This window comes from Capricornis sumatraensis, chromosome 8, assembly GCF_032405125.1.
Source record: "Capricornis sumatraensis isolate serow.1 chromosome 8, serow.2, whole genome shotgun sequence".
Classification (NCBI taxonomy): Eukaryota; Metazoa; Chordata; class Mammalia; order Artiodactyla; family Bovidae; genus Capricornis; species Capricornis sumatraensis.
This window is the reverse complement of record NC_091076.1, coordinates 12,722,609-12,794,697: the sequence shown is the minus strand read 5'-3', so window position 1 is coordinate 12,794,697 and position 72,089 is coordinate 12,722,609. Positions and strand designations below refer to the sequence as shown.

The window sequence follows — 72,089 nt, the reverse complement described above, 5'->3', positions numbered from 1 at the left end:
GAAGGATGAGAGGGTGGTGCTAGTGGGAGAGTAAAATCCCAGCTCACTAGGATTGGGGCACATTTGAGGCACAACTTACATCCCAAGTTCCCTGTGAAAACAGGCTCTTGCTTCCCTCTCCATGACTTTCATGATATCAGACCCAAACTGGTTTCATCCTCTTTCATGCCCTGCTTCCCCTGAGACCTCACTGGTTTCTCTGCCAGATTTTTTTTTTTTTTTAAGTTTTGGCTGCACTATGTCTTCTTTGCTGCTCAGGTCTTCCCTATTTGCAGCGAGCAGGGGCTACTCTGTAATTGCAGTGCACTGGCTTTTCAATCCTGTGCTTCTCCTGATGTAGATCAGTCTCTAGGGCACTCAGGGCTCAATAGTTTTGGCCTACCGGGTTAGTCATCCTGGGGCATTTGCCATCTTCCCAAACAAGGACTCAAACGCATATCTTAAGCACTGGCTCAGAAGGGAAAACCCTCTGGAAGGAATTTGAAATAAATCACTTTTACATGAAACTTGGCTCCATGGCCTATTTATGAGGAGACTGAGAGAGGACTGTCCCTGCTTCAAGCAACATCTTGAGTTCAGGACTGATTGAAGTTCCCCTCCCAATGGATCCTAAAGGATCTTGAAGCTGTCCTGCCATATGGTTTGTTCTTTCTTCAGTTTCTGAATCCCACACTAGAGCACAGTTTCCAGAGGGCAGGGCTGTCACTTGACTCACTTCTAAGTATACATCAGTAGGTACTGTCTCATTCAGACCCTAATGTTAAGACAAGGCTAACACAAAGTTCAGTTATTCTATTATGAGTGTTAGGTGACAGGTTCAATGACTGTAATCAAATCCTAAATAACATTATCTTAAATACAATACCATTTAAACTCTCTTTCATATAATGTTAGTGCAGGTCTCTCCACAGAGATGAGGGTACTTCTTTCTTGTCATATCTTCCACCTGTGCTACTTACTTCTGGTTTAACGTGGCTGCTCCAGGTGCTGTCATTACATCTGCATTCCAGCTAGTGGTACAGAAAATAACACTTCAGTATGGAAGTGACATATCAACTCTACTCAAATTCCACTGGCCAAAGTATCTTCCATGTTCATGGAAAAAATGGGGGTTGTGGGCATACAGAAGGGCAGGGGAATGTGATCCTACTTCAGAACAGTCATGAGGAGTAACCAGGGCCACCATCCTTCATTCATATCCCTGTATTAATTCTTGTTTGGTTCTCCCCACAGAGCTCTTGGTCTGTTTTGGCCTGCAGATATGGATATGGATGAGCTTATAAGAGAAGACATGATCCAGGCTGTACCAATATGGAGAAAAGCAGAAAGGAAAGAAGATAAGAAAGTATAAAAATTCAAAATCTAAAAGAAAGCATGCTTATAATCATAATTTTGCATTTATACAATTTAGGTATAATGGTTGATGAATCGATTTATAAAATAAAAAAAATAGAGAAATGTAAAACATTAATTTATTCACTAAACCCAACAAAATAATAAGGCTATATTATATTAAACACATTGCAGTATCAGGATTATGTTTGGATGCACATTGCAAAAAACTAAAAGAACTATAACTTTAGCAAGATAAACCTGATATTTCTCTCCCACTGAAACAAAGCTGGAGGTGAGCCAGCCAGAGCTTGGGTGGTATCCATCTCCTAGGTTACATGATTGTCCAATACAAATGCAGGAGATCCAGCCATCACAACTAAAATCCAAACAACAGTTAGGAAACAAGTAGGGAAAGGAAGAGTCCCATCTCTCAGCTAAATCAGCTCTTTGAAAGAAGTCTTTAAAGAAATCCCTCTTAAAGATCTGCTTGTATCTCATTCAGCAGTCATGACTAAGAGCCTGGCTGGGTAGGAAATGCAGTCCTGTAGTTACTGGGCTCATGGCTATATAACAAACTATTTTCAGTTTTGAAAGAGAAGCAGAGAATAGATCATTTTGTAGATAGCCTGCAATGCCTGCCTAAAAGAACAAACTTTTTCTGAATGGATAAGGCTGAATGGCTGGGCACAGTGTGGAAGCCAGGAGAAAGGAACAGCAATGAGAAACAGCTGGATGGACCTGAACTGTGCTCCAGAAAAAAAGAGGCAGACTGGTCAGTAGAGATCTTCTAAGGACTGAAGTGAGGATTATACACACCACATGACCCAATTTGGTTTGTAAACTGCCTTTCCAACTCAGGTCCAAAATCTCTCTCAATTTCAGCTTCTAAATATCCTTGTCTTTGTTACCTCACATTCTGACCTACCTGTCTCACCTTCCTTATTTCTGTTCACATCACTTCTCCATCTATTCCACCAGCATGGCAACCTCCAGAACTGAGGAGTTAGCAATACTTTCTTGCAGTGAGTAGAAAAACAATGACTATTTCTACTTTAATATTTTCCCTTATCAAGGTCTTTTGAAGAACTGAGATGGCTAGAATTATGGAGATCTCACGTTTGAGGCCAGGTAAAATCATTTATTGTTACATTGGTTGTTGGTTGTGATGCAGTATCACATTTGCTGAACGTCTGAGAAAGTATTTTATCTTGTTTTTGATATGTATTTTCTTGGGTGTAGAATTCTGAGTCAATTATATTTCTCTCAGCATTTTAAGATGTGGTGCCAGTGTCCTCTGGCTAATATTGTTTCACATGCCTAATCAGCTGTCTTTCCAATTTTTGTTCTATTGTGTCTGATTTTCCTTCAGGTTACATTTCTTTTGTTAATTGTTTTAAACAATGAATTATCATGCACCTTTGAATAGTCGTCCTGTTTCTTGTCCTTGAATTAATTGAACTTCTATGTTAATGGCTTTAAAGCTTTCATCATATCTGGAAAATTTTCAGCCAGGAATTATGAAGTTCTTTTCTCTATTCTCCTTCTTTCACTTCCTGTGGGATTCCATTTACATATATTTCAGTATTCTTAAAATTGTTTCAAATCTTTGTGATGCACAACTAATTGTCTCCCACAGGCTTTTCATTCCTAATTTCCATGTCTCTATTTAACATACTCAATATTCTTCAGCTTTATGACTTTAGATTATTATTCTAGGAAGCATTCTAATGTTCTTCCCTCCTAATGATGTAATGTATATTTTAACAGTGTTTTTACTAATTGATTTTCCCCTCATTTTGGATATTTTCTTGCTTCTTCACACATTGGAATTTTTTTTTCTCTTTAAATTTATTTATTTATCTTAATTAGAGGATAATTAATTTACAATATGTTGATTGATAGGACAAATATTTTCACAATTGATATGGAAATTTTAAGTTATATATTGGATATGGCAATTTTTACCCTTTGGATGCTGGATATGCTTAATTTTAAAAAAAAAATATTCATGGCACTGTTTGCAGACACTGTTAATTTCTTGGAAACAACTTTATTTATTGAGGGCTGGCTATTCAGGTTTTTTAGCTGATATAAGACCAGCCTTTAGATCAGGTTTACCACTCCCCAATAGTAAGGCAATATTGTCTTCAGGGCTATACTGATGTCATGGGAATTATGAGTAATTTCCATGCCGGTGGGTGAGGACACCATTAGACTTGGTGCAATTTGAGACTCAAGGATTGTTTTCTTTAATCCTGACCAGTACTATTAACTCTCTGCTGTAAACTGGAAGGGTATCACATGTAGACTTGCACAGTTATCTGTGTGTAGCTCTCTCTGGTGAACTCTAACTATCTAGAGTCTCAAAACTTTCCTCTTGGGAGACCGTTTGTCTCTGCTTAGATAGCCCTTCCATTTTTGTGTTGGAAACTATTTCCAGAGTTGGGGCAATTATAGAACTCACCTTACTTGCTCCCTGCCTCAGGAATCCATTCTCTGCTGCCTGACATTGGATGTAAAAAACTGCTCTTTCATTTATCTCTTCTATTTTCAAGTTGTTTGAGACAGGAGAATAAATATGTCCTTTGCTCCTCTACGTCTAGCAAAATGGAGGTGCCCGTGCAATTAGAACTCACTGAATGCCTTGTGAATGCTAGGCAGTGACTTCTGTGCATGGGTGCAGACTAACTATGGATATGGGGCTTTGGGGAGCCCCATCTTGCTGGAGAAACGTGACAGTTACAAATAGCATTTGCTAAGGGGTATGTTCAGTTCAGTTCAGTCACTCACTCACGTTTGACTCTTTGCAACGCTATGGGCTGCAGCACGCCAGGCTTCTCTGCCCATCACCAACTCCTGGATCTTGCTCAAACTCATGTCATCGAGGTGGTGATGCCATCCAACCATCTCATCCTCTGTCATCCTCTTCTCCTTCTGCCATCAATCTTTCCCAGCAATAGGGTCTTTTCTAATGAGTACGTTCTTCACATCAGTTGGCCAAAGTATTGGAGTTTCAGCTTCAGCATCTGTCCTTCCAATGAATATTCAGGATTGATTTCCTTTAGTATGGACTTGTTGGATCTCCTGGTAGACCAAGGGACTCTGAAGAGTCTTGTCCAAACCGCAGTTCAAAACCTTCAATTCTTCATTACCATTCTTTATGCTCCAACTGTCACATCCATACATGACAACTGGAAAAATAGCTTTGATTATACTGAACTTTTTCAGCAAAGTAATGTCTTTGCTTTTAAAAACGTGCTAGGCTTGTCATAACTTTTCTTCAAACAAGCAAGCATCTTAATTTCATGGCTGCAATCATCATCTGCAGTGATTTTGGAACCCCTAAAAATAGTCTCTTACTGTTTCCATTGTTTTCCCATCTATTTGCCATGAAGTGATGAGATGAAATGCAATGATCTTCAGTTTTTGAATGTGGAATTTAAGCCAGATGTTTCACTCTCCCCTTTCAATTTCATCAAGAGGCTCATTCGTTTCTCTTCACGTTCTGCCATGAGAGTAGTCTCTTCTGCATATCTGAGGTTATTGATATTTCTCCCAGCAACCATGATTCCAGCTTGTGCTTCATCCAGTTGGGCATTTTGCATGATGTACTCAGCATATAATTTAAATAAGCAGGGTGACAATATACAGCTTTAATAACTCCTTTCTTGATTTGGAACCAGTCTGCTGTTCCATGTTCAGTTCTAACCGTTGCTTCTTGACCTGCATACAGATATCTCAGAAGGCAGGCAAGATGGTCTGGTATGCCAATCTCAGTAAGTTTTCCGCCGTTTGTTGTGATCCACACTGTCAAAGGCTTTTACGTGGTCCACAAAGCAGAAGTAGGTATACTTCTGGAATTCTCTTGATTTTTCTATGATCCAATGGATGATGGCAATTTGATCTCTGGTTCTTCTGCCTTTTCTAAATCCAGCTTCAACATATGGGATTTCACAGTTCATGTACTGTTGAAGACTTCCTTGGAGAAATTACTTTGGTAGCATGTGAGACGAGTGCAAGTGTGTGGTAGTTGACATTCTCTGAAATTGCTTTTCTTTGGGATTGCAATGAAAACAACATTTCCAACCCTGTGGCCACTGATGAGGTTTCCAAATCTTCTAGCATATTAAGTAAGCACTTTAACAGCATCAACTTTTACGATTTGAAATAGCTCAACTGCAATTCCATCACAACCGCTAGCTTTACTCGTAATGATACTTTTTAAGGCCCTCTTGACTTCAAATTTCAGGATGTCTAGCTATAGGTGAGTGATCACACCATCGTGGTTATCTGGGTCATTAATATCCTTTTTGTATAGTTCTTCTATATATTCTTTCAACCTCTTCTTAATATATTCTGCTTCTCTTAGGTCCATGATATTTCTGTCTTTTATTTGGCCCATCTTTGCATGAAGCGATCCTTCTCTACCTCTAATTTTCATGAGCAGATCTCTGGTCTTTCCCATTCTATTGTATTCCTCTATATCTATGCACTGATCACTTAGGAAGGCTTTTTTAAAATCTCTTCTTGCTCTCTTTGGAACTCGGCATTCAGATTTGTATGTGCTTCTTTTATGGATTTCCCAGAGGATCAGATCCCACTTCTATTAAACTTTATCAATGTTCAATATTGTTAGGTGATTGGAAACATGAGTTTTGTTTTGGAAGTGGTAGAGCAATATTCAATGGAAGGGCTGATGATGAAGATGAAGCTCCAACACATAGGCCAATGATGTCAAGACCCAGCTCTTTGGAAGAGACCCTGATGCTGGGAAAGATTGTGGGCAAAAGCAGAGAGATGAGAGTATGAGATGGCATCACCTACTCAAAGGACTTGAATTTGAGGAAACTACATGAAATAGTGAAAGACAGGGAGGCCTGTTTTGTTGCTGAACATGTAATCACAAAGAGTCAGACATGGCTTAGCAACTGAATGATACCAATGAGGACACAGGGTCCAGGGAAGGCTCTGGTCCTGGTTGGAGTGGAGAAAGATTTAGTTGGTAGGGGAGGCTTCCCATCCTCTGGTGCAGGTCCTTGAATCCAAGGCAAGGAGCACAAGATTTTGAATGTGTTACCAAAAAGTGTTCTCTAAAAAAAACAAACAAACTGTTTTCTGCAGGAGAGAGAGCTTTAACTGAGTTTGTTCTCTAGATTTTACTGAGGGATGTTGAAGGGATCTGGAGTGGGCTGAGTCTGCATAAACCAGGTGACCAGCTGCTGGAGGGTGAGGCTTGTAGTAGACATCTGGCACTAGGTGTAAAACGAATCCAGAAAAAGTGTCCCTTCTGGAGTGTACATGTCAATGTATCACATTGTTTCAGCAGATCACTTCAAATTTGTTTTGGGGCAAGCAAGAAATGGATGTGTGGTTTGCTTTTGTCAATTGCTGTGGGTAGTTAGATGACTAAATGTCTGGTTACTTCATTGCATGGTTGGAATCATACTTGGGAAAGAAAACTAGATCAAGTCCACACATATTTGGTCGTTAAACAACAAGCATAGGAAGGTTTCTAAGGCAACTGTAGGTAATTTAAACATGAGGGGCCAAATGGGGACAGTTACATTTAACACACTGAGAGTGGACGGTGCAGGTTGCCATAGCTGTTGCTATGATGAGTAGCCATAACAGCAACTTCTTGCTACGCTGGATATGTGGGAAATCGAAAGGAGACCAACAGCCTTACAACTCTCCTTGCAGTGTGATTTCAAGCTAGAAGTGGTTGACAAGGAAAGGCAGACTGGTAAGCCTGGGAAGGAAGCAATCTGAGCCAGTAATGATTAGCTCTTGTTGCGGCCCAGAAAACAGAAGCATCGGCTCAGTCAGAGTTCTGGGTCAGGTTCAGAGATAGATGTCATTTGGCTTGAATCAATATTTAGCCTTGGGGATGGCAGCCATAACCTCTTAACAGAATATTTCCATTTCCCCAGGTGGCAAAACAATTCATACTTTTTCCAGACTCAGGAACCCAGGAAGCCCTCTCAGGGCCACCTCTTCTTAGCAGGCACACATGCATCTGGAGGTGGAATTCTCATCATCGTGCCCATTGACCAGGTGAGAAAACTGAAGTTAAGGGACTTGGTAAAGGTCATACAGCTAAGCACATGAAAGCCAAGCACAAACCCAGGGTAACAGTCCTCAAATTGTGTGGTTTTGCTCCACAGCAACTGGGAGTGGTGGGTGGTGATCTAGCAACAATGTTTAGGCAGAAGCAAGCAGTATTCAGGCTTTAATTGAAGTAAGTAAGGAAAACCAGTAGAACATTCACCTATGACCTAAATCAAATACCTTATGATTTTATAGTGGAGATGAAAAATAGATTCAAGGGATTAGGTCTGGAAGCCTGAAGATCTATGGATGTAGGTTTGTAACATTTTACAGGAGGTGGTCACCAAAACCATCCCCAAGAAAAACAAATGTGAGAAGGTAAAGGGATTGCCTGAGGAGGCCTTAAAACCAGCAGAGAAATAAGAAAAGTGAAAGGCAAGGAGAAAGGGAAAGATATACTAAACGGAATGCAGATTTCCAGAGAATAGCAAGGGGATATAAGAAAGTTTTCATAAGTGAACACTGCAAGAATTAGAGGAAAATAACAGAACTGTAAAGAGTATAGATTGCTTCAGGAAAATTGGAGCCACCAGAGGAACACTTCATGCAAGGATGGGCACAATAAAGGGCAGAAAAGTCAAAGACCTAACAGAAGCAGATGAGATTAAGAAGAGGTGGCAAAAATGCACAGAAGAACTGTACAAAAATTGTCATAAAGACCGGGATAGGGACGATGCTTGTGTCACTCAAGTAAAGCCAGATATGCTGGAGTATGAAGTCAAGTGGGCCTTAGTAAGCATCACTACAAGCAATGAAAGGAGAGGTGATGGAATTTCAGCTGAGCTATTTAAAAATCCTAAAGAATGAGGCTGCAAAAGTGCTGCATTCAATATGTCAGCAAATTTGGAAAACTCAGTAACGGACACAGTGCTGGGAAAGGTCAATTTTCATTCCAATCCAAAAGAAAGGCAATTCCAAAGAATGTTCAACCTATCACGCAATTGTGCTCATCTCACTTACTAGCAAGGTAATGCTCAAAATCCTTCAAGGTAAGCTTCAACAGTACGTGAACTGAGAACTTCCAGATGTACAAACTGGTTTGAGGAACCAGAGGTCAAACTGCCAACATCCATTGGATCATAGAGAAAGCAAGGGAATCCCAGAAAATATTTCCATCTGTTTCACTGGTTATGCTAAAGCCTTTCATATAAAGGACCACAACAAACTGTGGAAAATACTTAAGGAAATGGGAGTAACAGGTCAGCTTACCTGTCTCCTGGAAATTCTGTACATATGTCAAAAAGCTGCAGTTAGAATCAGACACTGAACAACTAAAAGATTTAAAACTCGGAAAGAAGCGTGACAAGGTGTACATTCTCACTCTTGTTATTTAACATTTATATAGGATACATCATTCGATATGATGGACTGCATAAATCCCAAGCTGGAATAAAGATTGTTGGGAGAAATATCAATATCCACAGATATGAAGATGACACTGCCCTAATGGCAGAAAGCAAAGAAGAACTAAAGAACCTCTTGATGAGGAGAGGAGACGCAAAAACTGGCTTAAAACTCGACATTCAAAAAACTATTCACAAAAATATGCTCAACATTCATGGCATCCAGTCCCATCACATTATGGCATATAGATGAGGGAACCATAGAGACAGTGGCAGATTTTATTTTCTTGAGCTCCAAAACGACAATGGACCTTGACTGCAGCTTCAAATTAAAAGACACTTGCTTCTTGGAAGGAAGAAAGGCTTTGAAAAACCTGCACAGTGTGTTAAGAAGCCGAGACTCACTTTGCTACAGAGGTCTGTATTGTCAAAGCTATGATATTTCCAGTAATCATATACAGAGGAATGATCTGGGCCATACGAAAGGGTGAATGCCAAAGAATTGAACTCTTGAACTGTGGTGCTTGAGAAGATTCTTGAGAGTCTCTTATAAAGCAAGGAGATCAAACCAGTCAATCTGAAAGGAAACAAACCTCTGATCCCTGCTGTCTTAGCTGAGGAATGTACAGAGGGGTACAGGCGGAAAGAACGGATGCTTCCACTGCAAAGGTGCCTAACCATGGCAGCTCCAAGCAAATAGTTTGTAGCTCTATCCCTGGAGGAAGCTCAGAAAGACTGAAGGCTCTGTGTACCCTGGGTCCCCCGACACATGAATTGCATTCTCCCCAGCAGCATTAGAGGCCAAGGAAGGGGCATTCCGGGCCCTGGAGGAGGGAGATGGCTCAGGGATCCACTGGGGCCACCACTTACCAAGTAAACTGAAAAGGACAGGGCAGGCATATGTGGCAGACAGCTGATGACTGGGGTGTGAGAACAAGAGGGAACCATCTCTGCATGAAGCACCTCACCCAAAAATCCCCTAGAAGACAAGCCCAGTGATAAGTTTGTCTGAGATGGGATGAAGAGAGTCTACTTTATTACCCCTTATAATTCCTCTGAATGAGGAGGTGGTGGAGTTTTTGGGTCATCACAATCTCTTTCATGGCATAGACCATCTGCCAGTAACTATCCTTGGGGCTGCCTCTCCCCAGCTTCAGTCATGTAGTTCTGGAGGAAATTAACAATCATGTGTGCTGCTGAGTCAGGGCCAAAGATCATGTAAAGCCAGTCATAAGACCCCATGTCCCTGCCAGGATGGCTGATATAGGGCTATACATGTGAACTGAAGTGGGTCATTCAGAGAACACCCTTGAATTCTGATGCCTGAAAACTTTTTTTCCTTGCTAGGTAAGCCTTTGAGATTTAAAACTCTAGGGAGGTAGCTTGAACTCCCTCACTAGGTGTAGAAGCCTTAAGGAAAAATGTTGCCAGGCTAAGACCATCAAAGCAGACCGAAGGTAAATAGCGAGGGTGAAAGAGAATTGATGACTTCTGATTTCTTGGGTCCAGTCACTGAGATCTTTGTATTTGCTCTGATTCTTGTATCCTGGATTCCCAGAATCATTTCAATGAGTCTCCCCTTTCCTTGAAGCCAGTTGGAGTAGGGCTCCTCTCAATTTTGATTCAGATTTGGCTCTAGATCCTTCACATCCAGACACAAACAGAGTCAACATTTGTTTCAGCACCATTAAGAGTGAAACTTTATTCTTTACTGAGCATAGGGTATACAGACCACCAAATACAGTTCACCAGCATCCTGGGCAGGACTGCCCTAGTGTGAGTGAGTGTTAGGAGAGGCCTTACTGATTCCTGAAGCACTCCAAGCAATTACACTGCCGGTGCCAGGCCAATCCTGTCATTTCCTCGATCAAAGACCGAGAAATACACCCTCAGAAAGACGTCACCGAGTAACCAGCTCTCTGTAGATCCCCTTTTCTCTTTAAAGGCAGTAAAGCAGTAGCCTCTAGAATCCTGGGGAAGTCAGAGACACACACCAGTCAGCATGAGTCCTTACCGGTGACTCCCCCCAATATCCATACCTAGCAAAATTATTTGTTTTATTTCCCTCTTTTAGTAAGTATCAAGGGGTTTTCTCAGCAGCAGGGTATATGAGAGTCCATCCAAAACCAAAAAGGGCCAAGACGTGAGGTTGCCGTGAGGAAGGGTGTGGTGAGTGAAGGACTGGGAGTGGGGAAACAGAGGAACGAAAAACAACAAAGTCCTATTGTAGAATGTCAGGTATATATTCAATATTCAGAGATAAACCACATGAAAAAGAATAAGAAAAAATATATATTTTATGTGTATACTGAGTCACATTGTTGTTCAGTAGAACTTAATGCAACACTGAAGATTATCCACACTTCAAAATAATTATTTAGAAAAGAACAAATGTGTCCATAGTTCCCCTCATTCCCTGTTTCTTCCTTCTGACTCCTGCTCCTTGTTTACTCTGCAGAGAATGCTGATTCTCCTCCTCAATCCCCACAATCCATACTTTATTAAAAAACTTTGTTTTGTATTGGAGTATAGCTGATTAACAATATTCTGAGTTTCAGGTGGACAGTAGAGGGACTCAACCATGTGTATCCGGGTATCCTGGTCCGAAAGACACCCCTCCCATCCAGGGTGTCATATAACTGAGTGGAGTTCCTTCTGCTACAAAGTACCTCGATGTTGGTTATCCATTTTAAATAGAGCAGTGCCCACAACATGTTCTTGAACACTTAACTCAGAAACTCTGAGAAGCCTCCTTTGGCCCACATTCACCCTCTTTGGCCACTCCAGGCTTGTGTGGGTAACGTACTCTGGTTCCCCATCCCCACTGGTCAGTCCGTAGCCCTCATCAGCCCTAGTAAGTCCCCAGTGCCTTAGTGCAGACCATCTTGAGATGACATTTGCATAGAATCCAGTGCACTTTTGCCTAGAACCAAGCAACCCTCAAAATGGCTCAATGAGTTTGTCATTTTAGAATTCCTGAAATTCCCTCTCTTCCTCAAAGCCTTCTTTGAGTCCATCAGCCTGCTATGAACTCTCGCAGGGAGCTGACAGGAAGCCTCCACCCTGTGCTGGGGCTGAGCAGTCACTGTGCACCCTTTATACACATTATTATCCAACCTCCCGACAGAGAGTTTGGCTATCCCAACTGACAAAGGAGGCACCTGTCCAGAGCAAGGGGAAGATGCAGGCGAGGACTAGGCTGACCATGTAATTTATCATCCAGACCAGAAAAATCTTGAGAAGGGAAGGCAGACTGTTAACTTACGCTGGGACATCACACTGGGACTGTCCTCTGCCATTCTCTTTGTAACATGGCCTATTTCAGGGACTGCTAGAGCTGAATTTCATATTCATGCACCTGAGGGTTCAGATTGAATTGAAGCTCTCTGGGGGCTGAGGACGTTAGTATTCCCCTCTCCCTGACTCCCACTATTCCATATGGTGTGGCCTCTCCACACTTTTTCAGGAAGATCGCTGTCCCACACAGCCTTTTTCTCTCAAGTGATTGGATTTGTGGGAGGCACAGGCCCAGCCAAAGGGCTCAGCAGCATCTGCAATGGTGTGACATGGCCTCCAGAGGGCGCCCTCCTCCCAGGAACAGCCCGAGGGTTCCTGTCAACTCCAGTTTGAGAACCAACCGTCAGTATTTCCCCCTCACCTTGAGGATGTAAGCTTGAGCTGGCACTGGGTAGTTGATGCCATTGATGGTGAAGATAATAGAGGGCAGGGTATTGACCACAGAACATGAAACGTAATGCTGTTAGAGAGAGTGAGAGGTTGAGTATGGTGATCCTTGTGTGTGGAGACTGGGAGTGACCCTGGGGCAAAACCCTTCACCTTGGAACCCCGAAGCTTGGCGCCAATCAGCTTCTGTATTTTATTGACTAGTCTTCCTGGGCCTTGGATAAGTGTTGTCCCAGTGTCCACAAGGGCCGAGCAGCCATCAGAACAAGCAATAACCTCTCTTTTCATGATGATGCTGAGAGACAATGGAAGAAAGAGAGCATCAAGGTCACTCTGAGTTTCCCCAGAGTTGCCCCCTTCCCGACTGCCTCCTAACCAGCCCCTCGTATCTTTCCCTCTTTTCCTCTGCTCTCGACATAATACTTCCCTGACATCCTCAAATGCAGGACTTGAATACACCAGGATCTTTTGTACCTTGACACAAGCTGATCTTCCTTCCTAGAAGACTCCACTCCCCTTTGACTAGCATATTTCTTCTCATCTCCCAGATTCCAGCTTAATTGTATAGTTTTTGGAAAGTCTTTCCCCTGATGGTTATCAGTCTCCTGTCTTGGTCACTCTCTGCAGACCCTTCCTCATGTCTGCTGCTGCTGCTGCTGCTAACTCACTTCAGTCGTGTCCGACTCTGTGTGACCTCACAGAGAGCAGCCCACCAGGCTCTGCCATCCCTGGGATTTTCCAGGCAAAGTACTTTAGTGGGTTGCCATTGCCTTCTCCTTCTCATGTCTAGCATGTACCAAAGTCTCAATTCGCTATGTGGGCGAGTCACTTCATGTACATCTGCTTTCTTAGAGTGAGGGCAAGTTTTATTCTCCTTGCCTCCCTAAAGGGTCTGGCACACAGTGGATGTCCAATGCTTCTCTGTTCAATGAGTGAGTGAATGAAGACTGAGTAAACAATAGGAAACCTCCAGAGAGCTAAATCTGGTGGAGAACAAATAACGGGTTGCACACAGAGTGAAGATGGAGATTCACAGGGGCAGCAATTCTCATAGTAGGGGGATAGAGGGGCTCCCAGAGGGTGTCTCCCAGCACTAGTCCTACAACCAGTTCAGACCCTGAGACCCTGGCCAGGAAATACATGACTAGCGCACACAAACTCCAAAGGATAAGTCAGCTTTTGTCTGACCGTATCACACAGAACCATATCAATTATGCCTCTTGTCCTCAGGTCACTCCTGGATCCCACCTTCCTGATTCTCTGTAATAGCCCCTGTTCCACTGTGTGCCCAAAACTTGGGGTGTCTTTTTTTCAGTTGCTTTCACGTCTTAAGACTGCAGGCAACCTCTCTCCACTGCTGGCTAGCTGCTCCCTAAGAAGACCAGTTTTCCCAATTTTCTCAGGACTGTCCTTGTTTTTAAAATGACATTTATCTGTACTGAGAACTTCCAACATTGGTAGCCCTGGACAGTTGGTCATCTTATCGTAACTCTGTTCAGGCTGGTAAAATTCTCCCTGATCCTCTGTTCACCACACTGTAGAGTCCTCTAACCATGCTCCCCACCTCAAAGGGCAGTGGGTGCAGCCCTCTCCCAGCTGCGCAGACCTCTCTGGACCCTTTTGGGACCCTGGTCAGAGCCTTCCTCAGAAGGCCTGGGCATTATGAACCCATAGGTTGTTTGTGTATCCATGTGCTTGTGTCTTTGTTTGTATGTGTGTTTGTATGTGTCTCTGTGAGTGCTTGTGTGTCTCTGAGTAGCTATGCATACTTTCATATGTATCTGTGTAGGTTTATATGTGTCTCCTTGTATGTTTCCAAGTGTCTGTGTCGTTGTGGGTGGAGTATATGTCTGTGTGACTGTGTGTCTGAGAATGCATTTGTGTATGTCTGCCTGTGTCCATGTACATTAGCGGGAGCATCACTTGGACTGACCCTCAGAGGGAGAGGCTTACCGGTCCATGTGTACACTCCAGTCGCCTGCTCGAATCAATGGTACCCAGTTGAGCTCTCCCTTGTAGTAGCTGTGGTCCACCCCACCAAACATCACCACACTGCCCTCCTGCTTGTCTCTGTAGAGAGAAGTGAGGGTGGGATCCTTAGAGGACAGCAACAACAGCACTGTCTGAGAGTTGTGCTTGTCCACCCATCAAGGCCCTAATAATGTCCCCATGTACATATGCAGAAATAGTGTCTAGGAGAGATAGAGATCCAGACTGAGGTCTGTTACTGTCTCATGAGCCGCACAGAGGAGGTTAGAAGCCGAATCACTTGTCTGAGCTCCACCCACTATGTCTTCTGAAGAAGCCCTGGACCTCCAGCGACCTAAGTGCTCAGACACACTCAGAGGGCATGGTGCTGAAGTATTTGGCTTTCCCCGTGTCCGCCTTGTCATTTTTCAAGAAAATGAAGGCCTGGGAGTTCTAAGGGTATGGGTTCAGGTCACCCAGAGTTGGCTATACTGGCCTGTGACCTCCAATGTCCAAAGGGCCCCACACTCAGAAGGGACCCCACCTCTGCTCTCCCTGTCTTGTAATGCCTAATATTTCTTGAACAAGGCGTCCCACACTTTTGTGTCACACACTTTCATTTCTCACTGGCTCCACAAATTGGGGAGCTGATCCAGGGCTCCCAGTGAAGTGCCAATGAGGAAGGAAAGATATCCACCATCCTTCTCCTTCCTTACTTATGAAATTCATAAGCAAATCGTATTGCTTTTTCCTCCAGCTTGTTTCCTGTTGCCTTCCATTAGCCTCCCTCATAAGTCACCCAGCTACACCAAGTTACTGGTCTTGAGCCCAGGAGTAGGGTTGTGTTCCAAAATTATTTTATATATAAAAGCCAGTGCTAAAGCCAGGTAGGGCTCTGGGGCCATAGTTATCCTTGGTTATATTACTCTCAGGATACTTCTTTTTAAAGTATTCCATAATTCTTGTGCAACTGAAAGCATCTTACAGCTAACTTGGAAAAAGCAATTGTCGATCTCAGACTTACTTGCTCAAGTAGAAGGCAAAAACAGGCTCAGAAATGGCACCTTCATTCTTCAGCTTGTCAAAGATGGGGATGGCCCCTGAGCGGGATAGGTTGGGGTAGTTCAAGCCCAAGACACCATCAAATCTCCAGCGTCCCAACCCGTATTCTGCCACGCTTAGACCGAACGGCTGGTCAGTACTTACAAGGTCCCCAATCTGTAGGAGAGAAGAGTGTCCCCACTTACAGATACGTGAAGTGGGGCTAGGACTGGGCTGGGGTGCATTGCCATTAGATCCTTAGAGAAGAACTGAGGCTGGGCTCTGTCTTTGGTTGCCCACAGATGGTTAGAGCAAGGTGGAAGGGAAACTTGGGTTCCATTTGAGAGAGGCTGTGAATTTTAAAACATCTGCCCCTCTGAAAAACACCACTTGAGTGAGTCAAATTTGCCTTGTGGTTTCTGTACAGGTGGGGTAACCAAGAGTAAGGCCAGGTCCCATTGGTGCCACCTTATGGACAACACAATCGAGAGCAAGATAGCCTTCTCTTTGGCATCATTGGACCTAATTACAGGAACGGACTGAATTCTCTTTAACCACTGTGGATTCTACATCTGTCCAGGAAGACAGAAGCCGAAAACACAGTCTTGCTTGCAGGGTTCTATGAAATTACTGCCTGGGGAATTCATTTTGGGGGATGTACATATATTTCTGTGAGTGTGTATGAGAGAGAAAGAGAGAGAGGGGAACTACTCAAGTATTTTGGGGGAGACACGCCATAGGTTTATTAGACTCTCAAGGGTCCTCTTGAGTGAGAACTCATTTATCATGCTCCTTGAATTCTCAGGCCTCCAGTTTCTGGACACCTGAAGCCCTTGACTGGCCCCAGGGTCCCCAGATCAGTTTTATCCTGTCCCCAAACACCCCACAGCAACTTCAGTCCTGAAAAGTCAGCCTAACTCCACCATTTACCGCATGTGTGCTCCCTTGCTGTCTGGACCTCAGTTTCCTCATATGTCTCATGAGCTAATCAGACTCACTGCTCTGCGGGGTTGTTGCAGAATTAAACCTGTTGTCAGCGGAAATGGCGGGAACAGTCTGTTAATATAAAAGTGGGTGCTTTTTATCCCTTTTCGCTCCCAGCTAAATGAACCTTGAACTGCTCATGGGCATAAAAGCTACAAATCCACACAGCAAGCCACTCTCTGGGTTAGCTGATTTGTTTGCTCATGTGTCACCATGGGCACTGCCACCCCAGAGACATGATCCTGGGAATAAGATGGCCAATATCTATTGGATTTAGGCTAGGAAGTGTCCTGCCTGATGGTCCTGCATCTGTTTCGCAAGCAGTGGTCACCTCATATCCAGTCCTGACTCAGCATTTTTTACACTGTTACCCGAACTGTGTCATGAGCAACAACTCCTTTCATTCTCCCAGATTCATAGGCGATCCTGAAGGTCTTATTGGTAGGCCGGAAGGTAGAAGACTGAAGATGTTTGAACATAATCTTTGTAGCTGCAGATACAAGAGATGAGTGTCATCAGGTGCCAAGGGTGGAAAACAGGTGGCAGGGCAAGTGAAGGATGGTCCAGGTATGGGGTTTCTCTACTCACAACAGGCTGGACTGGTGCAAAAGTCAGAGGGCACCCACAAATCAGATGAGCCTGTGTCAAAGACAACCTGGAATTCCTGAGGGGGTGTTCCAATGGTGATGTTACCCATGTAGACCAACTACAGGGAGAAGGAGGGAGGGGGTTAGTGCAGAACTGGCTACCCTCTATTCCCACACTGATGCCTCCCTCTGGGTGTCACATATCTCTTGAGACCACTTTCTAACCACCGTGCAGCTCACAGACTTTGGTCACAGAGGTCTCTGAATTTGATATATTACTTTCCTGTGCTACATTTTATGCAGGATATTGACTCTATGACCAAGCATTGAAGTGGTATCTCCTGCATGGGAAGCCCAAAGGCATAACCAGTGGGTCTCCAGGACCGCTGGACACTCAGGGAAGTCCTGGTTCCTTCATCTGAGATGCTCTGTAGTCTCTCTTCAAACCAATGCTTAGCACCCCCTTTTCCAGGAGATCCTTCTTGATCAACCCCTGCCACTCTCTATACTCAGACCACATCCAATCAACACCACACAGGTGAGCCTTTCATTTAACATGTATTTACTCTTTGCCTATCTCCCAGTCTGGCATGGGCATTTTTGAAGACAAAATAGCCTTTTTCTAATCTAAAAACAGTAAGCACTGTGTTAGATTCTTATGGCCATACACATAATACAGGTTCAGTAACTCTTTCCTGCTGTCATTCTTGCATCTGTGGAAACTGAATTCCTCTACCTGGGGATTCACAATTGCTTTGCAGTTGGTTTTGCAATTTGATCAGTGATGGTTCACTCTTCAACTGTAACTGAGGTGCTCACTTGGTTCAGAAGGAACAATCACTCTCAAACTAATGACACATGTTTGACACAGAAATGGATATTTACCTGCCACCTGGTATTTGCCAGGTCCAGTCACAAAGACCAACAGTTGAGGATGAGAGTGCCTCTACTCTGGTTGGGGTCCCTGTTTTCCAGTGTCTTGGCCTCCTGCAGGAACCCCACCCCAACATCCCACTTGGCACCTCCAGATGAGCCCCATGCTAAGCTAGAGTACCAGGGGGCGCTGTGGAGCACCATCCTTCCAAAATACTCACATTTCTGATGTTTCTCAGTGGGTGAATAGTTAGATTTGAGCCACGAAAAGAAATCTGGGACAGTCTGTAAGCATGCTTCTTCAGGAAATTGTTCAGCATGTTTTTTCCACTGAGGGTTTTTCTCATGGTTTTCACTCTCCTTAGAGGTATTCTTTCACCGAGCATTTGACAAGAAAACAAACAAGATGCCACAATTAGCTCTCAGTGTTAAGGTATAACTGTCATTGTAATGGCCCTGTGTGTTTTCTAATCATTTTTATGAGCAACATTATTATCAGAATTTTATGCATATACTATGGCAAAGACATATATTTGTATACAGGTTATTTTCTGCAATATTGGGTAAGCCATATGACCATGTGGTGTCTCAGTGTCCCCTTCAGTAAATTGGTGGAATGTAACAATACAAACCCTTCAAATAGAATATCTTGGGGATAAGTGAAGTGATGGATATAAGGAACCTGATAAATAGGAAGTGTCAACAGTAACAGACATTAGCATTGCTGTTGCCATCCCACTCATTCCTTCTCAAAGGACTTCAAGGAAGGAAGACTCTTATTCTCTTTTACAAGGGAGCAATTTGAAATGCAAGAGGTTTCTGAGTTGGCTGTGGTAATACTGCTTGTTAGACATAAGACAGTGTATCTTTCTCCAAATTGAAAGAGAAGAGAGAGTTGAGAGAAGAGTCCAAGATATAGGGAACAAGTAAGGGAAATTCAGAGGCTTGAGAAGGAAGGAAGAGTCAAATGAAAAATTAAAAGCAAACAACACAAAGAGAAATACATTCTCAGTGACTTCCAAAGAGATGGAGAGATAAATGACAGTGATACAGAGATGCAGACATGGGCATATACACACTGAAATAGACAGGGTAAAAAGAGGACATGTTGAAAAAAATGTAGAAAAGTGCTATTCCACAGGGCCACATCAACATCTGCATAGACCGTGCACTGAACAGTAGCAAGGAGTTGTATTTTCAACAGGTCATGACATGACTGGACCCCAAGATCTGTGCAACCCAAATCTATACCAAGATCTTGGAATCCACAGTTCCGATAGCAAGTTACTTAACAATAAGTCAGAGTTGAACTTTAAGACTCTTACCATAATATTCCTTTCCCTTCTAAACCTGATGGTTGGAAGAACAATCAGATGAAAAGAAAAATCCGAGAAAGGAATATAATGTAACATACAGTCTCCATACTTACTTGACTATGCACTCTGAGAAGGCCACCAGCCCGAGGAGCACAAGCCACTTCATGATTCTTTCCCAGCTCCAAGTACTCAGGGAAGTTTGGGTTCTAGCATGTAGTGGTGACCAGGAGCCCCTAGTTATATATGCTCTGACCTACTCTAGTTTTCCCCTTCAGGCCACTAAAAGATCTGAAAAAAATACAAAGGTCTCAATAAAAACTTTACCTTCATCAGTGTCCTTGATGAATGGACTTTGAAGCTTTTCAGAATACAGATAATTGAACTGTAATCTCTTCCTTGAATCTTGGCTGGAAAATCAAACTGATCTACATGGACATCTAAGAAGACAGAAAACCTTGCCTTCTTGGAGAAAAAAACTGCTAACAACATCATGAAAATGGATATTTGGGGCCATGCTTAACAGGTGTGGTTTCATGTCATCTCCCTAGCCACTTCGTGAGATATGCATTGCTGTCTTCTTTGGAGAGGAGATTGCTAGGATATGAGATGTCAAATAGCAAAGTGAAGACGTCAGGGACAGCCCAGGGATATACAACTGGCTTTAGGTAGTGGGTCTAATGGCAAACATCAGGGGCACCTATGATGCCAGGCTACATCAAAGATTTAGGGCAGAGCAGTACTTCAATTGCATGGTTTCTGTATTGGAAGAAATGTCATATGCATCCACAAGATATTTTCTATCATCCAACAACTGTACAAGGAAGAACTGTGTGTTCGGTTCTGGGTTAAAGGCTTCAAAGTCAAAGTTGATCAAGACAAAAGTAGTCTTTATCTTAAGAGAGCTAGAAGTCTAGTTCTCATAAAGTCATGGCCCCAGGAGGCAGGAGATATGATACTAGGACTAGGTGGCATTGTTGGAATCTGGGCAGTACAGGCCTTACCTCTAGGAGCAGCCTTTCCTCCATTTCACCCATTCTGGATGCAGGCCAGTTGGGCATGTTTTGAAGAGAATCGGAATTTTGGATATTTATGTATAATATACTTATTTTAATGTTAGCAACTAATTTTATTTTCCCGAAAAAAAAAAGTGGGAACATAACCTCCACAGCGATGTGCTGGAATCAGCCTTCAGTCTCTGCAGTTTTTTGTTTCTGGCCTAGAATTGGGAGTGCACTGCGGACAGAGAAGAATTGAATTCATGTTGGTTGATTTTTAAAGAGACTCAATGAATAATAAACATGCTGACTCAATGGAAAAGACCCTGATATTAGGAAAGATTGAAGGCAAGAGGAGAAGCAGAAGACAGATGATGAGATGTTTGGATAGCATCACCAAGTCGATGGACATGAGCTTATTGTTCCTCGTATTGTTTCTGTTATTGTGACAGAATCGCATGTATGTTAACAGGTAAAAGCAAGACAATAATTAAAACTAATTTTTTGATGTAAGCCTTTCAGTGGCTAGAAAAAGAGGTTCATACATAACATAAAGAAGTTTAATTCAAACCCTGCCGTCTTAAATCTTGAACTGAAAGCATAAGTTTGTACCAACTAACTGTATACCTTTTTATTTTAATTTTAAGGAAAATGTGTACTTCCACCTCCGACCACTGTAAAGCCTAGAAGCAGTGACAACTTGATGACAGTGACTATTCTGAGGTCTAACGTGTAGCTTCTAAATACATTTCCCATCAGACGATCTTAAAGAGATGGCTGATTTCAGGACTGGGTAAAGAAATGCACAAAATAATCTTTGGAATCGTGAAGGACCAGAAAAGTGGGGGACTTCAAAGACCAGTGGGGACTGGGTAGAATGTTTAGGAATCCAAATGAATAGGCCAAACATCTACCAGTTTGTTCCGCAGGATGATGTTTCTGCTTCTCAACACACTGCATATGTTTCTCATAATTTTCCTGCCAAGAAGTTAATGTCTTCTGATTTCGAGGCTGCAGGCACCATCCACAGTGGTTTTAGAGGCTAAAATAAAGAAATCTGTCAGTGCTTCCACTTCTTCTCCTTCTATTTACCATGAAGGATGGTGCTGGATCCCATGATCTTAGTTTTTTCATACTGAATTTTAAGCTGGGTGAATGTGTCCAAAAGTTAATAGAAAACATCCAATTTGTCAGTGTGATAGACTGCTAGGACACCAACTCACCATTCTGAGCACTGAGAAAGGAAAATAATCATTAATATTTAAGCTACTTTTTTTTTCTATTAAACATAGGTTATGTAACTACAAACAGTTCCAGGAAAACAAGCTAGACTCCCCCTTCTGGGGGTGATGAGAGAGTGATGGGGAGAGGCTATAACACAGATGAAGCCTCACTCACTGGCCTGCAGCTCATCCCCTTCTGTGGAGGTCTGGTTCCTAATAGACCAAGGACTGGTACTGGTCCTGTCCCACTGTGCTGGTACTGTGGACTCATGCTCTAAAACCAATAGTGCAGCATTCTGTAAGACAAACCAACCTGCTTCCTCCTGTTTCTGAACAAACAAATGGCATTAAAATTGGGAGAGGAACATTTATTTAGTCCTAAATGAGAACAACCAAGTACAACATGTGACTACATTCTTTAAATAAACTGTGAAAGGACATCTGCTTTTTGAGCATCAGGGAAATTTACACATGGACTGGATATAAAATGTTCATTTTGGGGGGAACAAAAGAGCATTTTTTTCATATCCTATCATTCTACCACAAATACTCATTATGCACATTTGGTGAAATGTTCATCTTGTCCCTAAAATACTTCAGGGAAAATGAATAAGCATTAAAACAGAGAGAATAAAATGATGGTCTGTCTTGATTTAAAAATAGAAAGCTGCTATGCTATGCTATGGATTGAATTATGTCCACTCTTGACTGCCAGTGTGATGGTATTAGGAAGTAGGGACTTTGGCAGGCACCCTGTTGACATCGGATTTTGATGGTGGTCCCTCATGATGGGATTAGCCTCTCCTTTTTCTCTCTTATTCTCCCTCTTCTTCCTTCCCTTCTACCACCACATGTGAGAGCATAGCAAGAAGAGAAAGACTGATGCAAGTCAAGAATGTCTTCACTGGGAACTCAATTGGCCACCAACTTGATGTTGCATAGTCTCCGGTCTATGAAAACCAGTGGGACTAAGAGGTTAGTTTTGTAGTTATTGATGCCTATTGATGAAATATAGGGTTCATGACACTCTTCTTTCTTATATTTGTTTTGTTTGAAATTGTTTTGCAGTAAGAGGATTATGGAAAGTCCATTTTGAAGGTTCTGTCTTAATGATACCCTGAGGAGCCCAAGAATACAGATTTAGGCAGGTCCCAAATGAATGAGTGGTTGGAGGACCACATGCTCCTTACCCCAACTCATCCCTTATCATCTGAAAACTGTCCCCCACAGCTGTCAACCTTACCACCCCCACCCCCAATCTGCATCTCCATTCCTCTCCTAAACTCAGTCATCTAGGTGGAGATGTTGATAACTCAGGACAGGGTCTGGAAGCAGAAGGAATGTGGACATTTTTAGGAAGAATGAAATGGAAAGACCCGTCTTGATTTTCCCTCCTTTAGTGTGATCTGCAGGTGAGGGACTGGGCCTGTGTAGGGAGGGAGCCACAAGTGAGACTGCCTAGATATCTACAAGTGAAGGGAGGAGGAATTCAGAACCCAGTAACCAGGAGGTGGGCAGCTTGCACAGGACCCAGGAGGGAAGGAAGAAGCACTGGGAAAATAATAGTGTCTCCCAGAGGGCCAGACCTTCTTGAATCTTCCGGTTAAACTTGGAGGTCACGTCCTTCCAGTTTGAATTCCTGCTCCAGATGTGGAAGGGAGAGAGCTGTACTCACTCCTAATGTGTCACAGGGAGAGGGCCAGCATCCCCCAGAGGCCCTTTGATTCCACTCTGACTGTGCGTATCATCCCAAGCCAGAGAGCAAATGGCAGGTCATCCAAAAGATGACCAACTTTAAATTGTATTTAAAATACTACAAAATTTGTCTAAGATTCCTGGCATATCTAGTTCCCAGAGTTTTCTTGGAGAGATGATTCATCACCCTAATTTGGGTTTCTGCTGAGGAATATACAAGCTTCCCCACTGGTAACTTCTGACTTACAACTACCTTATCTCATCCCACAGAACCCAGATGATAGTAAGTTCCAGTGGAAAGGCCTCTAAAGTCCCCAGTGGCACAGCAGCTGTGTGCCAAGCGGTTTACAACTATCAGTCCTGAGACCAGGACCCATGAACATCACCAGGCAGTTACATCCCCCTACCCACCAGAGGCAACCTCATCATCCTCAGCAACAGCCACCACTCAGCCACTTGTCCACTGATTGGCATTGAGTCTTATTCTGGAACAAGTGTTCTGGAGCATGTGCAGTCTCCCTTATCCAAAAAATGGGAAACTGAACCTTGGGGTGTATGACTCACCTTAGCTGCGGGTAAGTTAGTGAAGACTTGGGATCCAGGAATTCCGGTTCCCAGGCTAGGAGACTTCCAAAAAGGGAAAGATGAGAGAAAACTCCATTGCATTCACTTGTGGGTAGCTCTCAGATGTCTGCAAGCACCAGAGTGGAAGTTTCTTTCCAGTTGCCCCTCAAGACTGGTTCCAATTTTATCAGCAGACCTGCCTCCATGGAGCAGCAGAAAAGCAATGCTCAGGGCTGTTTCTTCTGGGTTCCAGGCACAGTGGGAGAGCTCCAGCTGTAGTGACCCTAGGAGGGCGTCATGCATGTGGTGACTGACTCACTCCCAACTCAGATCCTCAGAGTTCCCACTCCTCATTCACACAGGACAGATCCTTGGCTGACTGGGTAACATGAACCTGCATTTAGAGCGAGAAGCATTCTCTTCTCAGCCTTCTGGATATCTGCCTTATGTTTCCTCAGGGAACCACTGGCTGAGCGAAGTCGGGTTCTGAGACTAGCCTGGATGCAGGGGATGTGTTCCCACTTTGATGCTCCAAATAGACCTTGGAGCTTCTAAGGCCTTGAGAGAATTACAATCACCCTTATATTTTGTAGGGACTTTGTTTTATGAATCTGGTTGGAGAAAAAGGACAGACACACAGGACAAGGCTGGACATCTCTGGGTCCCAGCTGACTGTGATTAGAGTTCCAGCCACCAGGCTTCATAGTCAGGTGCTGATGTTATTCACAAGCCACCTTTGAAGAAGAAATAGAGGAAAGAGTTTTTGGTGTGGTCAATGGGCCGTGGGAATCACATGGGGCAAGATGAAACAAGAGTCATTACTTGTTTCTTTGCTCTATCAGTTCCTTGGCTTTTCTCCTCCTGAGAACAAGGACATGGAGATAGTCAGAGGCATTGGTGGTGCCCCTGGCACCTGATGCTTCTGGTGATAACCAGTTTGTGAACAAGTCCCTGAGTCCAGAGCATATTTAGCCTCGTGATAAAGCCTGGTTCTCCCTTCTTGGGAAGGCTGACATGGCTCATTGTTGCTAACTCACAACTGAAGCATGGGATGAGGTCATGGTTGACCAGTATACCAAGTTCCAAACATGGAAGGAAGAATGGCAGCGAAAGAGTAGCCAGCTATTAAACATGGTTACATTGGTCCTTATCAGGGGCTACTTCCCACATGTAGAATGTTTTTCTCCCAGATTTTTGCATGGCAACATCCTTCTGCACATTCAGCATCATCTCAAATTAATCTCTCTCAGGCTTGCTTTCCCTGGCCACTCCACTCTCACAAGCACAGACCCAGATCCAAATGTGCCTAGAAACTTCCCTCCATCAAAACAATAATTATAGTTACAAATGTGGAAAGGTGGGAGAGGGATAAATGGAAAGTTTGAGATTAATATATGTATACTATTTTATTTAATAGATAATCAACAGTACAGCACAGGAATTCCACTTAATAGTCTGTAATATCCTGTATGGGAAAAGAATCTAAGAAACAATGGGTACATGTGTCTGTATAAGGAAATTAATTTCCCATATAACTAATATTAATACAACGCTGTAAATCAACTACACTCCTATATAAATTGAAACCTGAATGAAAAAAAAAAAAGCTCACATGTAGAGACCCATCGAGTTCTTTAGACTCGCAGGATTTCAGATATGATGCTGGAGATGGCAGACTGGGTGCAGAAATTGAGACATTATCTGAGGTTACATTTTCCTGAGCTTTGGTGTCTTTTGCTTCTAGTGTCACCTATGATTTGTCTTTGGAGGATCTAATACAAGGGCTTGGAGACATCAGTTGGATGTTAGTTGAAGGATGAGAGGGAGGCGCTAGTGGGAGAGTGAAATCCCAGCTCCGTAGCCTTGGGTTGGGGCATGTTTGAGGCACAACTTATATCCCATGTTCCCTGTGAAAACAGGCTGTAGCTTCCCTCTCCATGACTTGCATGATATCAGACCCAGACTGGTTTCATCCTTTCTCATGTCCTGCTTCCCGTGAGACCTCACTGGTTTCTCTGGGAGAATCTTTATTTTTATTTTTATTTTTATTTTTTTGCCTGCACTAGGTCTTCTTGGAAAGGACTCTGATGCTAGGAGGGACTGGGGGCAGGACGAGAAGGGAACGACAGAGGATGAGATGGCTGGATGGCATCACTGACTTGATGGACGTGAGTCTGACTGAACTCCGGGAGTTGGTGATGGACAGGGAGGCCTGGCGTACTGCGATTCATGAGTCTCAAAGAGTTGGACACGACTGAGAAACTAAACTGAACTGAACTGTGGTCTTCTTTGCGGAGAAGGGAGTGGTACCCCACTCCAGTACTCTTGCCTGGAAAATCCCATGAACGGAGGCACCTGGAAGGCTGCAGTGCATGCGGTGGCTGAGGATCAGACACGAATGAGCAACTTCACTTTCATGCATTGGAGAAGGAAATGGCAACCCACTCCACTGTTCTTGCCTGGGGAAACCCAGGGACGAGGGAGCCTGGTAGGCTGCTGTCTATGGGGACTCGCAGAGTAAGACAAGACTGAAGTGACTTAGCAGCAGCAGCAGGTCTTCACTGCTGCTCAGGACTTCTGTATTGTCAGCGAGCAGGGGCTACTCTAATTCCAGTGCACTGGCTTTTCAATCCTGTGCTTCTCTTGATATAGATCACAGGCTCTAGGTCACTCAGGCTCAGAAGTTTTGGGTCACCGGATTAGTTGCCCTGGAGCATTTCCAATCTTGCCAAACCAGGTCTCAAATGCATATCTTAAGCACTGGATCAAAAGGGAAAACACTCCGGAAGGAATTTGAAATAACTCACTTTTACATGAAACTAGGCACCATGACCTATTTATAAGGAGACAGAGAGGATTGTCCCTGCTTCAAGCAACCTCCTGAGATCAGGACTGACTGAGGTTCCCCTCCCAAGGGTTCCTACAGGATCTTGAAGCTGTCCTGCCATGTGGCTTTGTTCTTGCTTCAGTTTCTGAATCCTACACTAGAGCATAGCTTCCAGAGGGCAGGGCTGTCACTTTACTCTCTTCTAAGTATACACGTATAGATATTGTCTCATTCAGACCCTAATGTCAAGACAAGGCTAACACAAAGATCACTTATTCTGAGTGTTAGGCTACAGGTTCAACGACTGTAATCAAAACCTAAATAACATTTTCTTAAATACAATACAATTTCAATTCTCTGTCATAAAATGTTAGTGTAGGTCTCTCCACAGAGATGAGGGACCACATTTTTCTTGTCACATCCTATACCTGTGCTGCTTACCTTTGATCTAACATGGCTACTCCAGCTCCTGTCATTATATCTGCATTCCAGCTAGTGGGACAGAAAATAATACTTCCATTTGGAAGTGACATATCACACCTACTCAAATTCCTCTGTCTGAAGTATCTTCCACGATCATGGCAAACCTGTGGATGGTGGGCACACAGGAGGGATGGGGAATGTTGTCCTATTGAAGAACATTCATATGAGTAACAAGGGGCAGCATCCGACATTCATGTCTCTGTAATTCATTCTTCTTTGGTTCTCCCCACCTAGCTCTCAGTCTGTTTTAGCCTGCAGATATGGATATGGATGAGTTTATAAGAGAGAACATGGCCCAGGCTGTACAAATACAGACAAAACAAGAATCAAAAGAAGATAAGAAAGTATAAAAATTCAAAATCTAAAGGAAAGGGTGCTTATAATAATAATTTTATATTTATACAATTTAGGTATAATGGTTGATGAAACAATTATTAAAATAAAAATTAGAGAAATGTAAAATATAAATATATTCACTAAACCCAACAAACTAATAAGACTGTATCATATTAAACACATAGTAGCATCAGGATTAAGTTTGGATACACATTGCAAAACACTAAAAAATTATAACTTTAGCAAGATAAACTTGATTTTTCTCTCTCTCTGAAACAAACCTGGGGGTGGGCCAGCCAGAGCTTGGGTGGTATCCATCTCCAAGGTTACATGATTGTCCAATTGCAGGAGTTCCAGCCATCACAACTAAAATCCAAACAACAGTTAGGAAGAAGGTAGGGAAGGGAAGAGTCCCATCTCTCAGCTCAATCAGCTCCTTGAATGCAGTCTTCCAAGAAATCCCTCTTACAGATCTTCTTGCATCTTTGAGTCACCAGTCATGACTAAGGCACAGGTATACAGAAAGGGCAGTCCTATAGCTACTGGGCTCATGGCTATATAACAAGCTATTTTCAGTTTTGAAAGAGAAGCAGAGAACTGATCATTTTGTAGGTAGCCTGCAGCACCTGCCTTAAAGAACAACAACAGCAACAATAACAAATGAAATTAATGTAGTAGTCTGAACCGCTGGCCACAGTGTGGGAGCCAGGAGAAAGGAGCAGCAACGAAAAACAGCTAGATGGATCTGAACTGTGCTCCAGAAAATAGAGGCAAACTGGTCAGTAGAAATCTTCTAAGGAATGAAGTGAGGCTTACACATACCACATGACCCAATTTGTTTTGAAAACTGCTTTTCCAACTCAGGTCCCAAATCTCTCTCAATTCTTCAGCTTCTAAATACCTTGTCTTTGTCACCTCACATTCTGACCTACCTGTTTCACCTTCCTTATTTTTGTTCACATCACTTCTCCAATAGTCCACCAGCATTGCAAGATCCAGTATTGAAAACTTGGCAACACTTTCTAGAAGTGGGTAGAAACACAACGACTATTTCTACTTTAGTATCTGCTTGTCCTGATCAAGGTCTTTTGAAAAGACTGAACTGGCTAGAATTATGGAGATCTCACATTTCCTCTAAAATCCCAACCAAGAATGTGACTTCCTTGGACCTGGAGGGGATGCGTTCGGTTTTGGATCCACAGGTTTTAGCAGAACAGTGAGTCCCCTGTATATGAACAAGTTCCATTTGAAAGGGTGTTCAAAAATCCCAATTTCTTAATAAATTCAGCAAAGTTACTTAGGTAGCCAACTAAGACAATTGGCTATATATTACTGTAGTTTAATATCTTTATGATGCTTTTCATGCAATTAATACATAAAAAAAAAAAAAAACACAAACAATAAAAGAAACCTTTTAAATCTCGCATACGTGGATAGGGCATGGCAACCCACTCCAGTATTCTTGTCCGGAGAATCCCCATGGCAAGAGGAGCATAGCATACTGCAGTCCATATGTTGAAAATTCAGACACAGCTGAGCAACTAAGCACACGTTTAAAAATAGAATAGTAGTAGCATCTCCATTACCACTGCATTTATGCTTCCCTTCAGACAGCATAGGCTTGAAATAAAAGTCCTGCACTATTGTACTCCATACAGTTCTGTACAGTAAAGTACACAAATGCACACCAAATTGTCTTACATATGCCCACGACAATGTGTGTCATATCTGTGAATTAACTGATACGATTGCACATGAAATGCACTTTTACATGTTTGAAAGTTTTCTACTTGAACGTTTGTATGTAACAAACTTGCTACACAGGTTTTCAGTGAATGTAGGTAGTGAAGGAACAAGAGAGGAGAGTAAGGAGCTGCCTGTTCTTTCCCTTTTTGCGTGTATTATGGCCACTCTGAATAGGAATTTCTTTGGGTGTAATTGAGGCCCTGTGTATGGGAACATGGCTGCAGGTGACAGAGGACCAAGATCCTAGGAGGTAGGACAAGAGCCGTGGTTGATTGAAAAGAGCCAAGAGTGCGAAATAGGAGGAAACAAGTTTTCACAGGTTTATGTGAAAGACTCGGCAAATATCATCTGGCCTTGTGTGTAGTGATTGAGCTGTGGTTTAGAGGAGCAGTCCTTGTTGCCCAGGATGAGCAAGAGAGGAGACTGAACCGTGAAAATCAAACATGTACGTCTAGTATTGTCTATGTATGTCCAATATGTCTAGTATTGAAGAGATGTAAGTCCTGTAATTTATCTGCTCCTTCCTGGGCAGAATTAGCTTTGTAAAAGTGGGAAGGTCTGCACTATGCTGGCACCTTCTTCTTCTGTCCAGTGAACATTGATTTCTAATGCCATTTCTTTATAAACAGAGGAGTACTTTGTATGATTGAAGTCTTCTAAATTACTGTTCCTTATAAACTTTTGGTGCTGTTCTGGGCCCAGGCACATGGAGCCCTGGAGCCTGGCAGGCTCTGTTTCAGCTTCATAGTGCAGTGTATGGGGATCTGCTGTCGTCTGGGGCCTGGGGTATATCTTCAGTCTGGGTTCACATGTGAGGGGTTAATTCTAGTTGTTTTAACTCTATGATCTTGCTCTTTATCTTCAGTTTGTCCCATGTTCTTTCTTCCCATGTCTCTTTTTATCCCTGACTTTTTTGTGACTGAGTAGGTTTTTGAATTCCCTTTTATATCCTTTGTCACTTTATTCACTGTAACTGTTTTTTAAGTAGTTTTAAGATCCATGGTATGCATCTTTTACTTGCCCGTCTATCATTATTAATTATGATAATTATTAAATTATTTATTCATTTATCATTTCTCTGTCTATACTGGGACTTAGTGTGGCATGCAGGATCTTCCTTGTGGTAAGGACTCTCTATTGGAGGAGGGTAAGCTCAGTACTTGCAGCGTGTAAACTCTATTTTAGATATGCAGGCATAGTTGCTCAGTGGCATGTGGCATCTTAGTTCTCTGGCAAAGGAACAAAACTTTTCCATTGACAAATGCATTGCATTGCAACGCCGATCCGTAAACACTGGACCACCAAGGAAGTCCCTATATTTACCTTTTAATACATAGTACATGTTTATAACTTTGGGTAGTGTTCATTCCTCCTGTAGATCCAGCTTTTCACTTTGTTTAAATTCCTTCAGACTTGAGACCTGTTAAAAAACATTTATTACACTGGTCTGTTGGTGGCGATGCAGTCTTGTAGTTGCTGTCTGTCTGAGAAAGTATTCTATCTTGTTTTTGATATGTATTTTTCTTGGGTATAGAATTCTGAGTAAATTATATTTCTCTCAGCAATTAAGATCTGGCACCAGTGTACCCTGGTTAACATTGTTTCATTTGCCTAATCTGCTGTCATTCCCATTTTTTGTTCTACTGTGTCTGTTTTTCCTTCTGGTTACATTTCTTTGGTTGATTGTCTTAATCCATGAATTATGATGTGCCTTTATAGAGATGTCATATTTTTTGTCCTCGAGTTAAATGAGCTTCTGTGTTAATGGGTTAAAGCTTTCATCATACCTGGAAATTTTTCAGCCAGTAATTATGAAGTTCTTTGCTTTATTCTCCTGTCTTTACTTTCTGTGTGATTCCATTTACATATATTTTAGCACTCTTAAAGTTACTTCAAAAGTCTCTGATGCACAATTAATTTTTCCCCAGAGTCTTTGCATTTCTATTTTACATGTCTCTATTTAATGTACTCAGTATTCTTCAGCTTCATGAATATAAGGATTATTGATGTAGTAAGCACTTTAATGTCCTTCCAGCTAATTATGTAACATATATCTTACTTGTGTTTTTACTAATTGATTTTGCCCTCGTTATGGATATTTTCTTGCTTCTTTATGCATCTGGATTTTTTCTTTTTAAATTTATTTATTTATCTTAATCAGAGAATAATTACCTTACAATATTGAGATGAAACTAGGACAAATATGTTAACAATTTATACAGAAATTTTAAATTGGATTGTGGATGTGGTCACTGTACATTTGGATGCTGGATATTTTTTAACAGTGTTTGCAAACAGTGAAAGGAATAATTTTTTATAAGTTATTCCTTTCACTGTTTGCAAACACTGTTAATTTCTTGGAAACATTGCATTTTTTGAAGGCTTGCTGTAATGTTTTTAAAGCAGAGATGAAACAAGCCTTTAGACCAGGTTTACTATTCCCCACTAGCAAGGCAATATTGTCTTCAGGGCCCTATTGATCTCATGGGAATTATGAGTAATTTCAGGGACAGTCCTTAGAATGTGGAGGAATAGGACAGGAAGAACACTTTCTCCCCAAAAGATTCATCAAAAGAACGTTTGAATGCTGAGTAAATTTTACAAAACTACTTCTGAATGCAGGCAGAGGATATCAGGCACCCAGAAAAGCAGCCCATTGTCTTTGAAAGGAGGTAGGAAAAATGTAACAGATAAAAAGAGAGGCAAAAGAGGTAGGGATGGAGATCGGTCCCGGGAAGGAAGTCTTAAAAAATAGAGAATCTTTCAAACACCAGGAAACGCTCTCACTGGCGAGTCTGTGGTGAGCCTTGGAAACTCAGAGGGCAACATAAGTGGGAGGAAAAATAAATAAATAATTTAAACCCGCAGATTATATGCCCAATGGTAACTCCCAGCAGAGAAGCAGTGTAGATGCCCACATCTGCCACCAGCAAGCGGGGACTGGGCAGGGGGGTGTGGGCTGCATTGCTTAGAACAAAGACTGGGACTGAATGTCCCAAGAGCAATCTGAGGGAACTAACTTGAGATAGCAAACCAAACCCTGGGATAGCTAACCCGGCAAAAAGCCTTAAACTAAGACACCTCCAGGACAGCTCACAGTCAAAGGAATGAGCAGAGGTAGCTGGCTGTGGACCGGCACATCCCCTGCCACGGACAGGTGAGCAAGGGCAGCCAGAGCTGGAAGGGGGCAATCATGGCCCCAGAGAGTCATCATCTACCAAACTGCAAGCAGCTGCTGCTGCTGCTGCTGCTAAGTCACTTCAGTCGTGTCCGACTCGGTGCGATTCCTTATACAGCACCCCACCAGGCTTCTCTGTCCCACGGATTCTCCTGGAAAGAATACTGCAAGCAGGCTTCGTTGCTAACCAAGTCTTCTTGGGATTCTGGATGGTCAATATCCTCCTGAGAAGGTAGTCCTGTTGTACACCCAGAAAACTGAGCAGCATGGATGGGAGAGGCAATAAGTAGGAGCAACCACACTCGCCAAACACCTGGTCATGGTCACTTGAGCGTCTCGGACCTGGGAAGGGAACAAAACACAGGCCCAATCGAGTTTGCACCTTTGTTGAGTGCCCAAGTAAATGAACCTGAGCGGCTTAGACCTGGGAAGTACATGCAACCCAGGGCCCGCCTCAGACAGTTCTCAGCAAAGCAACCTACAGCCTGAACAGTGTAGACTGGGAAAGCACACATGCCATGAGCAGGGGCAAACCCAGTGTGCCTGAGACACTGGGAGCACTCCCCATCCATGCCAGTGAGATTTGTTTGCAGTGTTTCTCCATCCCCACAGCACGAGTGAACAGTTGAGCCTAAAAAATTGTCCACCACCAACCCCTTTGGTCAGGGCAGAAATTAGACACTGAAGAGACCAGCAAACAGAAGAAGGTACAACAGAGGGACCCACCCTGGAAGTGACAGGTGCAATAGATTAAAACCCTGCAGTCAGCACCGACTACATAGCAAGGGGCCCATAGGTCTTGAGAAGTATAAGCTGGAAAAGGAACTATCTGAAAGTGAACTGATGCCACACTGTCCACAACAACACCAGAGAAAATCCTAGATATATTTTTACTCTTTTCATTCTTTAAATTTATTTTTTTTTTAATTTTTAAGTCCTCTACTACTCCTTTATTTTTTTTTCCTTTTTATTTTTTTAAAATCTTTTTTTCTTGGGGTTGGTATCTATTCATTGTTTTGTTTTGTTTTATTATTTTTATTTTTACTTTATTTTGATTTACAATACTGTATTGGTTTTGCCATACATTGACATGAATCAGCCACGGGTGTACATGAATTCTCAATCCTGAACCCCCCTCCCACCTCCCACCCCATATCATCTCTCAGGATCATCCCAGTGCACCAGCCCCAAGCATCCTGTATCCTGTATCGAACATAGAATGGCAATTCGTTTCTTACCTGCTAGTATAGATATTTCAATAATATTCTTCCAAATCATCCCACCCTCTCCCTCGCCCACAGAGTCTAAAAGTCCGTTCTATACATCTCTGTCTCTTTACTGTCTCGCATAGAGGGTTATCATTACCATCATTCTAAATCACATATATAGGTGTTAGTGTACTGTATTGGTGTTTTTCTTTCTGGCTTACTTCACTCTGTAATATAGGCTCCAGTTTCATCCACCTCATTATAACTGATTACTACTCTTTTAAATTTCATTTTTATAACCTACTATTACTTTGAAAAAAAGAAAAAGACCCTATTTCTTAAAGCAAACTTATATATATATATAATTTTTGATAGTTTTTTTTCTTTAATATTGTATTTTTGAAATTCCAACCTCTACTCTAGATTTTTAATCTTTGCTTTTTGATATTTGTTATCAGTTTTGTACCTTTAAGAACCCAATCTTCAGTAACCATTTTTATTTGGGAGCGAGATCACTGGCCTGATTTCTCTCTTCCCCTTTGGATCTCCTTTTTCTCCACCAAGTCGCCTCTATCTCCTTCCTCCCCCTTCTCTTCTCTACCCAAATCTGTGACTCTCTGTGTGTTCCAGATAGCTGAGAACACTTAGGGAACTGATTACTGGCTGGATCTATCTCTCTCCTTTTGATTCCCCCTTTATCCCCCCTGGCCACCTCTGTTTCCTTCCTCCCTCTTCTCTTCTTTGTGTAACTCTGTGAACATCTCTGAGGAAACCAGACTGTGGAGAGCACATAAGGAAGTGACTACTGGCTAGCTTGTTCTCTCCTCTTTTAATTCCCCTTCTTCTACTCCTGGTCACCTCTATCTCCCTTCCTCCCTCTTCTCTTCTCCATGTAACTCTGTGAACCTCACTGGATGTCCCTCACTGTTGAGAAACTTTTCATCTTTAACCTAGATGTTTTATCATTGGTGCTGTATAGATGGAAATGTCTTGAGGCTACTGTAAGAATAAGACTGAAACCAGAGGCAGGAGGCTTAAGTCCAAATCCTGACAACACCAGAGAACTCCTGAATCCAGGGAACACTAATCGATAGGAACTCATCAAATGCCTCCATACCTACACTGAAACCAAGCACCACCCAAGGGCCAAGAAGTTCCAGACAAAGACATACCCTGCAAATTCTCCAGCAACACAGGAACATAGCTCTGAGATTCAATATACAGGCTGCACAAAGGCACTCCAAACCCATGGACATCTCATAATTCATTACTGGACAATTCATTGCACTACAGAGGGAAGAAATCCACCTCCACCCACAAGAACAACGACACAAGCTTGCCTAAACAGGAAACCTTGACAAGCCATCCGTCCATACCCACCCACAGTAAGGAAACTCCACAATAAAAAGAACTCCACAAACTGCCAGAATATGGAAAGGCGACCACAAACACAGCAATATAAACAAGAAGAAGAGGCAGAGAAATACCCAGCAGGTAAAGGAACAGAATAAATGTCCACCAAACCAAACAAAAGAGGAAGAGAAAAGGAATATATTTGATAAAGAATTCAAAATAATGATAGTGAAAATGATCCAAAATCTTGAAAACAATAAGGAAATCCAGATAAGTAGCCTGAGACAAGGATTGAGAAGATGCAAGAAAGGTTTAACAAGGACTTAGAAGAAACAAAAAAGAGTCAATATATAATGAATAATGCAATAAATGAGTTCAAAAATAATCTGGTGGGAACCAGCAGTAGAATAACAGAGATAGAAGATAGAATGGCAGAAATCAATGAAACAGAGAGGAAAAAGAAAAAGAAATATAAAGAAATGAGGATAATCTCAGAGACCTCTGGGACAATGTTAAATGCCCCAACATAAGAATCACAGAAGTCCCAGAAGAAGAAGACAGAAAGAAAGACCTTGAGAAAATACTTGAGATAATATTTGAAAACTTCCCTAAATTGGGGAAGGAAATAATCATGCAAGTCCAAGAAATCCAGAGAGTCCCAAACAGGATAAACCCAAGGCCAAACACCCCAAGACACATATTAATCAAATTAACAAAGATCAAACACAAAGAACAAATATTGAAAGCAGCAAGGGAAAACAATAAATAGCAGCAAGGGGATTCCCATAAGGAAAACAGCTTATCTTTCAACAGAAACACTTCAAACCAGGAGGATTGGCAGGACATACTTAAAGTGATGAAACAAAAAATCCCTACAGCCCAGATGACTGTACCCAGAAAGGATCTCATTCAAATATGAAGGAGAAATCAAAAGCTTTACAGACAAGCAAAAGCTGAGAGAATTCAGCACCACCAATCCAGCTCTTCAACAAATGCTAAAGGATCTTGTCTACACAGGAAACACAGAAAGGGTGTAGAAACTCGAACCCCAAACCATAAAGTAAGTGGCAATGGGATCATACTTATCAATAATTACCTTAAATGTAAATGGATAGAATGCCCCAGCGGAGAAGGAAATGGCACCCTACTCCTGTACTCTTGCCTGGAAAATCCCATGGATGGAGGAGCTTGGTAGGCTGCAGTCCATGGGGTCACAAAGAGTCGAACACGACTAATTAACTTCACTTTCACTTCTCACTTTCATGCATTGGAGAAGGAACTGGCAACCTACTCAAGTGTTCTTGCCTGGAGAATCCCACGGATGGGGGAGCCTGTTGGGCTACTGTCCATGGGGTTGCACAGAGTTGGACTCGACTGAAGCGACTTAGCAGCACCAGCAGCAGCAGCAGCAGCAGACTGCCCCAAACAAAAGGCAAAGACTGGTTGAATGGACACAAAAACAAGACCCCTATATATGTTGTCTAAAGAGTCTCACTTTGAAACACGGTACACATACAGAGTGAAAGTGAAGGGCTGGAAAAAGATATTCCATGCAAATAGAGACCAAAAGAAAGCAAGAGTAGCAATACTCATATCAAATAAAACAGACTTTAAAACAAAGGTTGTGAAAAGAGACAAAGAAGGACACTACATAATGATCGACATATCAATCCAAGAAAAAAATAAATTAAAGAAATCCAAATTGGAAAAGAAGAAGTAAAACTCTCACTGTAGAAGACATGATCCTCTACATAGAAAACCCTAAAGACTCCACCAGAAAATTACTAGAGCTAAACAATGAATATGGTAAAGTTGCAGGATATAAAATCAACACACAGAAATCCCTTGCATTTCTATATACTAATAATGAGAAAATAGAAAGAGAAATTAATGAAATAATTCCATTCACCATTGCAATGAATGATTAAAATACTTAGGACTATATCTACCTAAAGAAACTAAAGACTTCTATATAGAAAACTATAAAACATTGGTGAAGGAAATCGAAGAGGACACTAATAGATGGAGAAATATACCATGTTCATGGATCAGAAAAATCAATATAGTGAAAGTGAGTATACTACTCAAAACAATCTATAGATTCAATGGAAACCCTCCCAAATGTATTTTTCACAGAGCTAGAAGAAATAACAAATTTCATAATATATATGGAAAAACAAAAAAACTTCGAATAGCCAAAGCAATCTTGAGAAAGAAGAATGGAACTGGAGGAATCAACCTGCCTGACTTCAGGCTCTGCCACAAAGACACAATCATCAAGACAGTATGGTACTGGCACAAAGACAGAAATATAGATCAATGGAATGAAATACAAAGCCCAGAGATAAATCCACGCACCATTGGACACCTTCTCTTTGACAAAGAAGGCAAGACTATCCAATGGAGAAAAGACAATCTCTTTAACAACTGGTGCTGGGAAAACTGGCCAACCACCTGTACAAGAATGAAACTAGAACACTTTCTAACACCATACACAAAAATAAACTCAAAATGGATTAAAGATCTAAAAGCACAACCAGAAAGTATAAAACTCCTAGAGTAGAACATAGGTAAAACACTCTCCAACATAAATCACAGCAGGATCGTCTGTGACCGACATCCCAGAATACTGGAAATAAAAGCAAAAATAAAACAAATGGAACCTAATTAAAATTGACAGCTTCTGCATAACAAAGGAAACTATAAGCAAGGTGGAAATACTGTCCTCAGAATGGGAGAAAATATTAAGAAATGAAGCAACTGACAGAGAATTAATCTAAAAAATGTAGAAGCAACTCCTGCAGCTCAACTCCAGAAAATAAACTACACATTCAAAAAGTGGGCCAAAGAACTAAACAGACATTTCTCCAAAGAAGACATACAGATGGCTAAAAACACATGTAAAGAACATCACTCATTATCAGAGAAATGCAAATCAAAACCACAATGAGGTACCATTTATGCCAGTCAGAATGGCTGCTATCCAAAGGTCTACAAGCAGTAAGCGCGGGAGAGGGTGTGGAAAAAAAGGAACCTTCTTATGCTTTTAGTGGTAATGCACACAGGTACAGCCACTCTGGAGAACAGTGTGGAGATTCCTTAAAAAAAACTGGAAATAGAACTGCCTTATGAGTCAGCAATCCCACTACTGGGCATACGAACCAAGGAAATCAGTATTGAAAGAGACATGTGTACCCCATTGTTCATCGCACCACTGTTTATAATAGCCAGGACATGGAAGCAACCTAGATGTCCATCAGCAGATGAATGGATAAGAAAGCTGTGGTACATACACACAATGGAGTATTACTTAGCCATTAAAAAAATACATTTGAATGAGTTCAAATGAGGTGGATGAAACTGGAGCCTGTTATACAGAGTGAAGCAAGCCAGAAAGAAAAACACCAATACAGTATACTAACACATACATATGTAATTTAGAAAGATGGTAATGATAACCCTGTATGCAAGACAGCAAGACAGATGTACAGAATAGTCTTTTAGACTCTGGAGAGGGTGAGGGTAGAATGATTTGGGAGAATGGCATTGAGACATGTATAGTATCATATGTGAAACGAATCACCAATCCAGGTTTGATGCATGATACAGGATGCTTGGGGTGGGTGCACTGGGATGACCCAGAGGGATACTATAGGGAGGGAGGTGGGAGGGGGGTTCAGGATGAGAAACATGTGTATACCCGTGGTGGATTCATGACAATATATGGCACACCAATACAATATTGTAAAGTAATTAGCTTCCAAATAAAATAAATAAATTTATATTAAAAATGAGTAATTTACACACTGGTGAGTGGGGACACAATTAGGGTTGGGGCAATTTGAGACTCAAGGATTGTTCCCTAAAATTCAGACCAGTACTATCAACTCTCTGCAGATAACTGGAAGGTTATCACCTGTAGCTTTCTACAGTTTTCTGTATGTAGCTCTCTCCTGTGAACTCTAGTTATATACAGTCATAAATCTCTCTTCTTGGGGAGACAGTTTGTCTCTGCCTAGGTACAACTTCCATGTATGTGTTGGAAACTATTTCTAGAGTTGGGGCAATTATAGAACTCTCCTTGCTTGCTCCTCACCTCAGGAATCCATTCTCTGCTGACAGACGTTTGATGTAAGACAATGCTCTTTCATTTGTCTTTCCTACTTTGGAGTAATTATAGACAGGAGGATAAATGTGTTTTTTAATCTTTTATGTCGACTGAAATGGAAGTCCCCCTGCAATCAGAACTCATTGAATGTCTTATGAACGCTAGGCACTGACTTCTGTGCATGGGTGCAAACTTGATTGGGGATATATGTTGGAGCCATAAGGAGCCCCAGTCTTGCTGGAGAAACATGCCCATTACAAATAGTATTTGCTATGTGGTATGTTCAGTTCAGTTCAGTCTTTCAGTCATGTCTGACTCTTTGCAACCCTGTGGACTGCAGCATGCCAGGGCTTGCTGTTCTTCACCAAATCCTGGAGCTTGGGGAAACTCATGTCCATCGAGTTGGTGATTCCATCCAACCATCTCATCCTCTGTCATCCTCTCTCCTCCAGCCTTCAATCTTGCCCAGTGACAGGGTCTTTTCTAATGAGTCAGTTCTTCACATCCGTTGGCCCAAAGTATTGGAGGTTCAATTTCGGCATCGGTCCTTCCAATGAATATTCAGGATTAATTTCCTTTAGGATGACTGTACGTATCTCCTTGCAGTCCAAGGGACTCTGAAGAGTCTTGTAAAACGCCGCAGTTCAAAACCATCAATTCTTCTTCACTCACCATTCTTTATGATGCAACTGTAACATCCATACATGACAACTGGGAAAATCATAGCTTTGATTATACTGAACTTTTTCAACAAAGTAATGTCTCTACTTTAAAAAAAAATTGTATAGTTGTGTCATAGTTTTTCTTAAAATGAGCAAGCATCTTTTAATTTCATGACTGCAGTCATCATCTGCAGTGATTTTGGAGCCCCTGAAAATAAAGTCTCTCACTGTTTCCATTGTTTCCCCATTATTTGCCCTGAAGTGATGTGATCAAATGCCATGATCTTCATTTTCTGAATGTGAAGTTTAAACCAAATGTTTCACTCTCTTATTTCACTTTCATCAAGAGGCTCTTTAGTTCCCCTTCAATTTCTGCCATGAGGGTGGTGATTTCTGCATATCTGAAGTTCCTGATATTTCTCCCAGCAATCTTGATTCCAGCTTGTGCTTCATCCAGTTGGGCATTTCACTCTGCAAATAAGTTATATAAACAAGGTGACAGTATACAGCCTTTACGTACTCCTTTCCCAAATTGGAACCAGTTTGTGGTTCCATGTTCAGCTCTAACTGTTGTTTCTTGACCTGCATACAGATTTCTCAGAAGGAAGGTAAGGTGGTCTGGTATTCCTTTCTCTGTAAGTTTTCCACAGTTTGTTGTGATCCACATAGTCAAAGGCTTTTGCATGGTCAATAAAGCAGAAGTAGGTGTTTTTCTAGAATCCTTTTGCTTTTTTCTATCATCCAACGAAAGTTGGCAGTTTGATCTCTGGTTCCTCTGTCTTTTCTCAAACCAGCTTGAACATATGGAATTTCACAGTTCATGTATTGTTAATGTTTTGCCTGGAGAAATTACTTTGGTAGCATGTGAGATGAGTGCAACTGTGTGGTAGCTGAAAATTCTTTAAAATCACCTCTTATGAGGATTGCAAGGAAAACGACCTTTCCAGTCTTGTGGCCACTGTTGAGTTTTCCACATTTGCTGGCATATTGAGTGCAGCACTTTAAAAGCATCATCTTTTAAGATTTGATATAGCTCTACTGCAATGCCATCACACCCACTTGATATGCTCTTAGTGATGTTTCTGAAGACCCATTTGACTTCGCATTTCAGGATTGTCTAGCTCTAGGTGAGTGATCACACCATCGTGGTTATCATGGTCATTGATATCTTTCTGTGCAGTTCTTCTATGTATTCTTTCAACCTCTTCTTAATATATTCTGGTTTTGTTAGGTCCATTGCTTGTCTCCCTTTTATTGTGCCTGTTTTTGTGTGAAACATTCCCTCCCTATCTCTAATTTTCTTGAAGAGATCTCTGTTTTTTTTACCATTCTAATGTTTTCTTCTATTTCTTTCACTAATCACTTCAAAAGCCTTTTTAAAAATATCTTTGGATTTCTGCATTCAGATGGGTACGTCTTTCTTTCCCTCTTTGCCTTTTGCTTCTCTTCTAAGTTATTTCTAAGACCTCGTCAGGCAACCATTTTGCCTTTTTGCATTTATTTTTCTTTGGGATGGTCTTGATGTGGTATGTATCGATCAAAAAATGAAGATCATGGCAACCAGTTCCATGACTTCGTGGCAAAGACCTGGAAAACCAATGAAAACAGCGACAGCCTTTATTTTCCTGGGCTCCAATCACTGTAGATAGTTCCCACAGTTGTGAAAAAAAATACGCTAACTCCTTGGAAGGGAAGCTATGAAAAACCATACAGCATACTAAAAAGCAGAGACATTACTTTACCAGCAAATGTCTGTATAGTCAAAGCTATGGTTTTACCAGAAATCATGAGTGGATGTGAGAGTTGCACCATAAAGAAAGCTGAGTACCAAAGAATTGATGCTTTTAAAATGTGGTGTTGAATAAGACTCTTGAGAGTCCCGTGGACTGCAAGGAGATTCAACCAGTCCATGCTAAAAGAAATAAGTCCTGAATATTCACTGGAAGGACCAATATTGAAGCTGAACCTCCAATACTTTGGCCAAATGATGGGAAGAACTGACTCAGGAGAAAAGACCGTGATGCAGGGAAAGATTGAAGGCAGAAGGCACAGTGGGAAGACAGAAGTTGAAATTGTTGGGTGGCATCACCGACCTGATGAACATGAGTCTGAGCAAGCTCCGGGAGTTGGTGATGAACAGGGAAACCTGGCATACTGCATCCCATGATATAGAAAAGAGTTGGACATGACTGAGAGACTGAACTGAACTAATGTACAGATAATATCAGGGAACAGGCAATAGTCTTTGGGGTCCAGTCAATCCTGTGGCCCTGGTGGGAGTGGTGAAAGATTTAGGTGGAAGGGGAGGCTTCCCATTGTCTGGTGCAGGTGCTTGAATCCAAGACAAGGAGCACAAGATTTTGAATGTGTTACCAAATATTGTTTTCTAAAAACAAAACAAAACAAAACGAAAAAAAACCCAAAACTTGTTTTCTGCAGGAGTGACAACTTTGATTGAGTCTGTTCTCTAGATTTTACTAAGGCATGGGGAAGGAATCTGGAGTGGGCTGAGTCTGCAAAAATTAGGTGACCAGCTGCTGGAAGGCCAGGCTTATGGTAGACATTCTGCATCAGGTGAAAAACAAATCCAGGGGAAAAGTGTCCCTTATGGAGTGTACATGGCAATGTATCACATTGTTTCAATAGATCAGTTCAATGGTGTTTTTGGGCAAGCAAGAAGTGCATGATGGGTGGTTTGCTTTTGTCAATTCCTGTGGGTAGTTAGATGACTAAATGTTTGGTTACTTAATTGCATGATTGGAATTATGCTTGGGAAAGAAAACTACATCAAGTTCACCCACATTTTGACATTAAACAGCAAGCATAGGATGATTACTAAGGCAACTATAGGTAATTTAAACATGAGGGGCCAAATGGGGAAAGATTCACTTGACAGGCTGAGATTGGATTGTACAGGTTACCATAGTTGTTGCTATGAAAAGTAGCCATAACAGCTACTTGTTGCTATGCTGGAGATGTGGGAAACTGACCAGAGATCAAGAGGTTTTACAAGTTTCCTTGCAGTGTGATTTCAGGGGAGAAGCAATTGATAAGGAAAGGCAGACTGGTAAGGCTGAGGAAGGGAGTAATCTGAGACAGTAATCATTAGCTCTCATGTGAGCCCAGAAAACAGAAGCATAGGCTCAGTCAGAGTTCTTGGTCGGGGTTCAGAAATAGATGTCATTTGGCTTGAATCAATATATAGCCTTGTGGATGGCAGCCATAACCTCTAAACAGAAGATTTCCTTCTCCCCAGATGGTGGAATAATTCACATTTGTACCAGATTCAGGAACCCAAAGAGCCCTCTGAGGGCCACTTGCTCTTTGCAGGCACACATGCAATCTAGAAGGTGGAATTATCATCATGGTGCCCATTTTCCAGATGAGAAAACTGAGGTTAAGAGACTTGATCAAGCTTACACAGCTAAGCATGTGAAAAGCCAAGCACAAATCCAGGGTAACAGTCCTCAAATTGTGTGTTTTTGATCCACACCCACTGGGAGTGGTGAGTGGTGATCTGGAAGCAATGCTTAGGCAGAAGCTAACATTATTCATGTTTAAATTGAAGAAAGTAAGGAAAACCAATAGAACATTCAGCTATGACCTAAATCAAATCCCTTATGATTATATAGAGGGGATGAGAAATAGATTCAAGGGATTAGGTCCATTAGCCTGAAGTACTATGGATGGAGGTTTGTAACATTGTATGGGAGGTGGTCATCAAAACCATTCTCAAGAAAAACAAATGTGAGAAGGCAAAGTGGTTGCCTGAGGAGGCCTTAAATATAGCTGAGAAAAAAAGAGAAGTGAAAGGCAAAGGAGAAAGAGAAAGATATATCCAATGGAATGCTGACTTTCAGAGAATAGCAAGGAGAGATAAGAAAGTCTTCATAAGTGAATAGTGCAAGAATTAGAGGAAAACAATAGAATTGTAAAGAGAATAGATCTCTTCAAGAAAAGTGGTGATACCAGAGGAACACTTCATGCAGAGTTGGGCGCAATAAAGGACAGAGAAGTCAAAGACCTAATAGAAGGAGATGAGATGAGAAGAAGTGACAAGAATGCACAGAAGAACTATACAAAAATGGTCACAATGATCAGGATAGGGATGTTGCTGGGTCATTCACATAAAGCCAGATAATGGAGTATGACATCAAGTGGGCTTGAGGACGCATCACTACAAGAAATGTTATGGAAGGTGATGAAATTCCAGCTGAGCTGTTTAAAGTTCCTAAAGAATGAGGCTGTAAATGTGCTGCATTCAATATGTCAGCAAATTTGGAAAGCTCATCAGTGACCACAGTGCTGGAAAAGGTCAGTTTTCATTCCAATCCAAAATAAAGGCAATTGGAAGGAATGTTCAAACTATTGAGAGAGTCATTTCCTAGGCAGGTTGATAAGAAGTCTAGGGGTCCCCAAGGAGAGAAGGGTCTGCAATTCTCAAGGAGGAAGAAAGGACACACTTTTTTTCCTTCTCTACATTCCTTAGGATTATATAACAATAATGTATTCTGCCTGAGGACAGTCTGTGGATTAAACCTCCTGGCTAATTCTGTTATCTTAAAATGTAAATTATGGGAGTAGGTCTGGTGAGATCTTTACAACCTCAAGACATTCTTTGGATTCATTAGAGAGTATATAAACTCATTGGTAACACTAACAAGCGGGTACTCTATCTGCCTCCTTCAGAGGCCTACGTCAGAAGCTTTCTCTATCTCCTTTATACTTTAATGAAACTTTATTACACAAAAGCTCTGAGCGATCAAGCCTCGTCTCTGGCCCCGGATTGAATTCTTCTTCTCCGGGGGCCAAGAATCCCGGCGTCGTGATTCAACAACAATCTTTCACTATCATGCCATTGTGCTCATCTTACTTGCTAGCAAGGTAATGCTCAATATCCTTCTAGCTAAGTTGCAACAGTACATGAACTGAGAACTTCTAGATATGCAAACTGGTTTGAGCAAACAGAGATCAAGTTGCCAACATTCATTGGATCATAGAAAAAGCAAGGGAATCCCAGAAAAAACATTTCCATCTGCTTCACTGAGTATGCTAAAGCCTTTCACTGTGTGGACCACAACAAACTGTGGAAAATTCTTAAGGAAATGGGAGTACCAGATCACATTACCTTTCTCCTAACATTTCTGTATGCGGGTCAAAAAGCAGCAGTTAGAATCAGACATGGAACAACTGAAAGATTTAAAATTGGGACAGGAGCATGACAAGGTATACACTGTCTCTCTGGTTATTTAAACTATATATAAGATACATCATTCAATATGCTATTTTGGATAAATCCCAAGCTGGTATCAAGATTGCTGGGAGAAGTATCAACATCCACAGATAATGAAGATGACGCTGCTCTAGTAGCGGAAAACAAAGAAAAACTGAAGAGCCTCATGATGAGGTGAGGAGATGAAAAAACCAGCTTAAGCTCAACATTCAAAAAACTATTCACAAAATGATACTCAACATTTATGGCATCCAGTCCCACCACTTCATGGCATATAGATGATGGAAAAGTGGAAACAGTGGCAGATTTTATTTTCTTGGGCTCAAAAATCACTATGGACCCTGACTGCAGCCATAAAATTAAAACACACTTGCTCCTTGAAGGAAGAAAGGCTATGAAAAATCTGCACAGAGTATTAAAAAGCAGAGACACACTTTGCTATAGAGGTCTGTAGTGTCAAAGCTATGATTTTTCCAGTAATCAGGTACAGATGTTCAATCTGGACCATTAGAAAGGGTGAATGCCGAAGAATTGAGCTTTTGAACTGTGGTGCTTGAGAAAATAGTTGAGAGTCCCTTATACAGCAAGGAGATCAAACCAGTCAATCTGAGAGGAAATCAACATCTGACTGCTGCTGTTTCAGCTGAGGCAACTACTGAGGGCGTCTAAGTGGAAAGAATGGATGCTTCCACTGCAAAAGTGCCTAACCATGGCAGCCCCAAGCAAATAGTTTGTAGCTCCACCCATGGAGAAGCTCAGAAAGGCTGAAGGCTCTGTGTTCCCTGGGTTCCTGATACATCCATTGCATTCTCCCAGCAGCATTGGAGGCCAAGGAAGGGGCATTCTGGGCCCTGGAGGAGGGAGATGCCTCTGGGATCCACTGGGGCTATCACTTACCAAGTAGGACTATAAAGAAGAGAGCAGGCATATGTGGCAGAGAGCTGGTGACTGGGTATGGGACAAAAGGGAACCAGCTCTCCATGAAGTACCTCATTCAAACTCCCCTGGAGGTGAAGCCCAGTGATAAGATCATCTGAGATGGGATGAAGAAAGTCTATTTCATTACCCCTTATAAGTCCTCTGAATGAGGAGGTGGTGGAGTTGGTGGGTCATCACAAACTCTTTCATGGCCTAGACCATCTCCCACTTTCTTTGAGCCTCCTCTTCCCAGCTTCAGTCATGTAGTTCTGGAGGGAATTGACAATCATGCGTGCTGCTGGGTCAGACCCCAAGAGCATGTAAAGCCAGTCATAGGACCCCATGGCCCTGCCAACATGGCTGATCTAGGACTCCACATGTGATCTGAGGTAGGTCATTCAGAGAACACCCTTGAACTCTGATGTCTTCAATCTTTTCTTTCATTATTGGAAATGTCTTCAAGATATAAAAACCTGGGGCAGGTAGTTTGGACTTCCTCACTAGTTGTAGAATCTTTGGAAAGAAAGTTGCAGGCTCAGACCATTAAAGAAGAGGGAATGAAAGAGTGATGATATGAAATAGAGAACTGATGACTCCTAATTTCTTGGGTCTGGTCACTGAGATCTTTATATTTGCTCTGAGTCTTGTGTCCTGGATTCCCAGAATCATTTCAGAGAGTCTCCCCTTTCCTTGAAGCCAGTTGGAGGTGGGCTTCTCTCAACTGTGATTCAGACTTTGTTCTAGATCCTTCCCAATCATTGTACCCCTCCCAGACACAAACAGAGGCACCTGTTTGTTTCAGCACCATTAGGAGTGAAAATCTTTATTCTTTACTGAAAATAGGGTGTGCAGACCAGCAAATACAGTTCACAAGCATCCTGAGCAGGAGTACCCTACGTGTGGTTTAATGTTTGCTCGGAGTGCCCTTACTGATTCTTGAACCACACCAAGCATTTATACTGCCTATGCCAGGCCAATCTTGTCATTTCCTCCATCAAAGACTGAGAAATACAGTCTCAGGAAGATGTCACCCAGGATCCAGGTCTCTCTAGATGTCCTCACTGTGTTCTCTTTAAAGGTGGTATAGCAGCGGCCTATAGAATCGTGGGGGAGTCAGAGACACACACCAGTCAGGCTCAGCCCCTATAAGATACTCCCACAAATATCTAGACCTAGCACAATTCTTGATTTTATTTCCCTCTTTTGGTAAGTAAGTATCAAGGGAGTTTCTAGGGGATATGAGAGTTCATCCACAACCAAAAAGAGCCAAGACATGAGGTTGCCATGAGGAAGGGTATAGGGGAGCGAAGGACTGGAGTTGGGGATAGAGAGGAATGATAACAACAAAGTCCTAATGTAGACTATAAGGAAATATATTAACTATCCAGTCATAAACCGTATGAAAAAGAATAAGAAAAGAATATATATTTCTTCATGTGTATAACTGAGTCACATTGCTGTGCATCAGAACTTAATGCAACACTGAAGATTAGCCACACTTCAATAAAAATTTTAGAAAAGAAAAAGAGTGTCCATAGTTCTCCTCTCTCCCTGTTTCTTTATTTCTGACTCCTGCTCATTGTTTTCTCTTCAGAGAATGCTGGTTCTCCACCTGCATCCGCAAAATCCATACTTCATTAAAAATTTTTATTTTGTATTGGAGTATAGCTGATTAACAATATTATAAGTTTCAGATGGACTGTAAACAGACTCAACCGTATGTATCCATGTATTCTGGTCCCCAAAATACCCCTCCCATCCAAGTTGTCATATAATTAAGTGGAGTTCCCTGTGCTACACAGTAACTTGTTGTTGATTATTCACCTTATATAGAGCAGTCCCCACAACATGTTCTTGAAGACTTTACTTAGGAACTCTGGGAATCCTCCTTCAGCTGGTACTCACCTTCCTTGGCCCCTTCAGGCTTGGGTGGGTAACGTATTCTGGTTCTCCATCCCCACCGGTCAGTCTATAGTCCTCATCACCCCAAGTAAGTCCCCAGTGGCCCAATGCAGAGCATCTTGGGATGCCATTTGCTTGGAATCCATTGCACTTTTGCCTAGAACCAAGCAACAACCATATAGCTCCATGAGTTTACAGTTTTAGAATTCCTGAAATTCCCTCCCTTCCTCAAAGCCTTCTTTGAGCCCATCAGCCAGCTCTGCCCCTAGGCAGCTGACATAAGGCTTCCACCCTGTGCAGGGGCTGAGCAGTCACTGCGAACTGTTTATTCACATTAGCATCCAGCCTCCCCACAGAGGGGTCGGGTAGCCTGACTCACAAAGCGGGCACCCAAAGCTATGGGAAGATGCACCCGAGAACTAGGGTGACCACGTAATTTATCATCCAAACCAGGAAAACTGCAGGTAGGGAAAGGAGACTGTCAGTCCCTATGGTGGAACAGCACACTGGGACTGTCCCCAGCCATTCTCCTTGTCACATGACTTATTCAGGGACTGCTAGAGCTGACTTTCCATGTTCATCCATCTGAGGGTTCAGATTGAACTGAAGCTCTTTGAAAATTGAGGACCTGAGTGTTCCCCTCTGCTTGTGATTCCCACCATGCCAGCATGGCGTGGTGTCTCCACATTGATTTCAGGATGATCAGTGTCCCAGACGGCCCTTTACTCTCACCTGGTTCATGTTGTGGGAGGCTCTGGCCCAGCCACTGGACTCAGCAGCATCTGCAATAGTGCGAGATGGCCTGCAGAGGGCGCCCTTCTCCCTGCAGCAGGCCAAGTGTTCCAAGTTCCTATTTGAGAACCACCCCTCAGGCTTCTCCCCTCACCTTGAGGATGTAGGCTTGAGCTGGGCCTGGGTAGTTGATACCATTGATGGTGAGGATAATAGAGGACAGGATATTGACTGCAAAACATGAAACGTAGTGCTGTTAGAGAGAGAGGGAGAGAGGTTGGCCCTGGGGATTGTTTTTTTGCGCGTGGAGACTGAAGGTGACCCTGAGGCATGACCCTTCACCACGGAACTCCGTGGTGTGGCACCGATGAGTTTCTGGATGTTTTTGACCAGTGTTCTTGGGCCAAGGATCAGGGATATAGCAGTATCCACAAGGGCTTCACAGCCACCAGAACAAGCAATAACCTTTCATTTCTTGGAGATGCTGAGAGACAGTGTGACAAAGCAGGGATCAAGGTCAGGCTGAGTCTCCTCAGAGCTGCCCCTTTCCTGACTGTCTCCTAAACAGCCATTTGTCTCCTGCCCTCTTTTCCTCTGCTCCCGACATGATGCCTTCCTTGACATTCTTGAATGCAGTACTTGAATACACCAGGCTCTTTTGCACCTTGACACAGTCTGGTCTTCCTTCCTATAGGAGTCCCCTTCCCTTTGACTAGCAAATTTCCTCTCATCTTCTAGATTCATGCTTAATTGTCATGGTTTCAGGGAAATTGTTCCCCCGGTGTTGATCAGTCTCCTTCCTTCATAGTCTCTGTAGACACTTCCTCATATCTGTTGCTGCTGCTGCTAAGTCGCTTCAGTCGTGTCCAACTCCGTGTGACCCCATAGATGGCAGCCCACCAGGCTCCGCCTTTTAGTGGGTTGCCAGTGCCTTCTCCTCCTCATGTCTAGCATGTACCAAAGTCAAAATTCATTATGTGGGCAAGTCACTTCATGTACATCTACCTTCTTAGATGTGAGGGAGAGTTTTATTCTCCTTGCCTCCCTCAAGTGCCTGGCACAGAGTGGATGCCCAAAGCTTGTCTGTTCAATTAGTGAATGACGACTTAGAAATCAATAAGAAACCTCCAGAGAGCTGTATCTGGTGGGGAACAAATAACGGGTTGCACACAGAGTGAAGATAGAGATTCGCAGGGGCAGCAGATTCTCATAGTAGGGGGAGAGAGGGGCTCCTCTGGGAGAGGGTGTCTCCCAGCACTGCTCCTACAACCAGCTCAGACCCTGAGACCCTGGCCAGGAAATACATGAGTAGCCCACACAAACTCCAAAGGAGAGGTCAGCTTTTATCTGAGGGTATCCCACAGAATCCTATCAAGTATGCCTCCTCTCCTCAGGTCACTCCTGGATCCCACCTCCCTGATTCTCTGTAATAGCCCCTGTCCCACTGGGTGCCCAAGAACTTGGAGTGTCTTTTTTTTTAGTTGCTTTCACGTCTTAAGACTGCAGCCAACCTCTCTCCACTGCTGGGTAGCTGCACCCTAAGAAGACCAATTTTCCCCATTTTCTCAGGACTGTCCCTGTTTTTTAACTGACATTTATCTTTACTGAGAATTTCCTATGTCCTAGGTAGCCTTCGACAGTCGGTCATCTTATCATAACTCTGTTCTGGCTGGAGATATTCTCCCTGATCTTCTGTTTACCACACTGTAGAGTTCTCTAACCATGCTCCCCATCTCAAAGGGCAGCGGGTGTAGCCTTCTCAGAGCTACATATACCTCTCTGGTGCCCTTTAGGACCGTGGGGACCTTTTAACCCATGAGGATTATGAACATATGGGTTGTTTGTGTATTTATGTGCTTGTGTCTTTGTTTGTATGTGTGTTTGCATGTGCCTCTGTGTGTGCTTGTGTTTCTCTGACTAGCTATGCATATTTTTATGTGTTAATGTGTATGTTTATGTGTGTCTGTTTGTGTGTTTCCACGTGTCTGTGTGTCTGTCTCTGTCGTTGAAGGTGGTGTATATGTCTGTGTGACTGTGTGTCTGAGAATGCATTTGTGTGTGTCTGCCTGTGTCCACGTACAGTAGTGGGACCATCGCTTGGGCTGACCCTCAGAGGGAGAGGCTTACCTGTCCATGCGTAAAATCTAGTCACCCTCTTGGATCGATGGTACCCAGCTGAGCTCTCGCTTGTAGTAGCGGTGGTCCACCCCACCGAACATCACCACACTGCCTTCCCACTCGTCTCTGTAGAGAGAAGTGAGGGGGAAATCCTTGAAGGACAGCAACAACAGCACTGTCTGAGAGCTGTGCTTGTCCACCCATCAAGGCCCTAATAAGGTCCTCATATACAGATGCATAAATAGCGTCTAGGAGAGATAGAGATCCAGACTGAGGTCTGTTAGTCTCACGAGTGGCACAGAGGAGGTTAGAAGCTGAATCACTTGTCTGAGCTCCACCCACTATGTCTTTGAAAGATGCCCTGGACCTCCAGCAACCTGAGTGCTCAGACAACCTCAGAGGACATGGTGCTGAAGTATTTGGCTTTCCCATTGTCCATCTTGACATTTTTCAGGAAAATCAAGGCCTGGGACTTCTAACGGTGTGGGTTCAGGTCACACAGAGTTGGCTCCACTGGCCTTTGACCACTGTCCAAAGGGCCCCACACTCAGAAGGGACCCCACTTCTGCTCTCCCTGTCTGAAAATGACTAATATTTCTTGAATGAGGGGTCCCACACTTTTGTGTCCCACAGTTTCATTTTTCACTGGCTACACAAATGGGGTAGTTGGTCCTGGGCTCTGTTCAAACGCTAATGAGGAAGGAAAGATATCCACCATCCTTCTCCTTCCTTACTTATGAAATTCATAAGCAAATCGTATTGCTTTTTCCTCCAGCTTGTTTCCTGTTGCCTTCCATTAGCCTCCCTCATAAGTCACCCAGCTACACCAAGTTACTGGTCTTGAGCCCAGGAATAGGGTTGTGTTCCAATAAAATTTTATTTATAAAAGCCAGTGGTGAAGCCAGGTAGGGCCCTGGGGCCATAGTTATCCTTGATTATATTACTCATAGGATACTTCTTTATCAAGTGTTCTATAACTTTTGTGCAACTGAAAATATCTTACAGTTAATTTAGAGAAAGGAATTGTCCATCTCAGACATACTTGCTCAAGTAGAAGGCAAAAACAGGCTCAGAAATGGCACCTTCATTCTTCAGCTTGTAAAATATGGGCATGGTTCCAGAGAGGATATGTTCGGATGGTTCAAGCCCAAGACGCCATCATATCTTCTGCCGTAAAACTCGTATTCCGCCACGTTTAGACCGAATTGCTGGTCAGTACTTACAAGGTCCCCAATCCGTGGGAGAGAAGAGTGATCCCACTTACAGATACGTGAGGTGGGGCTAGGACTGGGCTGGGGTGCATTGCCATTAGATCCTCAGAGAAGAATTGAGGCTGGGCTCTGTCTTTGGTTGCCCACAGATGGTTAGAGCAAGGTGGAAGGGGAATTTGGGTTCTATTTGAGACAGGGTGTGAATTTTAAAATATTTGCCCCTCTGAAAAACACCACCTGAGTGATTCAGATTGGCCTCATGGCTTCTGTCCAGGTGGGGCAAGCAAGAGTCAGGCCAGGCCCCATTGGTTCCACCTTATGGACAAAACAATTGAGAGCAAGATAGCCTTCTCTTTGGCATCACTGTGACTTAATGACAGGAATGGACTCTGTTCTCTGTAATGTACTGTGGATTCTGCATCTGTCCAAGAAGACAAGGCACAAACACAATCTTGCTTGCAGGGTTCTATGAAATTGCTGCCTGGGGGATTTACTTTTGGGGATATGTGTATATTTCTGTGAATGTGTATGAGAGAGAAAGAGAGGCGAACTACTCAAGTTTTGGGGGGGAGGCAAGCCATAGGTTTATTAGACTCTGAGGGTCCTCTAGAGTAAGAACTCATTTATCAGGCCCCTTGACTTCTCAGGCCTCCAGTTTCCCACTCTGGATACCTGAAGGCCTTGACTGCACCCAGGGTCCCCAGATCAGTTTTATCCTGTCCCCAAACACCCCACAGCAACTTCAGTCCTGAAAAGCCAGCCTAACTCCACCTTTTATCACATGTGTGCTCCCAGCAAGGCCCTTGCTGTCTGGACCTCAGTTTCCTCATATGTCTCATGAGCTAATCAGAGTAACTGCTTTGTGGGGTTGTTGCAGAATTAAACAAGTTATCACCTGAAAATGGCTGGAACAGTCTGTGAATATAAAAGTGGGTGTTTTTTTCCTGTCTTCTTACTCCCAGCAAACTGAATCTTGAACTGCTCATGGGCAGAGGACCTGCAAGTCCACACCTCAAGCCACCCTCTGGGTTAGCTAATTCATTTGCTCGTGTGTCACCACAGGCACTGCCTCCCCAGGGACAGGATCCTGTGGGTAAGATGGTCAATGTCTATGGGAGTTAGGATAGGAAGGGTCCTGCCGAAGGGTCCTGAATCTGTTTTGCAAGCAGGGGTCACTGCATAACCAATCCTGATTCAGCTTCTCTTTACCCAAATGTTGTCATAAGCAAGAAATCAATTCATGCTCCCAGATCCATAGGTAATCCTGAAGGTCTTTTGGGTAGGCCACAAGGTGGAAGACTTGTAATGTCTGAACCCAACTTGTGTAGCTGCAGACCCAAAGATGAGTGTCATCAGGTGCCAAGGGTGGAAACAGGGCAACGGGCAAGTGAAGGATGGTCTGGGTACAGGGTGTCTGTACTCACAACAGGCTAGATGGGGGCAAAAGAGGGAGGGCACACACAAGTCAGATGAGCCTGTGTCAAAGATAACCTGGAACTAATGTAGAGCATCTACCTGGAGAAAGAGGGAGTGGGTTAGTGCAGACCTGGCTATCTTCTGTTCCCACACTGATGTCTTCCTCTGGGTGTCATATATCTCTTGAGATCACTTTGCAACCACTGTGAAGCTCACAGCCTTTTTGTCACAGAGGTGCTTGCATTTGATTTTTTTTTTTTCCCTGTGCTACATTGTATGCAGGATATTGATTCTATGACCAGGCATTGAAATGGTACCTCTGGCATTGGAAGCGCAGAGGCATAACCACTGGACCTCCAGGAACGTTGGACACCCAGGGAAGTCCTGGGGCCTTCATTTGAAAAATTCTGTAGTCTTTTCAAATGCAGCCTTAGCACCCCCTTCTCCAGGAGGTCCTTCTTATCAACCCCAGGCACTAACTCTAAACTCAGACCACATTCGAGCAATACCACACAAGTGACCCTTTCATTTGCCATGTATTTACTGTTTTCCAATCTCTCAGGCTGACATGGGCATTCTTGAAGACAAATAAGCCCTTTTTCTAATCTAAAAACAGTAAGCATTGTGTTAGATTCTTATGGCCTTACACGGAATATGCGTTCAGTAACTTCGTACTGCTGTGATTCTTGCATCTGTGGAAACTGAATTCTTCTGCCTGGTTATTCACAGTTGGTTTGCAGTTTGTTCTAACTTCTGATCAGAGATAGTTCATTCTTCATCTGTAATTAGTTGACTCCCTTAGTTCAGAAGGAGCTGCTGCTGCTGCTGCTGCCGCTGCTAAGTCGCTTCAGTCGTGTCCGATTCTGTGCACCCCCATAAACAGCAACCCACCATGCTCCACCATCCCTGGAATTCTCCAGGAAAGAACACTTGAGTGGGTTGCCATTTCCTTCTCCAATTCAGGAAAGTGAAAAATGAAAGTGAAGTCACTCAGTCATGTCCGACTCTTAGCAACCCCATGGACTGCAGCCTAATAGGCCTCTCCGTTTTGGGGTTTTTCCAGGCAAGAGTACTGTAGTGGGTCATCATTGCCTAATGCTCAGAAGGAACAATCTCCCTCAAACTAATGACACATCTTTGACACAGAAATGGATGTTTACCTGCCACCTGGTAATTTCTGGGCCCAGTCACCAAAACCAACAGTTGAGGATGAGAGTGCCTTCTCCTCTGTGGGGCCCCTTTTGTCCAGTGTTTCTGCCTCCTGCAGGAGCCCCAACCCCAACATCCCACGTGGCATCTCCAGATGAGCCCCAGTGCTAGGTTAGAGCGTCAGGTGGCACTGTGGTGCACCATCCTCCTAAAACACTCACATCCATGATGTTCCTCAGGGGGTGAATACCTTAGAGATATTCTTTCACCGAACTTTTGAGAAAGAAAACAAAAAAGATGCTACAATTAACTGTCAGTGTTAAGGTATAATTGTCTTAGTAACGGTACTGTGTGCTTTCCACTCATTTTTATAAGTCATCTTATTATAAGAATTTTATGCATATTCCTGGAAACGACTTGAAAATAGGTTTGAATATAGATTCTGTTCTGTAATGTTGGATAAGCCATATGACCATGTGTGGTCTCATTCTCCCCTTCAGTATAATGGTGGAATGTAATGAGTCAAACCCTTCAAATAGGATATCTTGGGGATAAGTGAAGTGATGGATATAAAGTGCCTGATAAATAGGAAGTCTCAACAATGACAACCACTAGCATTGCTGTTGCCAACCCACTATACCCTTCTCATAGAAGCTCAGGGAAGGAGGTAGAAGGGGGATTCCTATCCTCTTTTACAAGGGGGGAATTTGAAATGCAAGAGGCTTGTGAATTGGCTGTGATCACACTGCTTGTCAGATATAAAACAGTGTATAAATAGCTCTCTGCATCTTTCTCCAAGTTGAAAGAGAAGGAGAGTTAAAAGAAGAATCCAGGAGATTGGGAACATGTTCAGGAAATGTAGAAAATTAAAAGAAAATTTAAAAGAAAACACCACAGAGAGGAATACACTCACAGAGACTTCCAAAGGGATGGAGAGATAAATGATAGTGATATAGACATGCAGACATAGAGATATACACATGGAAGTAGAGAGGGAACAAAGAACATGCTAAATAAAACCTAGAAAAGTGCTATTCCCCAGGGCCACACCTACATCTGCATTGACTGTGCACTCAACAATTGCAAGGAGTTCCAATTCCAATAGGTCATGACATGACTGGACCCCAGAGTTGTGTAACTATGCAAATCTACACCAAGAATTTTGGGTCCAACAATTCCTATAGCAAGGTACTTATCAATATTTAGGGGTTGAACTTTAAGATTGTCAGGGAAATATTCCATTCCTCTAAACCTGATGAGTAGAAGAATAATCAGATGAAAAGAAAAATCACAGAAAGGAAGATGATGTGGCTTACAGTCTCCATACTTACATGACTCTGCAATCTGAGAAGGCCACCAGGCCAAGGAGCACAAGCCACTTCATGCTTCTTTCCTGGCTCCAAGTACTCAGGGAAGTTCAGGTTCTTAGCATATAGTGGTGACTGGGAGCCCCTAGTGATATATATGCTCTGACATGCCTTAGTTTAGCCCTTTAAGCCAATAATAGGTCTGAAAAAAAACACAAAGGTCTCAATAAAATCTTTATCTTCATCAGTGTCCTTGGTGAGTGGATTTTGAAGCTTCACAGAATACAGAGAATTGAACTGCAATCTCTTCCTTGAAGGTTGGCTGGAAAAATATACTGATCTGCATGGACATCTCAGAAAATGAAGAACCTTGCCTAGATGGAGAAAATACTGCTAAGAACATCATAAAAATGGATATTAAGGGCCATGTTCAACATTCTTGGTTTCATGCCATCTTCCTAGCCACTTCATGAGATACGCATTGCTGTCTTCATTGGTGAGGAGATTGCTAGGTGGATAAGTTGTCAAATGGCAAAGTGAAGACTTCAGGGACAGCCCAGGGACATACAACTGGCTTTAGGTAGTGGGTCTGAGGGCAGACATCATGGGCACCTATGATGCCAGGCTGCATCAAAGATTTAGAGCAGAGCAGTACTTCAACTGCATGGTTTCAATTTTGGAAGAAATGTCAGATGCATCCACAAGATATTTTATATCATCCAAAACACGTACAAGGAAGAACTGTGTGCTAGGTTCTGGGTTAAAGACTTCAAAGTCAAAGTTGATGAAGACAAAGTAATCTTCAACTTAAGAGACCTAGCAGTTTAGTTCTCACAAAGTAATGGTCCCAGGAGGCAGGAGATATGATACTAGGACTAGGTGGCCATGTTGAACCCTGGGTCACACAGGCCTTGCCACTGGGAGCAGCATTTCCTCCACTTTTCCCATGCTGGAAAGCAGGTTAGTTGGATATGTTTTCAAGAGAATCAGAAATTTGGATATTTATCTACAATCTACTGATTTTAACATTAGTAACTAATTTTTTTCCAAGAAAAAAACAATGGGAATGAAATCTCCACAGTGATGTGCTGGAAACAGCCTTCAGTCTCTGCAGGTTTTTATTTCTCACCTAGAGTTTGGAGTGCAGTGGGGACAGAGAGAAATTTAATTCATGTTGGTTTATTTAAAAAGAGACTGAATGCATACTGAACATGTGTGTTTCCTTTCTATTTATAAAGGAAGATCACCAGGGACATACAAACCAACAAAATTTAACTGCTGAAGATAAATGGATATATATCTGATATAATTTCCCCATAGGGTTTTTGTTATGAAAAATTTTGTCTGCCAAACCAAACATACAAAAAATAATTTTGAAATGTCTTCCCAATCAAAGAAGACAAAACTACTGTGGCAGCCAAAGTAATGACAATTGTGTTTAATGACTCAACCAAGCCTCCAGGGGCCTATTCCTGCATGAGATCTATCCATGCCTGTCCTCTGAATACAACAGGAGCCTCTCCTTTTGCCAGGTGTGTTTAGATGGGGCACTGTGACTTAATCCTCATTTTTGCATGTTGTTTAAATTCAGTTCTGGTGGTTAAATCCCAACAGGGGGAAAGTGACATCACTGAAAAATGACACACATATGTGCCCTTCGAACTATGCTTTTGGAGAAGACTCTTGAGAGTCCCTTGGACCGCAAGGAGATCAAAGCAGTCCATCCTAAAACACAATCAGTCCTGAATATTCACTGGACAGACTGATGCTGAAGCTGAAGCTCCAATTGTTTGCCCACCTGATAGGAACACCTGACTCATTGGAAAAGACCCTGATGTTAGGAAAGCTTGAAGGCAGGAAGAGAAATGGAAGACAGAATGAGATGGTTGGATGGCATCACCAAGTCGATGGACATGAGCTTGAGTAAGCTCTGAGAGTTGGTGATGGATACGGAAGCCTGGAATGTTGCAGTCCATGGTGTAGCAAAGAGACGGACACCACTGAAAGGGCTGAACTGAACTGAACAAATGAGAACAAAGAGACTGATCAATCTAATTGCAGCAAGTTAACTAGCTGCCCATAACAACACATTACTTAAGTAGCTTTAAAATTCAGAATTATGACTATATTCAGAGTGGAATATCTTTTAAGGAAAAACAAAAGTATGACCTGTCCAAAACAAAGCCAAAGAAAATAAAAAGAAAAACAGGAAAGAAATCTGAAACTTTATTCAACAACTAAATGTTCCTCATAACTTCTGTTATTGTGACAGAATCATATGCATGTTAACAGGTAAAAGCAGGACAATAATTAAAATTAATGTTCCAAAATAAGCCTTTCAGTGGCTAGAAAAAGAGGTTCACAGGTAACAGAAAGAAGTTTAATTCAAATCCTGCTGTCTTAAATCTTGAACTGAAAGCATAAGTTTGTACCAACTAATTATATTCCTTTTTACTTTATTTTTTAAGGAAAATGTGTACTTCTTACTCTGACCAATGAAAGCCTACAAGCAATGACAACTTGATAACAATGACTATTCAGAGGCCTCTCATGTATCTTCTAAATACATTTCCCATCCAACGATGCATGGATTCTTAAAGAGATGGCTGATTTCAGGACTGTGTAAAGAAATGCACAAAATAATCTTGGGAATCTTGAAGGACCAGAAAGCTAAGGCACTTCAAAGCCCAATGGGGACTGGACAGAAAGTTTAAGGATCCAAATGAAAAGGCCAAACATCTACCAGTTTGTTGGGCAGAGTGATGTTTCTGCTTCTCAACGCACAGTTTATGTTTCTCATAGCTTTCCTGCCAAGAAGAAAACGTCCTCTGATTTCATGGCTGCAGGCACCATCCACAGTGGTTTTGGAAGGTAAGATGAAGAAATCTGTCACTGCTTCCACCTTTTCTCCTTCTATTTACCATGAAGGATGAGCCTGGATCCCATGATCTTAATTTTTTAATATTGAATTTTAAGCAGGCCCAAATGTGTCCAAATATTAATAGGCAACATCTTATTACTCTGTGATAGATTGCTAGGGCACCAACTCACCATTCTGAGCACTGGTAAAGGAAAATAATCATCAATATTTATGCTATTTTTTTTTCTATTGAGCATAGGTTATGTATCTACAAACAGTTCCAGGAAAACAAGCTAGACTGTCGATTAGGAAGTGATGAGAGAGTGATGGGGAGCAGCTATAATACAGATGAAGTCTCACTCACTGGCCTGCAACTCACCTCCTGTGGAGGTCCGGTTCCTAATATACCAAGGAGTGGTACTGGTCCTGACCCACTGTGCTGGTATTGTGGACTCGTGCTCTAAACCCAGTAGTGGGACACTCTGTAAGATAATCCACCCTGCAACCGCCCAGTTTCTGAACAAACGAATGTCATTACAATTGGGAGAGGAACAGTTGTTTCATCCTAAAGGAGAACAACCAAGTGCAACATACGACTACATTCTTTCAATAAACTGTGAAAACTGCTTTTTGAGAATCAGGGAAATTTGTACATGGACTGAATATTAGATGTTAATTTTATTGGGAACAAAGTGCATTTTTTAAACATCCCATTGTTTAACCCCAAATACTCATTTATGTACATTTTGTGAATTGTTCATCTAGTCCCTAAAATACTTCAGGAAAAATGAATAAAAAGTAAAAAAGAGAATGAAATGATTTTCTGTCTTGATTTAAAAACAGATCTGTGTAGTTGCTATGGGTAGAGTTGTGTCCACCCTTGACTCCCAATGTTTTGATATTAGGAAGTAGGGCGTTTGGGAAGTACCCAGGTTGACATGGGTTTTGATGTTGGTCCCTCATGATGGGATTAGCCTCTCTCTATTTTCCTCTCTTATTCTCCCTCTTCCTCCTTCCCTTCAACCACCACATGTGAGAAGACAGCAAGAAGAGAAAGACTGATGCAAGTCAAGAATGTCTTCCCCGGGAACTCAATTGGCCACCCACTTGATGTTGCATAGTCTCCAGTCAATTACAACCAGTGGGACTATGAGGTTAGTTTTGTACTTATTGATGCCAAAATGATAAAACATAGCCCTTATGATACTCTTCTTTATTATATTTGTTATGTTTGAAATCGTTTTGTAGTAAGTTTATAGAAAGTCCATTTTGAAATTTCTGTCTTAGAGATAACCTGAGGAATACAAGATAGCAGATTCAGGAAGGTCCCCGGTGAAGGAGTGATTGGAGGACCACATGCTCCTTACTCCAACTCATCTCTTGTCATCTGAAAACCGTCCCCCACACCTGATAACCTTACCATGACCACCACGACCACCCACCGCCTCCCCCCACCCCGCCCCGCCATCTGCATCTCCATTACCCTGCTAATCTGAGTCAACTAGCTGGAGATGTTAGTGATTCAGGACAGGGTCTAGAAGCAGAAAGAACATGGGCATTTTTAGAAAGAATGATCTGGGCAGACCCATCCTTGGTTTTCCCTTCTATAGTGCCATCTGCATGTGAGGGATTGGGCCTGGGTAGAGAGGAAGCCACAAGTGGGACTGCGTGGATATTTGCAAGAGAAGGGAGGAAGAATTCAGAACCCTGGAACCAGGAGGTGGGCAGCTTGCACAGGACGCAGGAGGGAAAGAAGAAGCACTGGGAAAAGAACAGTGCCTACCTGAGGGCCAGACCTACCTGAGTCTTTTGTTTAAACTTGGAGGTCTCGTCATTCCTGAGGGAATTCTTGCTCCAGATGTGAAAGGGAGAGAGCTGTACTCACTCCTATTGAGTCACATGGAGAGGAACCACCTCCCCCAGAGCCCTTTGATTCCACTCTAACTGTGGGTATCATCCCAAGCCAGAGTGCAAATGGCAGGTCATCCAAAAGATGACCTGCTTTAAATAGTATCTAAAATACTACAAAACTTGTTGAAGAGTCCTGGCATATCTAGTTCCCCGAGTTTTTTGGCAGAGATGATTCATCAACCTAATTTGGGTTTCTGCTGAGGAATCTACAAACGTCCCCATCGGTCACTTCTGACTTTTAAGTACCTGATCTCATCCCACAGAACCTAAATGATGGTACGTTCCTCTGGGTAAGGCCTCTAAGGTTGTCAGTGTCAGAGTAGCTGTGTGCCAAGTGGTCTACCACTCCCAATTCTGATCCCAAGACCCATGAACATCGCCAGACAGTTACAGCCCCCTGCCACCAGAGGCAGCCTCAGCATCCTCAGCAACAGGCACCTTTAAGCCTCTTGTCCACTGATTGGCACTGAGCTTCATCCTGGATCAAGTGTTCTGGAGCAAGTCCAGTCTCCCTCATCCAAGAGATGGGAAACTGAACCCTGGGTTGTATGACTCACTCTAAACCTGTAGGTACATTAGTGAAGAATTGGGACCCAGGAAATCTGGTTCTCAGAGTAGGAGACTTCCAAGAAGGGAAAGATGAGAGAAAAATCCATTGCATCCACTGTTGGGCAGCTCTCAGATCTGTAGGCACCAGAATGGAAATCCTTTCCCGTTGCCCCTCAAGTCTGGTTCTGAATTTATCAGCAAACCTACCTTCTTGTAGCAGCCAGAAAGCAGTACTGCATGCTGTTTCTTCTGCGTTCCAGGCACCGTGGGGAGCCCCAGCTGTCATGACCCTAGGAGGCCATCGTGCAGGTGGTGACTGACTCACTCCCAACTCAGAATCCCCAGAGCTCCAAATCCTCATTCAGACAACACAGACTTTTGGGTGACTGGAAAACATGAACCTCCATTCACAGTGAAAAGCATTTTCTTCTCAGCCTTCTGGCAACTTAAATAAGTGTCTTATGTTTCCTCAGGGAACCCCTGGCTGGGGAGGCTGAGGTCGGAGATTAGCCTGCATGCAGGGGAATATGTTCTCTCTTTGATGCTCCAAATAGACCTTGGAGATTCAAAGACCTTGAGAGAACTACCATCACTCTTATGTTTTTTTAGGGACTTTGCTTTATGAATCTGGTCGGAGAACAAGGACAGAAACTCAGGACAAGGCTGGGTATCTCTGGGTACCAGCTGACTGTGAGTTGAGTTCCAGCCACCGGGCTTAACAGTAGGGGCTGATGTTATTCACAGGCCACCTTTGAGAAAGCAAAAGAGGAAAGAGTTTTTGGGCAGAGAGCAGCGTGGTCAAAGGGGCATGGGAATCACACAGTGCAAGATGAAACAAAAGGCATTTTTTGTTTCTTTACTCTATCAGTTTTTTGGCCTTTCTACTTCTGAGAACAAGTACATGGAGATAGTCAGAGGCACTGGTGGTGCCCCTGGAACCTGATGCTCCTGGTGATAACCAGTTTGTGGACACACCCCTGAGTTCAGAGCATATTCAGCCTCATGATAACCCAGGTTCTCCCTTCTTAGGAAGGCTGGCATGGCTCATGGCTGCTAACTCACAACTGAAGAATGGGATGAGGTCAGGGTGGTTTACCTCTAGGCCAAGTTCCAAGGATGGAAGGAAGATTGACAGTGGAATGGTATCCATTCATTAAACTTGGTTACCTTGGTCCTTAGCAGGGGCTACTTTCTACATCTAAAATGTTTTTCTCCCAGCTTTTTGCATGGCCAGGTCCTTCTCAACATTTACCATCATCTCAAAGGAGTCTCTCTCAGGCTTGCTTTCCCTGGTCACTCCACTCTCACAAGCAGAGACCCCCATCCAAAAAGTGCCTAGACATTTCCTTCTATCAAAACAATAAGTATAGTTACCAATGTGGAAAGGTGGCAGAGGGATAAATGGAGAGTTTGAGATTAATATATGTATACTACTTTATTTAATAGATAATCAACAAAGACCTATTCTACAGCACAGGAATTCTGCTTAATAGTCTGTAATATCTTGTATGGGAAAAGAATCTAGGAAAGAATGGATACATGTCTATGTATAAAGGAATTAGTTTCTCATACAACTAATATTAATACGATGCTGTAAATCAACTATACTATTAAATAGATTAAAAGCAGGTTTTTTTTGTTTGTTTTTTGTTTTAATGCTTACATGTAGAGACCCATGGATTTATTTAGACTCGCAGGATTTCAGACATGATGCTGAATATGCCAGAATGGGTGCAGAAATCTAGACATTTTCTGAGGTTATATTTTCCTGAGCTTTGGTGTTTTGCTTCCAGTGTCACCTATGATTTGTCTTTGGAGGATCTAATACAAGGGCTTGAAGACACTAGCTGGGTGTTAGTTGAAGGATGAGAGGGAGGCGCTAGTGGGAGAGTGAAATCCCAGCTCCCTAGCCTTAGGTTGGGGCACGTTTGATGCACAACTTACATCCCAAGTTTCCTGTGAAAACAGGCTCTTGCTTCCCTTTCCATGACTTGCATGATATCTGACCCAGACTGGTATCATCCTTTTTCATGCCCTGCTTCCCCTGAAACCTCACTGGTTTCTCTGCGAGATTTTTTTTTTTTTTTTTTAATTTTGGCTGCACTAGGTCTTCATTGCTGCTCAGGACTTCTCTATTTGCAGCGAGCAGGGGCTACTCTGTAATTGCAGTGCACTGGCTTTTCAGTCCTGTGCTTCTCCTGATGTAGATCAGTCTCTAGGGCACTCAGGCTCAGTAGTTTTGGCCCACCGGGTTAATTGCCCTGGGGCATTTGCGATTTTCCCAAAGCAGGTCTCAAACGCATGTCTTAAGCACTGGCTCAGAAGGGAAAACCCTCTGGAAGGAATTTGAAATAAATCACTTTTACATGGAACTTGGCACCATGGTCTATTTATGAGGAGACTGAGAGAGGATTGTCCCTGCTTCAAGCAACCTCCTGAGATCAGGACTGACTGAGGCTCCCCTCCCAAGGGTTCCTACAGGATCTTGAAGCTGTCCTGCCATGTGGCTTTGTTCTTTCTTCAGTTTCTGGATCCCACACTAGAGCACAGCTTCCAGAGGGCAGGGCTGTCACTTGACTCACTTCTAAGTATACATCAGTAGGTACTGTCTCATTCAGACCCTAATGTCAAGACAAGGCTAACACAAAGATCAGTTATTCTAATATGAGTGTTAAGTTACAGGTTCAACGAGTGTAATCAAACCCTAAAGAACATTATCTTAAATACAATACCATTTCAATTCTCTTTCATATAATGTTAGTGCAGGTCTCTCCACAAAGATGAGAGTCCACTTCTTTCCTGTCATATCTTCCACCTGTGCTACTTACTTCTGGTCTAACATGGCTGCTCCAGGTGCTGTCATTACATCTGCATTCCAGCTAGTGGGACAGAAAAAAATACTTCTGTTTGGAAGTGACATATCAGCTCTACTCAAATTCCACTGGTCAAAGTATCTTCCATGTTCATGGAAAACTTGGGGGTTGTGAGCACACAGAAGGGCAGGGAAATGTAATCCTAGTTCAGAACAGTCATGAGGAGTAACAAGGGCCACCACCCTTCACTCATATCCCTGTATTCATTCTTGTTTGGTTCTCCCCACAGAGCTCTTGGTCTGTTTTGGCCTGCAGATATGGAATTGGATGAGGTTAACAGAGAGGACATGATCCAGGCTGTACCAATATGGAGAAAACAAGAAAGAAAAGAAGATAAGAAAGTATAAAAATTCAAAATCTAAAAGAGAGCATGCTTATAATCATAATTTTGCATTTATACAATTCAGGTATAATAGTTGATGAATCAATTTATAAAATAAAAGAATAGAGACATGTAAAACATACATTTATTCACTAAATCCAACAAAATAATAAGGCTATATCATATTAAATACATAGTAGTATCGGGATTAAGTTTGGATGCACATTGCAAAAAACTAAAAGAACTATAACTTTAGCAATATAAACTTGATTTTTCTCTCCCACTGAAACAAAGCTGGAGGTGAGCCAGCCAGAGCTTGGGTGGTATCCATCTCCTAGGTTACACGGTTGTCCAATACAACTGCAGGAGATCCAGCCATCACAAATAAAATCCAGACAACCGTTAGGAAAAAAGTAGGGAAAGGAGGAGTCCCATCTCTCAGCTAAATCAGCTCCTTGAAAGAAGTCTTTAAAGAATTCCCTCTTAAACATCTGCTTGCATCTCAGCTACCAGTCATGACTAATAGCCCGGCTGGGTAGGTAATACAGTCCTGTAGTTACTGGGCTCATGGCTATATAACAAACTATTTTCAGTTTTGAAAGAGAAGCACAGAATAGATCATTTTGTAGGTAGCCTGCAATGCCTGCCTAAAAGAACAAACCTTTTCTGAATGGATAAGGCTGAATGGCTGGGCACAGTGTGGAAGCCAGGAGAAAGGAACAGCAATGAGAAACAGCTAGATGGACCTGAACTACTGTGCTCCAGAAAAAAAGAGGCAGACTGGTCAGTTGAGATCTTCTAAGGACTGAAGTGAGGATTTTACACAGCACACGACCCAATTTGGTTTGAAAACTGCTTTTCCAACTGAGGTCCCAAATCTCTCCCAATCCTTCAGCTTCTAAATATCTTGTCTTTGTTACCTCACATTCTGACATACCTGTCTCACCTTGCTTATTTCTGTTCACATCACTTCTTCATCTAGTCTACCAGCATTGCAAGATCCAGAACTGAGGAGATAGCAATACTTTCTCGAAATGGGTAGAAACACAATGACTATTTCTACTTTAATATTTGCCCTTATCAAGGTCTTATGAAGGACTGAGATGGCTAGAATTATGGAGGTCTCACATTTGAGGCCTGGTAAAAAAACATTTATTGTTACATTGGTTGTTGGTGGTGATGCAGTCTCATAGTTCTTGTACGTCTGAGAAAATATTTTATCTTGTTTTTGATATGTATTTGTCTTGGGTATAGAATTCTGAGTCAATTATATTTCTCTCAGCATTTTAAGATGTAATGACGGTGCTCTCTGGCTAACATTGTCTCATATGCCTAATCTGCTCTCTTTCCCATTTTTCTTCTATTGTGTCTGTTTTTCCTTCTGGTTATATTTCTTTGGTTGATTGTTTGAAACAATGAATTATCATGCACCTTTGAGTAGTTGTCCCATTTCTTGTCCTTGAATTTATTGACCTTCTGTGTTAATGGGTTTAAAGCTTTGATCATATCTGGAAAATTTTCAGCCAGGAATTATGAAGTTCTTTTCTCTATTCTCCTTCTTTCACTTCCTGTGGGATTCCATTTACATATATTTCAGTATTCTTAAAGTTGTTTCAAATCTCTGTGATGCACAATTGTTTCCCACAGTCTTTTCATTCCTATTTTCCATGTCTCTATTTAACATACTCAATATTCTTCAGCTTCATGACTGTTAAGATTATTATCCTATGAAGCATTTTAATGTCCTTCCCTGATAATTTTGTAATGTATATTTTAACAGTGTTTTTACTAATTGATTTTTCCCTCATTTTGGATACTTTCTTGCTTCTTTACACACTGGAAATTTTTTTCTTCTTAAATTTATTCATTTATCTTAATTAGAGGATAATTAATTTACAATATTTTGATTGATGTAGGACAAATATTTTCACAATTGATATGGAAATCTTAAGTTGGATATTGGATATGGCAATTTATACCCTTTGGATGCTGGATATTCTTAATTTTCATAAATTATTCATGGAACTGTTTGCAGACACTGTTAGTTTTTTGAAAACACTTGTATTTATTGAAGGCTTGCTGTTCAGGTTTTTTAGTTGATATAAGACCAGCCTTTAGACCAGGTTTACTATTGCCCACTAGTAAGGCAATATTGTCTTCAGGGCTATACTGATGTCATGGGAATTATGAATAATTTCCATGCTGGTGGGTGGGGACACCATTAGACTTGGTGCAATTTGAGACTCAAGGATTGTTCCCTTTAATCCTGACCAGTACTATTAACTCTCTGCTGAAAACTAGAAGGGTATCACCTGTATACTTTCACAGTTATCTGTGTCTAGCTCTCTCCAGTGAACTCTAACTCTCTAGAGTCTCAAATCTTTCTTCTTGGGAGACCGTTTGTCTCTGCCTAGATAGCCCTTGCATGTATGTATTAGAAACTATTTATAGATTTGCGGCTTTGTAGAACTCACCTTGCTTGCTCCCCACCTCAGGAATCAATTATCTGCTGCCTGACATTGGATGTAAAAAACTGCTCTTTCATTTATCTCTTCTATTTACAAGTTTCTTGACACAGGAGAATAAATGAGTCCTTTGCTCCTCTATGTCTAGCAAAATGGAGGTCCCCCTGCAAGCAGAACTCACTGAATGCCTTGGGAATGCTAGGTGGTGACTTCTGTGCATGGGTGCAGACTTACGATGGTTATGGGTATTTGGGGAGCCCTGTCTTGCTAGAGAAACATGACAGTTACAAATAGCATTTGCTAAGGGGTATGTTCAGTTCAGTTCAGTCACTCACTCACGTTTGACTCTTTGCAACCCCATGGAATGCAGCACGCCAGGCTTCTCTGTCCTTCACCAGCTCTTAGATCTTGCTCAAACTCATGTCATCGAGTCGGTGTTGCCATCCAACCATCTCATCCTCTGTCATCTTCTTCTCTTCCTGCCTTCAATCTTCCCCAGTAATAGGGTCTTTTCTAATGAGTACGTTCTTCACATCAGTTCACCAAAGTATTGGAGTTTCAGCTTCAGCATACATCCTTCCAATGAGTATTCAGGATTGATTTCCTTTAGTATGGACTTGTTGGATCTCCTTGTAGTTCAAGGGACTCTCAAGACTCGTCCAACACCACAGTTCAAAACCTTCAATTCTTCATTAATCACCATTCTTTATACTGCAACTGTCACATCCATACATGACAACTGGAAAAGTAGCTTTGATTATACTGAACTCTTTCAGCAAAGTAATGTCTTTGCTTTTAAAAATGCTGCTAAGTTTGTCATAACTTTTCTTCAAACAAGCAAGCATCTTTCAATTTCATGACTGCAGTCATCATCTGCAGTGATTTTTGAGCCCCTAAAAATAAAGTCTCTTACTGTTTCCATTGTTTCCCCATCTATTTGCCATGAAATTATGAGATTAAATGCAATGATCTTCATTTTTTAAATGTGGAATTTAAGCCAGATGTTTCACTCTCCCCTTTCACTTTCATCAAGAGGCTCATTCGTTTCTCTTCACGTTCTGCAATGAGAGTGGTCTCTTCTGCATATCTAAGGTTATTGATATTTCTCCCAGCAACCATGATTCCAGCTTGTGCTTCATCCAGTTGGGCATTTTGCATGATGTACTCAGCGTATAATTTAAATAAGCAGGGTGACAATATACAACCTTTACTTACTCCTTTCCTGATTTGGAACCAGTCTGCTGTTCCATGTTCAGCTGTAACTATTGCTTCTTGACCTGCATACAGACTTCTCAGAAGGCAGGCAAGATGGTCTGGTATGCCAATCTGGGTAAGTTTTCCACAGTTTGTTGTGACCCACACTGTCAAAGGCTTTTATATGGCCAATAAAGCAGAAGTAAGTATATTTCTGGAATTCTCTTGATTTTTCTATGATCCAGTGGATGATGGCAATTTGATCTCTGGTTCTTCTGCCTTTTCTAAATCCAGCTTCAACATATGGGATTTCACAGTTCATGTACTGTTGAAGACTTGCTTGGAGAAATTACTTTGGTAGCATGTGAGATGAGTGCATGTGTGTGGTAGTTGAACATTCTTTGAAATTACCTTTCTTTGGGATTGCAATGAAAACAACCTTTCCAATCCTGTGCCACTGCTGAGGTTTCCAAATTTGCTAGTGTATTAAGTAAGCACTTTAACAGCATCAACTTTTAGGATTTGAAATAGTTCAACTACAATTCCATCACAACCACTAGCTTTACTCGTAATGATGCTTTTTAAGGCCCTCTTGATGTCACATTTCAGGATGTCTAGCTCTAGGTGAGTGATCACACCATCGTGTTTATCTGGATCATTAATATCTTTTTTGTATAGTTCTTCTATATATTCTTTCAACCTCTTCTTAATATATTCTGCTTCTCTTAGGTCCATGATATTTCTGTATTTTATTTGGCCCATCTTTGAAAGAAGCGATCCTTCTTTACCTCTAATTTTCTTGAGCAGATCTCTGGTCTTACCCATTCTGTTGTTTTCCTCTATATCTATGCACTGATCACTTAGGAAGTCTTTTCTAAATCTCTTCTTGCTATCTTTGGAACTCTGCATTCAAATTTGTATGTGTTTCTTTTCCCTCTTGCCTTTTGCTTGTCTTCTTTTCTAAGTTATTTCTAAGGCATCATCAGACAACCGTTTTGCCTTTTTGCATTTCATTTTATTGAGGATGGTCTTGATTAGTACATACAGATCAAAAAAAAGAAGATTAGTGCATCCAGTTCCATTATTTCATGCAAATACATGGAGAAACAATGAGCCCAGTGACGGAGTTTATTTCCCTGGGCTCCAAAATAACTGCAGATAGTAACTGCAGCTGTGGGAAAACAAAACAAAACAAAACAAAACAACACTTGGTCCTTGGAAGAAAAGCTATGAAAAACCTTGACAGAATACTAAAAAGCATAGACATAACTTTACCAGCAAAGATCTGTACAATCAAAGCTATGGTTTTTCCAGAAGTCCTGAGTGGATGTGAGAGTTAGACCATAAAGAAAGCCGAGAACTAAAGAATTGATGCTGTTGCACTGTGTGCTGCACAAGACTCTTGAGAATCCTTGGACTGCAAGGAGATCCAACCAGTCCATCTTAGAGGAACTAAGTCCTGAATATTCATTGGAAGAACTGATGCTGAAGCTGAACCTCTATTATTTTGGACAATTGATGGGTAGAACTAGTTTATTATAAAAGACCCCGATGATGGGAAAGATTAAAAGTAGGAGGCAAAGGAGAAGACAGAAGACAAAATTGTGGGGTGGCATCATTAACTTGATGAACATGAGTTTGAGCAAGTTCTGGGAGTTTGGTGATGGACAGGGAAGCCTGGTATGCTGCACCCCATGATATAGCAAAGAGTGGACATGACTGAGAGATTGAACTGAACTGATTTACAAAGGACAATCAGGGATCAGGAATAAGTTTTTAAGGAAGGAGGAAGGAACAAACCTGGAAAGCTGACAATTTTGGGTCAGCAGGCCATTTCAAGCTGGATAAGCTGTAGGGAAGCAATTCTATGCCAGGTGGAGAGAATGGTAAGAGAAAGGCAGGGTGGCAGTGCTGGGATTTCCCAGAGGACCAGATCCCACATCTATTAAACTTTATCAATGTTTAATATTGTTAGGTGATTGGAAACATGAGTTTAGTTTGGAAGTGGTAGAGCAATATTCAATGGAAAGACTGATGATGAAGATGAAGCCCCAACACATAGGCCAATGATGTCAAGACCCAGCTCTTTGGAAGAGACCCTGACACTGGGAAAGATTGTGGGCAGAAGGAGAGAGATGAGAGTATGAGATAGCATCACCTATTCAAAGGACATAAGTTTGAGGAAACTACATGAAACAGTGAAAGCCAGGGAGGCCTGTTTTTTTGCCAAACATGTAATCACAAAGAGTCAGACATGGCTTAGCAACTGAATGATACCAATGAGGACACAGGGTCCAGTGAAGGCTCTGGTCCTGTTTGGATTGGAGAAAGATTTAGTTGGTAGGGGAGGCTTCCCATCCTCTGGTGCAGGTCCTTGAATCCAAGGCAAGGAGCACAAGATTGTAAATGTGTTACCAAAAATTGTTTTCTAAACAAAACAAAACAAAAACTGTTTTCTGTAGGAGAGAGAGCTTTGACTGAATTTGTTCTCTAGATTTTACTGAGGGTTGTCGAAGGGATCTGGAGTGGGCAGAATCTGCAAAAACCAGGTGACTGGCTGCTGGAGAGTGATGCTTGTGGTAGACATCAGGCACTAGGTGCAAAATGGATCCAGTAAAAGTGTCCCTTCTGGAGTGTACATGCCAATGTATCACATTGTTTCAGCAGATCACTTCAAAGTCGTTTTGGGGCAAGCAAGAAATGGATGTGTGGTTTGCTTTTGTCAATTGCTGTGGGTAGTTAGATGACTAAATGTCTGGTTACTTCATTGCATGGTTGGAATCATACTTGGGAAAGAAAACTAGATCAAGTCCACACATATTTGGTCATTAAACAGCAGGCATAGGAAGGTTTCTAAGGCAACTGTAGGTAATTTAAACATGAGGGGCCAAATGGGGACAGTTACTTTTAACAGGCTGAGATTGGACTGTACATGTAGTCATAGTTGTTTCTATGACAAGTAGCCATAACAGCAACTTCTTGCTACGCTGGAGATGTGGGAAACCGAAAAGAGACCAACAGCCTTACAACTCTCCTTGCAGTGTGATTTCAAGCTAGAAGTAGTTGACAAGGAAAGGCAGACTGGTAAGCCTGGGAAGGAAGTAATCTGAGCCAGTAATGATTCGCTCTTGTTGGGGCCCAGAAAACAGAAGCATCGGCTCAGTCAGAGTTCTGGGTCAGGTTCAGAGATAGATGTCATTTGGCTTGAATCAATATTTAGCCTTGGGGATGGCAGCCATAACCTCTAAACAGAAGATTTCCATCTCCCCAGATGGCAAAATAATTCATACTTTTTCCAGACTCAGGAACCCAGGAAGCCCTCTCAGGGCCACCTCTTCTTAGCAGGCACACATTCATCTAGAGGTGGATTTATCATCATCATGCCCATTGACCAGATGAGCAAACTGAGGTTAAGGGACTTCATCAAGGTCATACAGCTAAGCACGTGAAAAGCCAAGCACAAACCAAGTGTAACAGTCCTCAAATTGTGTGTTTTTGCTCCACACCCAGTGGGAGTGGTGGGTGGTCATCTGGCAACAATGCTTAGGCAAATGTGAGAAGTAGTCATGCTTTAATTGAGGTAAGTAAGGAAAACCAGTAGAACATTCAGCTATGACCTAAATCAAATCCCTTATGATTTTATAGTGGAGATGAAAAATAGATTCAAGAGATTAGGTCTGCAAGCCTGAAGAACTATGGATGAAGGTTTGTAACACTGTACAGGAGGTGGTCACCAAAACCATCCCCAAGAAAAACAACTGTGAGGTGGAAAGGGGGCTACCTAAGGAGGCCATAAAAACAGCTGAGAAAATAAGAGAAGTGAAAGGCAAAGCAGAAAGGGAAAGATATACTAAATGGAATGCAGATTTCCAGAGAATGGCAAGGGGATATGCCGGTAGCCAGCACGAGAGCTCCCACCCATGACAAGGTCATGCAGAGAGACCTGACGGGCAAGGCGAATCAGGTCTCAAGGGGTCCTCCACCTGATCATCTACCCCCCAAAACCAGAGTCTGCCTGTCTTATTGTACTGTGTTTTCCACTCTTCTGACATAACAGGGGGCCATCCCCGATCACCTTCCTCTAAAAGGAATTAACTTAGGGCTCCAGGTAACAGTCTCCTGCATATAAAAAGAATGTCTCGGTTTAAACCCCTTTGATGGCTTTCTAACTTACCTGACCATTCTGCCCAGACTTTTGCAACTTGTGAATTGTTTACAGCCCCTCAACCACGAGAGACATGAAGCTTAAAACATGTTAAAGATATAGAGCCTTTTTAGAGCTAAGAATTAGTTTGATGAAGGGATTCATTGG

At 42.3% G+C, this 72,089-nt stretch overlaps 1 protein-coding gene and 1 pseudogene across 1 annotated transcript; both read right to left on the bottom strand.

Annotated features, from left to right (window-relative positions):
• Positions 1-10,613: 10,613 nt before the first annotated feature.
• Positions 10,614-19,441, bottom strand: LOC138082773 (pregnancy-associated glycoprotein 1-like). Its single transcript, XM_068976077.1, has 9 exons — positions 19,353-19,441; positions 18,145-18,295; positions 17,052-17,169; positions 16,835-16,953; positions 15,463-15,656; positions 14,424-14,540; positions 12,624-12,765; positions 12,445-12,543; positions 10,614-10,757 (listed from the first exon to the last, which is right to left on the bottom strand). Exons 1-9 carry the CDS (start codon positions 19,403-19,405, stop codon positions 10,614-10,616), a joined length of 1,137 nt encoding a protein of 378 aa, XP_068832178.1. The 5' UTR covers positions 19,406-19,441.
• A 27,281-nt stretch (positions 19,442-46,722) lies between these two features.
• On the bottom strand, positions 46,723-59,943 carry LOC138083448 (pregnancy-associated glycoprotein 1-like; annotated as a pseudogene).
• Positions 59,944-72,089: the final 12,146 nt, after the last annotated feature.

Excerpts from the sequence above, each read along its gene's own strand:
- LOC138082773 (XM_068976077.1), bottom strand. The coding sequence starts at position 19,405 with ATGAAGTGGCTTGTGCTCCTCGGGCTGGTGGCCTTCTCAGAGTGCATA. Across the intron at positions 18,296-19,352 it reads TTCTCAGAGTGCATAGTCAA|AATACCTCTAAGGAGAGTGA; the intron begins GTAAGTATGGAG and ends GCTCGGTGAAAG. Across the intron at positions 12,766-14,423 it reads TGGAGTGTACACATGGACCG|CATCATCATGAAAAGAGAGG; the intron begins GTAAGCCTCTCC and ends ATTGTCTCTCAG.